A 66,928-nucleotide genomic window follows, 5' to 3' on the forward strand; every position below is an offset into this window, starting at 1 on the left:
TTGCTGTTCTGATTGCTAGCTAATACTGCCGCCCTTATTTCTGTCCACTGAATAGCCCGAGGGGACATGAGTCCTGTTCTGGCTCTGTTTACAGACTTTCAGGGGGAATAAGCGTTTATTAAAAGAATAGGGGTGGGCATTCCCTGGTGGCGCAGTCATTGAGAGTCCACCTGAGGATGCAGGGAACATGAGTTCGTGCCCCGGTCCTGGAAGATCCCACAGGCCGCGGAGCGGTTGGCCCGTGAGCCATGGCCGCTGGGCCTGCGTGTCCGGAGCCTGTGCTCCGTGACGGGAGAGGCCACAACAGTGAGTGGCCCGCGTACCGCAAAAAAAAAAAAAAAAAAAAAAAAAGAATAGCGGGATAGTGAAGGAGAGCTTCCCAGACCATAGTCTGACTTTGAGCCATGGCCCTGGGGGGCAAAGCCAGAAAGGAGTGGAAGCCAGATGGAGCAGTGCTGTTGGCGCTGAGCATGCGTGTGAGGCGGGGCTGCCCTTGCCTGGACACTGGGTCTCAGACTGTGGCACAGCTGACATCACAGAATCCACTGTGAGGCTACGGCTGGGCTTCGGGACCTAGAAATTCAGACAAAACACTGCATGCGTTCTCAGACTGTATGTTTTTTTTATTTAAATTGCAGTAAGGAAGCTGAAATGGGCTCTCCAGGGGTATTTCCCAGAGCCCTGTTCCCCTTTGCAGCTCCCAGCTCTAGGTCCTATTGATGGGCTTCAACGGTCACTGGCTCCATGGTCTCAGATGTCACACCGGTGATTTCCAGGCCCTGGCCACTCTCTGCTGTCTCTGTCATGGCCTCCACTCGGGTCCCTTCCACTGGCTCCGCCAGGATGCTCCCATGTTTATTTCGTGATGAGGCCACTGTCTTTTTTGTAAGTCTGGCTCTCACATTCCTGAAGAAAGAGCCGATCCTGCTGAGTATGTTGTTGGTGGGACCTGAACGCGCTGGGGATAAGCTCCTGCCCGATTTGTGCGAGGTCTTGGACTCACTGGTGATAGGAGCACGGCTGATGCCTTTGGGAGCAGCGCCCTGCTCGCTGCCCCCCGGGCTGCCGTGGCCTTTGGCCTTTTGGTCCTCTCTAGTGGCTCTGCGGCCGCCTGAGCACGGGCCAGCTGCTTTGGGGATTGTCTTGCTCCCCGCTGCCTTGTGGTGGCTTTCCACGGAACTGCAGAGCTTGGGGCTCGTCAGAGCTCTGTCCTCTCCCCAGTGCTCCCTCCTCTCCCTTCTTCCCTTGCGGGCCTGGGACACTCTCTGTGGGCTGCCATCCTGTTCGCTCACTTTGCCTTCCTGTGGCAAGCTTGAGACGAGGGTCCCCTCATCGTCCTTGTCGGCTCTTGATTTGACACTCTTGCTGGTAGGTTCTGCTCCGACCACAGTCATGCCGGCCCCTGGGGAGAGGCTGGTGGACGTGCTGGAAGCATACTCTGAATTGTTCTCAGCACCTGCCAAGGCCGTTTTCCCGCTCCTCAGGGATGTTGTGGCAGTGTCCCCAGTGGCTCTGTTGGTTTTGCTTCCTCCGGGCCCGTCGCTGGCTGTGGCTGCTATGGCCGTGCTCCGCTCTTCAGTGGCAGCAGACTTGATCACTGCCGTGCTAAAAGCACCCGCTGCGGTGCCTCCTGCCATCCCTGCTGTCTCCAACTTTGTCGTTGACTGCGATGCTGACGCTTTGTCGAGCCCTGTAGTAGGTTTTGCTTTCGCAGTGGCCACATCGGGCATGGTATCGGGCTTGTGGGAGTCCAGTTGGATTCCGTGCCCCCCAGCAAAAGCTGCAGGCATGGCCCCGGCCACCTCAGGGCACGTGTGCAGGCTGCTGACGTTCACCTGGTCCTGATGCCCCTTTCCTTGGAAATCCTCCACGGCCGGGCTCCTCCCGTCCTTCACCTCCTCGAACACAGGCATGCAGGGCATGTCCCAGACGGGAACGGCATAGGTGTTGCTTTCACTGTCCACTGGTGGTCGCAGGAGGTAAATCAGCTGTTCCCACTCGGCAAAGAGGTCTTCCCGCGCGTCCAGAGGGGGACACAGCTGCAGGTAGAAGCAGCGGCCAGTGGGAAGCTTCACACGCAGCTGTTGTTTCTCACGATTGTGAGTGGAGATCCTCACGAACTCCAAGGGAAGGAGCCTGGTGAGCTCTAAGGTCTTTGCAGCCTTGTGGCTCTTGCCCTTGGTGGCCTGGCTGCGCTCGGCGTGCTTTTCACAGCCGGTGGCCCGTTGGGCCAGCAGCATGATGTCTGGGAGCGGGAGGACGGGGCTGGTGGATGTGATGCCCATGGTCACCAGGCCGCCCCAGTTGTGCACGTCAATCGCTTCTCCCCTCTTCGTGACCTGGATGAAGTCGCTCTCGAATATTGGCGCGTACTTGAAATGGTCGTATTCGCCCTTGTGCAGTTGCTGCTGCAGCTTCCCCGTGGTGGTGTTGAACAGGTCCACCCAGGTGCTGCTCCGGGCCGTGTGATACGGGAGCAGAGAGTCCCCACTCATGGCTGTCTTTGATCACGACAGGCAGCGTGGTTAAGGCGGCTCCCTGGCCCTTCCCTCCCTCGGCCTCACTGGCAGAAGAGCGAGCTGCGATGCTCCTGCGTCACACACGCGGCCCTGTGGCAGGTCTTCCAAGCCCGCCCCACAGGCCCCCACGTTTGCCTCCGGGTCTCCCAGAGGCAGGGGTGTGTGTAGGGGCACAGATGATCACAGTTGGGACGCTGTAGGGCGCCTGGAGCCCAGGCTGAATCTCTTCAAGTGTGTCGAGAGGTACGGTAGGCTCCCCCTCCGCCTCACCTCACTTCTGCTTCTGGGTTTTTATCTCCCCAAGAGGCTGTGGTGAACTTCCGTCCTAGTGAGAGAAGTAACCACTTTGTCAGCCTAACCCCCTGGCACAGCCTATTTATCCTCTGATGCCCTTTGTGACCTATCAGTGTCACAAAGCCCTTTGTGACCTATCACTGTCACAGAGCCCTTTGCCTCATCCCCCAGCTGCCCCCTCAGGGCAGGGCCCCCATCCTCTCCCAAACACCCCATTGCCCCCACGGAGGACAGGCCCATCGTGCCAGGGACTCAGGTGCGTTAGCAAAATAAAAATGTCTTCAAGAAGGAAAGTTTTGTGTGGGTCCTTTTTCTTTTCCTCCCCCAAATTCAGCTACTGGATGAAATCTATAGCAATGTAAGACGATGGGATCAATTTGAACCACTTAAGCTCATGGTTTAATTGTATCGAATAGGGCAGAGTTGGCAGTGGCGGTCCTTACTCTGTCCTTTCATAAAATCTCAGTAAACGTGGACGATGGTGAGTGCCAGTTCCCCTGTGAAGCCTTCCCTAACCCAGAACTCCTTCCCATGCCCCAGACCCCCTCCTCTGAATAGATCCAGTCCCCAAACACACGTCTCTCATTGTATTTGTCACTCAGAGTTGTGATCATGACTCGTGCTGTCCTGTCTCCTCCACCATCTGTGTACCTCTGTGCGGGACCGGGGTGGCACACTGTCTGAAAGTTGTTGCACCGAGGTAGCTCCCTCTCTGCACCATCACCTGCCACCTTGAGCAAGTCCTTCAAATGCTCTGAACTTCCGCTTGCTTATCCGCAAAGTGGAAAGACGTGAGAATCGGAAGGGGGCACACACATTCAAGAACTTTATAAACAGCTAAGGGCTATGCACGTGTTGTTTTTCCCGTAAATTTATTTTATTTTTTATTGTTGGCTTCTCTTGTTGGGGAGCACGGGCTCTAGGCGTGCGGGCTTCGGTAGTTGTGGCTCGCGGGCTCTAGAGCACAGGCTCAGTAGTTGTGGCGCACGGGCTTAGTTGCTCCGTGGCATGTGGGATCTTCCTGGACCAGGGCTCGAACCCGGGTGCCCTGCGTCGGCAGGCGGATCCTTAACCACTGCGCCACCAGGGAAGTCCCTGTGCACGTGTTTTTAATGCATTTTCTTCCTTCAGACTAGTGTTTCCCTGCACTTGCCTGTGTGGAAATCATCAGATCAAAGGAGTGTGATGTGATCTTTTTGTAATTTCTCCTCCTTGGGTCCAAGGAAAAGCTGGTGGAGAGTAAAGCATTAATTGCGGCTCCCTGCAGCTCCTCGTCTTCTGGGAAACTCTGGGTTAATTCTGGGGTCAGGAACCTTGTTTGGCCAGGGGAAACAGTGCATATGTGTAGGTCTTGGGCTGGCTCCCTTTCTCATCAGTGCTCCCCACCAAGTGCCCACCATTCCGTCCACCAACAGAAGAGACCTCTCCCCAGCCTCCCGTGATGAGGTCTGTGGAAGTCACAAACTGGAGGTCCAATCAACAAGGATGCTCTGACCTAACAAATACTCTCCCTCATGTGAGGTTTAAGGATTTGGTTTTGGAGCCCCAGAAGAAAAAAGTTCCTGCAGATTTGGTGTGGAGAAACCCTTGTGAGCAGGGCATTCAAAAGTTGAATTAGTGGCTGGAGGAGGACAGGATGCTGGACGTTCCAGGAGTGAACGCTGGAATTCCAGGTGGGAGCCTGTTTCTGGCCACAGCCCGGGTCATGCCAGAGGCTAGAGGTAGAAGCCTGGGAGCCAGACACAGCTCAAGGGTGGACTGGATGCTCTCGAGATAAGGCCAGCTAAGAGCTGTGTGCTCACTGAAGTTCGAAAACCGGCTCCCGGCCCCCACCCCTCCCTCCCCTCAATCTAGTAAAATTGATGCTCATCTCTGTAGTGTTGGAACATGATGGTAAGGATGGTGGTGCCACGGGTTCTTGTGCTGGTCCTAGCTCAGGCTTGTTTGCTTGCTTCCTTCGCATACAACAGACAGGGCTTTGCATAGAGAAGTGGGCTGGTGGATCACTGTTCTGCAAAGATCCCATTGTGCGACTGCAGCAGGTTACCTTCTCTGAGCCTCAGTGTTCTCATCTGTAAAATGGGCATATCGTTCCTTCTTTTCCTAATAACCAAACAAGTGTTCTTGTACTTTACCTTAAATAAATGTCCTTTAAAGATGCCAAGCCTTTCTGACATCATTTTTGTGCATAAATACAATGATTAAAAGAGAAAGGCATTGGCCAATAACTTCATCACAACTGCCACGGTGATTGTAGGACCATCCTGATTTCAGAGTTAGTAAAATGTGAAAACTACAACACCTGTGTACCTACCATCTTGCTTCAGAGACAGAACAATTCCCAGCAGCACTAACAGCCTTGTGTCAACCTCCTTGAGCTAGCCTTTCCACCCTAGAGTAAACTGTCCTCAATTTTGTGTTTACTCTTCCCTCAGGTTTAGCTACCGTTTTTTTAAACATGGACCCTATGCAATCCGTTGTTTGAGCTTGTTTCAGAATGGTTCCATGAGTGGAACTGTATCCCATTCTTTTGATGTTTTTAAAAACCATGAGAAGTTGATCTATGCTAATGTGTGTAGCTCATTTATTTTTCACTATTGAATATGCCAATCTCATCCTATCCTGCTGTATGAATTCTGCTGATGGAAATTTGGGCTGTTGCCCGTGTTGTGCTGTTAAGTTATTTTTGCTCTAAACATTCTCAGAGTTGTTTCTTAGACCATGTGTGTTTCTCCAGGGTATATACCTGGGCACGGAACGGCTAAGTCTAGATGAGAGTGCTTGCTGTTCTGATTGCTAGCTAATACCGCCGCCCTTATTTCTGTCCACTGAATAGCCCGAGGGGACATGAGTCCTGTTCTGGCTCTGTTTACAGACCTTCAGGGGGAATAAGCGTTTATAAAAAGAATGGGGGGGGATTCCCTGCAGGCGCAGTGGTTGAGAGTCCACCTGAGGATGCAGGGAACATGAGTTCGTGCCCCGGTCCTGGAAGATCCCACAGGCCGCGGAGCGGCTGGGCCCGTGAGCCATGGCCGCTGGGCCTGCGTGTCCGGAGCCTGTGCTCCGTGACGGGAGAGGCCACAACAGTGAGTGGCCCGCGTACCGCAAAAAAAAAAAAAAAAAAAAAAAAAAAAAAAAAAAAAGAATAGCGGGATAGTGAAGGAGAGCTTCCCAGACCATAGTCTGACTTTGAGCCATGGCCCTGGGGGGCAAAGCCAGAAAGGAGTGGAAGCCAGATGGAGCAGTGCTGTTGGCGCTGAGCATGCGTGTGAGGCGGGGCTGCCCTTGCCTGGACACTGGGTCTCAGACTGTGGCACAGCTGACATCACAGAATCCACTGTGAGGCTACGGCTGGGCTTCGGGACCTAGAAATTCAGACAAAACACTGCATGCGTTCTCAGACTGTATGTTTTTTTTATTTAAATTGCAGTAAGGAAGCTGAAATGGGCTCTCCAGGGGTATTTCCCAGAGCCCTGTTCCCCTTTGCAGCTCCCAGCTCTAGGTCCTATTGATGGGCTTCAACGGTCACTGGCTCCATGGTCTCAGATGTCACACCGGTGATTTCCAGGCCCTGGCCACTCTCTGCTGTCTCTGTCATGGCCTCCACTCGGGTCCCTTCCACTGGCTCCGCCAGGATGCTCCCATGTTTATTTCGTGATGAGGCCACTGTCTTTTTTGTAAGTCTGGCTCTCACATTCCTGAAGAAAGAGCTGATCCTGCTGAGTATGTTGGTGGTGGGACCTGAACGCGCTGGAGATAAGCTCCTGCCCGATTTGTGCGAGGTCTTGGACTCACTGGTGATAGGAGCACGGCTGATGCCTTTGGGAGCAGCGCCCTGCTCGCTGCCCCCCGGGCTGCCGTGGCCTTTGGCCTTTTGGTCCTCTCTAGTGGCTCTGCGGCCGCCTGAGCACGGGCCAGCTGCTTTGGGGATTGTCTTGCTCCCCGCTGCCTTGTGGTGGCTTTCCACGGAACTGCAGAGCTTGGGGCTCGTCAGAGCTCTGTCCTCTCCCCAGTGCTCCCTCCTCTCCCTTCTTCCCTTGCAGGCCTGGGACACTCTCTGTGAGCTGCCATCCTGTTCGCTCACTTTGCCTTCCTGTGGCAAGCTTGAGACGAGGGTCCCCTCATCGTCCTTGTCGGCTCTTGCTTTGACAGTCTTGCTGGTAGGTTCTGCTCCGACCACAGTCATGCCGGCCCCTGGGGAGAGGCTGGTGGACGTGCTGGAAGCATACTCTGAATTGTTCTCAGCACCTGCCAAGGCCGTTTTCCCGCTCCTCAGGGATGTTGTGGCAGTGTCCCCAGTGGCTCTGTTGGTTTTGCTTCCTCCGGGCCCGTCGCTGGCTGTGGCTGCTATGGCCGTGCTCCGCTCTTCAGCGGCAGGAGACTTGATCACTGCCATGCTCAAAGCACCCGCTGCGGTGCCTCCTGCCATCCCTGCTGTCTCCACCTTAATCGTTGACTGCGATGCTGATGCTTTGTCGAGCCCTGTAGTAGGTTTTGCTTTCGCAGTGGCCACATCGGGCACGGTATCGGGCTTGTGGGAGTCCAGTTGGATTCCGTGCCCCCCAGCAAAAGCTGCAGGCGTGGCCCCGGCCACCTCAGGGCACGTGTGCAGGCTGCTGACGTTCACCTGGTCCTGATGCCCCTTTCCTTGGAAATCCTCCACGGCCGGGCTCCTCCCGTCCTGCTGCTCCCCGAACACAGGCATGCAGGGCATGTCCCAGACGGGAACGGCATAGGTGTTGCTTTCACTGTCCACTGGTGTTCGCAGGAGGTAAATCAGCTGTTCCCAATCGGCGAAGAGGTCTTCCCGCGCGTCCAGAGGGGGACACAGCTGCAGGTAGAAGCAGCGGCCAGTGGCAAGCTTCACACGCAGCTGTTGTTTCTCACGATTGTGAGTGGAGATCCTCACGAACTCCAAGGGAAGGAGCCTGGTGAGCTCTAAGGTCTTTGCAGCCTTGTGGCTCTTGCCCTTGGTGGCCTGGCTGCACTCGGCGTGCTTTTCACAGCCGGTGGCCCGTTGGGCCAGCAGCATGATGTCTGGGAGCGGGAGGACGGGGCTGGTGGATGTGATGCCCATGGTCACCAGGCCGCCCCAGTTGTGCACGTCAATCGCTTCTCCCCTCTTCGTGACCTGGATGAAGTCGCTCTCGAATATCGGCGCGTACTTGAAGTGGTCGTATTCGCCCTTGTGCAGTTGCTGCTGCAGCTTCCCCGTGGTGGTGTTGAACAGGTCCACCCAGGTGCTGCTCCGGGCCGTGTGATACGGGAGCAGAGAGTCCCCACTCATGGCTGTCTTTGATCACGACAGGCAGCGCGGTTAAGGCGGCTCCCTGGCCCTTCCCTCCCTCGGCCTCACTGGCAGAAGAGCGAGCTGTGATGCTCCTGCGTCACACACGCGGCCCTGTGGCAGGTCTTCCAAGCCCGCCCCACAGGCCCCCACGTTTGCCTCCGGGTCTCCCAGAGGCAGGGGTGTGTGTAGGGGCACAGATGATCACAGTTGGGACGCTGTAGGGCACCTGGAGCCCAGGCTGAATCTCTTCAAGTGTGTCGAGAGGTACGGTAGGCTCCCCCTCCGCCTCACCTCACTTCTGCTTCTGGGTTTTTATCTCCCCAAGAGGCTGTGGTGAACTTCCGTCCTAGTGAGAGAAGTAACCACTTTGTCAGCCTAACCCCCTGGCACAGCCTATTTATCCTCTGATGCCCTTTGTGACCTATCAGTGTCACAAAGCCCTTTGTGACCTATCACTGTCACAGAGCCCTTTGCCTCATCCCCCAGCTGCCCCCTCAGGGCAGGGCCCCCATCCTCTCCCAAACACCCCATTGCCCCCACGGAGGACAGGCCCATCCTGCCAGGGACTCAGGTGCGTTACCAAAATAAAAATGTCTTCAAGTGGGAAAGTTTTGTGTGGGTCCTTTTTCTTTTCCTCCCCCAAATTCAGCTACTGGATGAAATCTATAGCAATGTAAGACGATGGGATCAATTTGAACCATTTAAGCTCATGGTTTAATTGTATCGAATAGGGCAGAGTTGGCAGTGGCGGTCCTTACTCTGTCCTTTCATAAAATCTCAGTAAACGTGGACGATGGTGAGTGCCAGTTCCCCTGTGAAGCCTTCCCTAACCCAGAACTCCTTCCCATGCCCCAGACCCCCTCCTCTGAATAGATCCAGTCCCCAAACACACGTCTCTCATTGTATTTGTCACTCAGAGTTGTGATCATGACTCGTGCTGTCCTGTCTCCTCCACCATCTGTGTACCTCTGTGCGGGACCGGGGTGGCACACTGTCTGAAAGTTGTTGCACCGAGGTAGCTCCCTCTCTGCACCATCACCTGCCACCTTGAGCAAGTCCTTCAAATGCTCTGAACTTCCGCTTGCTTATCCGCAAAGTGGAAAGACGTGAGAATCGGAAGGGGGCACACACATTCAAGAACTTTATAAACAGCTAAGGGCTATGCACGTGTTGTTTTCCCCGTAAATTTATTTTATTATTTATTGTTGGCTTCTCTTGTTGGGGAGCACGGGCTCTAGGCGTGCGGGCTTCGGTAGTTGTGGCTCGCGGGCTCTAGAGCACAGGCTCAGTAGTTGTGGCGCACGGGCTTAGTTGCTCCGTGGCATGTGGGATCTTCCTGGACCAGGGCTCGAACCTGGGTCCCCTGCGTCGGCAGGCGGATCCTTAACCACTGCGCCACCAGGGAAGTCCCTGTGCACGTGTTTTTAATGCATTTTCTTCCTTCAGACTAGTGTTTCCCTGCACTTGCCTGTGTGGAAATCATCAGATCAAAGGAGTGTGATGTGATCTTTTTGTAATTTCTCCTCCTTGGGTCCAAGGAAAAGCTGGTGGAGAGTAAAGCATTAATTGCGGCTCCCTGCAGCTCCTAGTCTTCTGGGAAACTCTGGGTTAATTCTGGGGTCAGGAACCTTGTTTGGCCAGGGGAAACAGTGCATATGTGTAGGTCTTGGGCTGGCTCCCTTTCTCATCAGTGCTCCCCACCAAGTGCCCACCATTCCGTCCACCAACAGAAGAGACCTCTCCCCAGCCTCCCGTGATGAGGTCTGTGGAAGTCACAAACTGGAGGTCCAATCAACAAGGATGCTCTGACCTAACAAATACTCTCCCTCATGTGAGGTTTAAGGATTTGGTTTTGGAGCCCCAGAAGAGAAAAGTTCCTGCAGATTTGGTGTGGAGAAACCCTTGTGAGCAGGGCATTCAAAAGTTGAATTAGTGGCTGGAGGAGGACTGGATGCTGGACGTTCCAGGAGTGAACGCTGGAATTCCAGGTGGGAGCCTGTTTCTGGCCGCAGCCCGGGTCATGCCAGAGGCTAGAGGTAGAAGCCTGGGAGCCAGACACAGCTCAAGGGTGGACTGGATGCTCTCGAGATAAGGCCAGCTAAGAGCTGTGAGCTCACTGAAGTTCGAAAACCGGCTCCCGGCCCCCACCCCTCCCTCCCCTCAATCTAGTAAAATTGATGCTCATCTCTGTAGTGTTGGAACATGATGGTAAGGATGGTGGTGCCACGGGTTCTTGTGCTGGTCCTAGCTCAGGCTTGTTTGCTTGCTTCCTTCGCATACAACAGACAGGGCTTTGCATAGAGAAGTGGGCTGGTGGATCACTGTTCTGCAAAGATCCCATTGTGCGACTGCAGCAGGTTACCTTCTCTGAGCCTCAGTGTTCTCATCTGTAAAATGGGCATATCGTTCCTTCTTTTCCTAATAACCAAACAAGTGTTCTTGTACTTTACCTTAAATAAATGTCCTTTAAAGATGCCAAGCCTTTCTGACATCATTTTTGTGCATAAATACAATGATTAAAAGAGAAAGGCATTGGCCAATAACTTCATCACAACTGCCACGGTGATTGTAGGACCATCCTGATTTCAGAGTTAGTAAAATGTGAAAACTACAACACCTGTGTACCTACCATCTTGCTTCAGAGACAGAACAATTCCCAGCAGCACTAACAGCCTTGTGTCAACCTCCTTGACTTAGCCTTTCCACCCTAGAGTAAACTGTCCTCAATTTTGTGTTTACTCTTCCCTCAGGTTTAGCTACCGTTTTTTTAAACATGGACCCTATGCAATCCGTTGTTTGAGCTTGTTTCAGAATGGTTCCATGAGTGGAACTGTATCCCATTCTTTTGATGTTTTTAAAAACCATGAGAAGTTGATCTATGCTAATGTGTGTAGCTCATTTATTTTTCACTATTGAATATGCCAATCTCATCCTATCCTGCTGTATGAATTCTGCTGATGGAAATTTGGGCTGTTGCCCGTGTTGTGCTGTTAAGTTATTTTTGCTCTAAACATTCTCAGAGTTGTTTCTTAGACCATGTGTGTTTCTCCAGGGTATATACCTGGGCAGGGAACGGCTAAGTCTAGATGAGAGTGCTTGCTGTTCTGATTGCTAGCTAATACTGCCGCCCTTATTTCTGTCCACTGAATAGCCCGAGGGGACATGAGTCCTGTTCTGGCTCTGTTTACAGACCTTCAGGGGGAATAAGCGTTTATTAAAAGAATAGGGGCGGGCATTCCCTGGTGGCGCAGTCATTGAGAGTCCACCTGAGGATGCAGGGAACATGAGTTCGTGCCCCGGTCCTGGAAGATCCCACAGGCCGCGGAGCGGCTGGGCCCGTGAGCCATGGCCGCTGGGCCTGCGTGTCCGGAGCCTGTGCTCCGTGACGGGAGAGGCCACAACAGTGAGTGGCCCGCGTACCGCAAAAAAAAAAAAAAAAAAAAAAAAATCAAAGAATAGCGGGATAGTGAAGGAGAGCTTCCCAGACCATAGTCTGACTTTGAGCCATGGCCCTGGGGGGCAAAGCCAGAAAGGAGTGGAAGCCAGATGGAGCAGTGCTGTTGGCGCTGAGCATGCGTGTGAGGCGGGGCTGCCCTTGCCTGGACACTGGGTCTCAGACTGTGGCACAGCTGACATCACAGAATCCACTGTGAGGCTACGGCTGGGCTTCGGGACCTAGAAATTCAGACAAAACACTGCATGCGTTCTCAGACTGTATGTTTTTTTTATTTAAATTGCAGTAAGGAAGCTGAAATGGGCTCTCCAGGGGTATTTCCCAGAGCCCTGTTCCCCTTTGCAGCTCCCAGCTCTAGGTCCTATTGATGGGCTTCAACGGTCACTGGCTCCATGGTCTCAGATGTCACACCGGTGATTTCCAGGCCCTGGCCACTCTCTGCTGTCTCTGTCATGGCCTCCACTCGGGTCCCTTCCACTGGCTCCGCCAGGATGCTCCCATGTTTATTTCGTGATGAGGCCACTGTCTTTTTTGTAAGTCTGGCTCTCACATTCCTGAAGAAAGAGCTGATCCTGCTGAGTATGTTGGTGGTGGGACCTGAACGCGCTGGAGATAAGCTCCTGCCCGATTTGTGCGAGGTCTTGGACTCACTGGTGATAGGAGCACGGCTGATGCCTTTGGGAGCAGCGCCCTGCTCGCTGCCCCCCGGGCTGCCGTGGCCTTTGGCCTTTTGGTCCTCTCTAGTGGCTCTGCGGCCGCCTGAGCACGGGCCAGCTGCTTTGGGGATTGTCTTGCTCCCCGCTGCCTTGTGGTGGCTTTCCACGGAACTGCAGAGCTTGGGGCTCGTCAGAGCTCTGTCCTCTCCCCAGTGCTCCCTCCTCTCCCTTCTTCCCTTGCAGGCCTGGGACACTCTCTGTGAGCTGCCATCCTGTTCGCTCACTTTGCCTTCCTGTGGCAAGCTTGAGACGAGGGTCCCCTCATCGTCCTTGTCGGCTCTTGCTTTGACAGTCTTGCTGGTAGGTTCTGCTCCGACCACAGTCATGCCGGCCCCTGGGGAGAGGCTGGTGGACGTGCTGGAAGCATACTCTGAATTGTTCTCAGCACCTGCCAAGGCCGTTTTCCCGCTCCTCAGGGATGTTGTGGCAGTGTCCCCAGTGGCTCTGTTGGTTTTGCTTCCTCCGGGCCCGTCGCTGGCTGTGGCTGCTATGGCCGTGCTCCGCTCTTCAGCGGCAGGAGACTTGATCACTGCCATGCTCAAAGCACCCGCTGCGGTGCCTCCTGCCATCCCTGCTGTCTCCACCTTAATCGTTGACTGCGATGCTGATGCTTTGTCGAGCCCTGTAGTAGGTTTTGCTTTCGCAGTGGCCACATCGGGCACGGTATCGGGCTTGTGGGAGTCCAGTTGGATTCCGTGCCCCCCAGCAAAAGCTGCAGGCGTGGCCCCGGCCACCTCAGGGCACGTGTGCAGGCTGCTGACGTTCACCTGGTCCTGATGCCCCTTTCCTTGGAAATCCTCCACGGCCGGGCTCCTCCCGTCCTGCTGCTCCCCGAACACAGGCATGCAGGGCATGTCCCAGACGGGAACGGCATAGGTGTTGCTTTCACTGTCCACTGGTGTTCGCAGGAGGTAAATCAGCTGTTCCCAATCGGCGAAGAGGTCTTCCCGCGCGTCCAGAGGGGGACACAGCTGCAGGTAGAAGCAGCGGCCAGTGGCAAGCTTCACACGCAGCTGTTGTTTCTCACGATTGTGAGTGGAGATCCTCACGAACTCCAAGGGAAGGAGCCTGGTGAGCTCTAAGGTCTTTGCAGCCTTGTGGCTCTTGCCCTTGGTGGCCTGGCTGCACTCGGCGTGCTTTTCACAGCCGGTGGCCCGTTGGGCCAGCAGCATGATGTCTGGGAGCGGGAGGACGGGGCTGGTGGATGTGATGCCCATGGTCACCAGGCCGCCCCAGTTGTGCACGTCAATCGCTTCTCCCCTCTTCGTGACCTGGATGAAGTCGCTCTCGAATATCGGCGCGTACTTGAAGTGGTCGTATTCGCCCTTGTGCAGTTGCTGCTGCAGCTTCCCCGTGGTGGTGTTGAACAGGTCCACCCAGGTGCTGCTCCGGGCCGTGTGATACGGGAGCAGAGAGTCCCCACTCATGGCTGTCTTTGATCACGACAGGCAGCGCGGTTAAGGCGGCTCCCTGGCCCTTCCCTCCCTCGGCCTCACTGGCAGAAGAGCGAGCTGTGATGCTCCTGCGTCACACACGCGGCCCTGTGGCAGGTCTTCCAAGCCCGCCCCACAGGCCCCCACGTTTGCCTCCGGGTCTCCCAGAGGCAGGGGTGTGTGTAGGGGCACAGATGATCACAGTTGGGACGCTGTAGGGCACCTGGAGCCCAGGCTGAATCTCTTCAAGTGTGTCGAGAGGTACGGTAGGCTCCCCCTCCGCCTCACCTCACTTCTGCTTCTGGGTTTTTATCTCCCCAAGAGGCTGTGGTGAACTTCCGTCCTAGTGAGAGAAGTAACCACTTTGTCAGCCTAACCCCCTGGCACAGCCTATTTATCCTCTGATGCCCTTTGTGACCTATCAGTGTCACAAAGCCCTTTGTGACCTATCACTGTCACAGAGCCCTTTGCCTCATCCCCCAGCTGCCCCCTCAGGGCAGGGCCCCCATCCTCTCCCAAACACCCCATTGCCCCCACGGAGGACAGGCCCATCCTGCCAGGGACTCAGGTGCGTTACCAAAATAAAAATGTCTTCAAGTGGGAAAGTTTTGTGTGGGTCCTTTTTCTTTTCCTCCCCCAAATTCAGCTACTGGATGAAATCTATAGCAATGTAAGACGATGGGATCAATTTGAACCATTTAAGCTCATGGTTTAATTGTATCGAATAGGGCAGAGTTGGCAGTGGCGGTCCTTACTCTGTCCTTTCATAAAATCTCAGTAAACGTGGACGATGGTGAGTGCCAGTTCCCCTGTGAAGCCTTCCCTAACCCAGAACTCCTTCCCATGCCCCAGACCCCCTCCTCTGAATAGATCCAGTCCCCAAACACACGTCTCTCATTGTATTTGTCACTCAGAGTTGTGATCATGACTCGTGCTGTCCTGTCTCCTCCACCATCTGTGTACCTCTGTGCGGGACCGGGGTGGCACACTGTCTGAAAGTTGTTGCACCGAGGTAGCTCCCTCTCTGCACCATCACCTGCCACCTTGAGCAAGTCCTTCAAATGCTCTGAACTTCCGCTTGCTTATCCGCAAAGTGGAAAGACGTGAGAATCGGAAGGGGGCACACACATTCAAGAACTTTATAAACAGCTAAGGGCTATGCACGTGTTGTTTTCCCCGTAAATTTATTTTATTATTTATTGTTGGCTTCTCTTGTTGGGGAGCACGGGCTCTAGGCGTGCGGGCTTCGGTAGTTGTGGCTCGCGGGCTCTAGAGCACAGGCTCAGTAGTTGTGGCGCACGGGCTTAGTTGCTCCGTGGCATGTGGGATCTTCCTGGACCAGGGCTCGAACCTGGGTCCCCTGCGTCGGCAGGCGGATCCTTAACCACTGCGCCACCAGGGAAGTCCCTGTGCACGTGTTTTTAATGCATTTTCTTCCTTCAGACTAGTGTTTCCCTGCACTTGCCTGTGTGGAAATCATCAGATCAAAGGAGTGTGATGTGATCTTTTTGTAATTTCTCCTCCTTGGGTCCAAGGAAAAGCTGGTGGAGAGTAAAGCATTAATTGCGGCTCCCTGCAGCTCCTAGTCTTCTGGGAAACTCTGGGTTAATTCTGGGGTCAGGAACCTTGTTTGGCCAGGGGAAACAGTGCATATGTGTAGGTCTTGGGCTGGCTCCCTTTCTCATCAGTGCTCCCCACCAAGTGCCCACCATTCCGTCCACCAACAGAAGAGACCTCTCCCCAGCCTCCCGTGATGAGGTCTGTGGAAGTCACAAACTGGAGGTCCAATCAACAAGGATGCTCTGACCTAACAAATACTCTCCCTCATGTGAGGTTTAAGGATTTGGTTTTGGAGCCCCAGAAGAAAAAAGTTCCTGCAGATTTGGTGTGGAGAAACCCTTGTGAGCAGGGCATTCAAAAGTTGAATTAGTGGCTGGAGGAGGACTGGATGCTGGACGTTCCAGGAGTGAACGCTGGAATTCCAGGTGGGAGCCTGTTTCTGGCCGCAGCCCGGGTCATGCCAGAGGCTAGAGGTAGAAGCCTGGGAGCCAGACACAGCTCAAGGGTGGACTGGATGCTCTCGAGATAAGGCCAGCTAAGAGCTGTGAGCTCACTGAAGTTCGAAAACCGGCTCCCGGCCCCCACCCCTCCCTCCCCTCAATCTAGTAAAATTGATGCTCATCTCTGTAGTGTTGGAACATGATGGTAAGGATGGTGGTGCCGCGGGTTCTTGTGCTGGTCCTAGCTCAGGCTTGTTTGCTTGTTTCCTTCGCATACTACAGACAGGGCTTTGCATAGAGAAGTGGGCTGGTGGATCACTGTTCTGCAAAGATCCCATTGTGCGACTGCAGCAGGTTACCTTCTCTGAGCCTCAGTGTTCTCATCTGTAAAATAGGCATATCGTTCCTTCTTTTCCTAATAACCAAACAAGTGTTCTTGTACTTTACCTTAAATAAATGTCCTTTAAAGATGCCAAGCCTTTCTGACATCATTTTTGTGCATAAATACAAGTGATTAAAAGAGAAAGGCATTGGCCAATAACTTCATCACAACTGCCACGGTGATTGTAGGACCATCCTGATTTCAGAGTTAGTAAAATGTGAAAACTACAACACCTGTGTACCTACCATCTTGCTTCCGAGACAGAACAATTCCCAGCAGCACTAACAGCCTTGTGTCAACCTCCTTGAGCTAGCCTTTCCACCCTAGAGTAAACTGTCCTCAATTTTGTGTTTACTCTTCCCTCAGGTTTAGCTACCGTTTTTTTAAACATGGACCCTATGCAATCCGTTGTTTGAGCTTGTTTCAGAATGGTTCCATGAGTGGAACTGTATCCCATTCTTTTGATGTTTTTAAAAACCATGAGAAGTTGATCTATGCTAATGTGTGTAGCTCATTTATTTTTCACTATTGAATATGCCAATCTCATCCTATCCTGCTGTATGAATTCTGCTGATGGAAATTTGGGCTGTTGCCCGTGTTGTGCTGTTAAGTTATTTTTGCTCTAAACATTCTCAGAGTTGTTTCTTAGACCATGTGTGTTTCTCCAGGGTATATACCTGGGCAGGGAACGGCTAAGTCTAGATGAGAGTGCTTGCTGTTCTGATTGCTAGCTAATACTGCCGCCCTTATTTCTGTCCACTGAATAGCCCGAGGGGACATGAGTCCTGTTCTGGCTCTGTTTACAGACTTTCAGGGGGAATAAGCGTTTATTAAAAGAATAGGGGTGGGCATTCCCTGGTGGCGCAGTCATTGAGAGTCCACCTGAGGATGCAGGGAACATGAGTTCGTGCCCCGGTCCTGGAAGATCCCACAGGCCGCGGAGCGGTTGGCCCGTGAGCCATGGCCGCTGGGCCTGCGTGTCCGGAGCCTGTGCTCCGTGACGGGAGAGGCCACAACAGTGAGTGGCCCGCGTACCGCAAAAAAAAAAAAAAAAAAAAAAAAAGAATAGCGGGATAGTGAAGGAGAGCTTCCCAGACCATAGTCTGACTTTGAGCCATGGCCCTGGGGGGCAAAGCCAGAAAGGAGTGGAAGCCAGATGGAGCAGTGCTGTTGGCGCTGAGCATGCGTGTGAGGCGGGGCTGCCCTTGCCTGGACACTGGGTCTCAGACTGTGGCACAGCTGACATCACAGAATCCACTGTGAGGCTACGGCTGGGCTTCGGGACCTAGAAATTCAGACAAAACACTGCATGCGTTCTCAGACTGTATGTTTTTTTTATTTAAATTGCAGTAAGGAAGCTGAAATGGGCTCTCCAGGGGTATTTCCCAGAGCCCTGTTCCCCTTTGCAGCTCCCAGCTCTAGGTCCTATTGATGGGCTTCAACGGTCACTGGCTCCATGGTCTCAGATGTCACACCGGTGATTTCCAGGCCCTGGCCACTCTCTGCTGTCTCTGTCATGGCCTCCACTCGGGTCCCTTCCACTGGCTCCGCCAGGATGCTCCCATGTTTATTTCGTGATGAGGCCACTGTCTTTTTTGTAAGTCTGGCTCTCACATTCCTGAAGAAAGAGCCGATCCTGCTGAGTATGTTGTTGGTGGGACCTGAACGCGCTGGGGATAAGCTCCTGCCCGATTTGTGCGAGGTCTTGGACTCACTGGTGATAGGAGCACGGCTGATGCCTTTGGGAGCAGCGCCCTGCTCGCTGCCCCCCGGGCTGCCGTGGCCTTTGGCCTTTTGGTCCTCTCTAGTGGCTCTGCGGCCGCCTGAGCACGGGCCAGCTGCTTTGGGGATTGTCTTGCTCCCCGCTGCCTTGTGGTGGCTTTCCACGGAACTGCAGAGCTTGGGGCTCGTCAGAGCTCTGTCCTCTCCCCAGTGCTCCCTCCTCTCCCTTCTTCCCTTGCGGGCCTGGGACACTCTCTGTGGGCTGCCATCCTGTTCGCTCACTTTGCCTTCCTGTGGCAAGCTTGAGACGAGGGTCCCCTCATCGTCCTTGTCGGCTCTTGATTTGACACTCTTGCTGGTAGGTTCTGCTCCGACCACAGTCATGCCGGCCCCTGGGGAGAGGCTGGTGGACGTGCTGGAAGCATACTCTGAATTGTTCTCAGCACCTGCCAAGGCCGTTTTCCCGCTCCTCAGGGATGTTGTGGCAGTGTCCCCAGTGGCTCTGTTGGTTTTGCTTCCTCCGGGCCCGTCGCTGGCTGTGGCTGCTATGGCCGTGCTCCGCTCTTCAGTGGCAGCAGACTTGATCACTGCCGTGCTAAAAGCACCCGCTGCGGTGCCTCCTGCCATCCCTGCTGTCTCCAACTTTGTCGTTGACTGCGATGCTGACGCTTTGTCGAGCCCTGTAGTAGGTTTTGCTTTCGCAGTGGCCACATCGGGCATGGTATCGGGCTTGTGGGAGTCCAGTTGGATTCCGTGCCCCCCAGCAAAAGCTGCAGGCATGGCCCCGGCCACCTCAGGGCACGTGTGCAGGCTGCTGACGTTCACCTGGTCCTGATGCCCCTTTCCTTGGAAATCCTCCACGGCCGGGCTCCTCCCGTCCTTCACCTCCTCGAACACAGGCATGCAGGGCATGTCCCAGACGGGAACGGCATAGGTGTTGCTTTCACTGTCCACTGGTGGTCGCAGGAGGTAAATCAGCTGTTCCCACTCGGCAAAGAGGTCTTCCCGCGCGTCCAGAGGGGGACACAGCTGCAGGTAGAAGCAGCGGCCAGTGGGAAGCTTCACACGCAGCTGTTGTTTCTCACGATTGTGAGTGGAGATCCTCACGAACTCCAAGGGAAGGAGCCTGGTGAGCTCTAAGGTCTTTGCAGCCTTGTGGCTCTTGCCCTTGGTGGCCTGGCTGTGCTCGGCGTGCTTTTCACAGCCGGTGGCCCGTTGGGCCAGCAGCATGATGTCTGGGAGCGGGAGGACGGGGCTGGTGGATGTGATGCCCATGGTCACCAGGCCGCCCCAGTTGTGCACGTCAATCGCTTCTCCCCTCTTCGTGACCTGGATGAAGTCGCTCTCGAATATTGGCGCGTACTTGAAATGGTCGTATTCGCCCTTGTGCAGTTGCTGCTGCAGCTTCCCCGTGGTGGTGTTGAACAGGTCCACCCAGGTGCTGCTCCGGGCCGTGTGATACGGGAGCAGAGAGTCCCCACTCATGGCTGTCTTTGATCACGACAGGCAGCGTGGTTAAGGCGGCTCCCTGGCCCTTCCCTCCCTCGGCCTCACTGGCAGAAGAGCGAGCTGCGATGCTCCTGCGTCACACACGCGGCCCTGTGGCAGGTCTTCCAAGCCCGCCCCACAGGCCCCCACGTTTGCCTCCGGGTCTCCCAGAGGCAGGGGTGTGTGTAGGGGCACAGATGATCACAGTTGGGACGCTGTAGGGCGCCTGGAGCCCAGGCTGAATCTCTTCAAGTGTGTCGAGAGGTACGGTAGGCTCCCCCTCCGCCTCACCTCACTTCTGCTTCTGGGTTTTTATCTCCCCAAGAGGCTGTGGTGAACTTCCGTCCTAGTGAGAGAAGTAACCACTTTGTCAGCCTAACCCCCTGGCACAGCCTATTTATCCTCTGATGCCCTTTGTGACCTATCAGTGTCACAAAGCCCTTTGTGACCTATCACTGTCACAGAGCCCTTTGCCTCATCCCCCAGCTGCCCCCTCAGGGCAGGGCCCCCATCCTCTCCCAAACACCCCATTGCCCCCACGGAGGACAGGCCCATCGTGCCAGGGACTCAGGTGCGTTAGCAAAATAAAAATGTCTTCAAGAAGGAAAGTTTTGTGTGGGTCCTTTTTCTTTTCCTCCCCCAAATTCAGCTACTGGATGAAATCTATAGCAATGTAAGACGATGGGATCAATTTGAACCACTTAAGCTCATGGTTTAATTGTATCGAATAGGGCAGAGTTGGCAGTGGCGGTCCTTACTCTGTCCTTTCATAAAATCTCAGTAAACGTGGACGATGGTGAGTGCCAGTTCCCCTGTGAAGCCTTCCCTAACCCAGAACTCCTTCCCATGCCCCAGACCCCCTCCTCTGAATAGATCCAGTCCCCAAACACACGTCTCTCATTGTATTTGTCACTCAGAGTTGTGATCATGACTCGTGCTGTCCTGTCTCCTCCACCATCTGTGTACCTCTGTGCGGGACCGGGGTGGCACACTGTCTGAAAGTTGTTGCACCGAGGTAGCTCCCTCTCTGCACCATCACCTGCCACCTTGAGCAAGTCCTTCAAATGCTCTGAACTTCCGCTTGCTTATCCGCAAAGTGGAAAGACGTGAGAATCGGAAGGGGGCACACACATTCAAGAACTTTATAAACAGCTAAGGGCTATGCACGTGTTGTTTTTCCCGTAAATTTATTTTATTTTTTATTGTTGGCTTCTCTTGTTGGGGAGCACGGGCTCTAGGCGTGCGGGCTTCGGTAGTTGTGGCTCGCGGGCTCTAGAGCACAGGCTCAGTAGTTGTGGCGCACGGGCTTAGTTGCTCCGTGGCATGTGGGATCTTCCTGGACCAGGGCTCGAACCCGGGTGCCCTGCGTCGGCAGGCGGATCCTTAACCACTGCGCCACCAGGGAAGTCCCTGTGCACGTGTTTTTAATGCATTTTCTTCCTTCAGACTAGTGTTTCCCTGCACTTGCCTGTGTGGAAATCATCAGATCAAAGGAGTGTGATGTGATCTTTTTGTAATTTCTCCTCCTTGGGTCCAAGGAAAAGCTGGTGGAGAGTAAAGCATTAATTGCGGCTCCCTGCAGCTCCTCGTCTTCTGGGAAACTCTGGGTTAATTCTGGGGTCAGGAACCTTGTTTGGCCAGGGGAAACAGTGCATATGTGTAGGTCTTGGGCTGGCTCCCTTTCTCATCAGTGCTCCCCACCAAGTGCCCACCATTCCGTCCACCAACAGAAGAGACCTCTCCCCAGCCTCCCGTGATGAGGTCTGTGGAAGTCACAAACTGGAGGTCCAATCAACAAGGATGCTCTGACCTAACAAATACTCTCCCTCATGTGAGGTTTAAGGATTTGGTTTTGGAGCCCCAGAAGAAAAAAGTTCCTGCAGATTTGGTGTGGAGAAACCCTTGTGAGCAGGGCATTCAAAAGTTGAATTAGTGGCTGGAGGAGGACAGGATGCTGGACGTTCCAGGAGTGAACGCTGGAATTCCAGGTGGGAGCCTGTTTCTGGCCACAGCCCGGGTCATGCCAGAGGCTAGAGGTAGAAGCCTGGGAGCCAGACACAGCTCAAGGGTGGACTGGATGCTCTCGAGATAAGGCCAGCTAAGAGCTGTGTGCTCACTGAAGTTCGAAAACCGGCTCCCGGCCCCCACCCCTCCCTCCCCTCAATCTAGTAAAATTGATGCTCATCTCTGTAGTGTTGGAACATGATGGTAAGGATGGTGGTGCCACGGGTTCTTGTGCTGGTCCTAGCTCAGGCTTGTTTGCTTGCTTCCTTCGCATACAACAGACAGGGCTTTGCATAGAGAAGTGGGCTGGTGGATCACTGTTCTGCAAAGATCCCATTGTGCGACTGCAGCAGGTTACCTTCTCTGAGCCTCAGTGTTCTCATCTGTAAAATGGGCATATCGTTCCTTCTTTTCCTAATAACCAAACAAGTGTTCTTGTACTTTACCTTAAATAAATGTCCTTTAAAGATGCCAAGCCTTTTTGTCATCATTTTTGTGCATAAATACAATGATTAAAAGAGAAAGGCATTGGCCAATAACTTCATCACAACTGCCACGGTGATTGTAGGACCATCCTGATTTCAGAGTTAGTAAAATGTGAAAACTACAACACCTGTGTACCTACCATCTTGCTTCAGAGACAGAACAATTCCCAGCAGCACTAACAGCCTTGTGTCAACCTCCTTGAGCTAGCCTTTCCACCCTAGAGTAAACTGTCCTCAATTTTGTGTTTACTCTTCCCTCAGGTTTAGCTACCGTTTTTTTAAACATGGACCCTATGCAATCCGTTGTTTGAGCTTGTTTCAGAATGGTTCCATGAGTGGAACTGTATCCCATTCTTTTGATGTTTTTAAAAACCATGAGAAGTTGATCTATGCTAATGTGTGTAGCTCATTTATTTTTCACTATTGAATATGCCAATCTCATCCTATCCTGCTGTATGAATTCTGCTGATGGAAATTTGGGCTGTTGCCCGTGTTGTGCTGTTAAGTTATTTTTGCTCTAAACATTCTCAGAGTTGTTTCTTAGACCATGTGTGTTTCTCCAGGGTATATACCTGGGCAGGGAACGGCTAAGTCTAGATGAGAGTGCTTGCTGTTCTGATTGCTAGCTAATACTGCCGCCCTTATTTCTGTCCACTGAATAGCCCGAGGGGACATGAGTCCTGTTCTGGCTCTGTTTACAGACTTTCAGGGGGAATAAGCGTTTATTAAAAGAATAGGGGTGGGCATTCCCTGGTGGCGCAGTCATTGAGAGTCCACCTGAGGATGCAGGGAACATGAGTTCGTGCCCCGGTCCTGGAAGATCCCACAGGCCGCGGAGCGGCTGGGCCCGTGAGCCATGGCCGCTGGGCCTGCGTGTCCGGAGCCTGTGCTCCATGACGGGAGAGGCCACAACAGTGAGTGGCCCGCGTACCGCAAAAAAAAAAAAAAAAAAAAAAAAAGAATAGCGGGATAGTGAAGGAGAGCTTCCCAGACCATAGTCTGACTTTGAGCCATGGCCCTGGGGGGCAAAGCCAGAAAGGAGTGGAAGCCAGATGGAGCAGTGCTGTTGGCGCTGAGCATGCGTGTGAGGCGGGGCTGCCCTTGCCTGGACACTGGGTCTCAGACTGTGGCACAGCTGACATCACAGAATCCACTGTGAGGCTACGGCTGGGCTTCGGGACCTAGAAATTCAGACAAAACACTGCATGCGTTCTCAGACTGTATGTTTTTTTTATTTAAATTGCAGTAAGGAAGCTGAAATGGGCTCTCCAGGGGTATTTCCCAGAGCCCTGTTCCCCTTTGCAGCTCCCAGCTCTAGGTCCTATTGATGGGCTTCAACGGTCACTGGCTCCATGGTCTCAGATGTCACACCGGTGATTTCCAGGCCCTGGCCACTCTCTGCTGTCTCTGTCATGGCCTCCACTCGGGTCCCTTCCACTGGCTCCGCCAGGATGCTCCCATGTTTATTTCGTGATGAGGCCACTGTCTTTTTTGTAAGTCTGGCTCTCACATTCCTGAAGAAAGAGCTGATCCTGCTGAGTATGTTGGTGGTGGGACCTGAACGCGCTGGAGATAAGCTCCTGCCCGATTTGTGCGAGGTCTTGGACTCACTGGTGATAGGAGCACGGCTGATGCCTTTGGGAGCAGCGCCCTGCTCGCTGCCCCCCGGGCTGCCGTGGCCTTTGGCCTTTTGGTCCTCTCTAGTGGCTCTGCGGCCGCCTGAGCACGGGCCAGCTGCTTTGGGGATTGTCTTGCTCCCCGCTGCCTTGTGGTGGCTTTCCACGGAACTGCAGAGCTTGGGGCTCGTCAGAGCTCTGTCCTCTCCCCAGTGCTCCCTCCTCTCCCTTCTTCCCTTGCGGGCCTGGGACACTCTCTGTGAGCTGCCATCCTGTTCGCTCACTTTGCCTTCCTGTGGCAAGCTTGAGACGAGGGTCCCCTCATCGTCCTTGTCGGCTCTTGCTTTGACAGTCTTGCTGGTAGGTTCTGCTCCGACCACAGTCATGCCGGCCCCTGGGGAGAGGCTGGTGGACGTGCTGGAAGCATACTCTGAATTGTTCTCAGCACCTGCCAAGGCCGTTTTCCCGCTCCTCAGGGATGTTGTGGCAGTGTCCCCAGTGGCTCTGTTGGTTTTGCTTCCTCCGGGCCCGTCGCTGGCTGTGGCTGCTACGGCCGTGCTCCGCTCTTCAGTGGCAGGAGACTTGATCACTGCCGTGCTCAAAGCACCCGCTGCGGTGCCTCCTGCCATCCCTGCTGTCTCCACCTTAATCGTTGACTGCGATGCTGATGCTTTGTCGAGCCCTGTAGTAGGTTTTGCTTTCGCAGTGGCCACATCGGGCATGGTATCGGGCTTGTGGGAGTCCAGTTGGATTCCGTGACCCCCAGCAAAAGCTGCAGGCGTGGCCCCGGCCACCTCAGGGCACGTGTGCAGGCTGCTGACGTTCACCTGGTCCTGATGCCCCTTTCCTTGGAAATCCTCCACGGCCGGGCTCCTCCCGTCCTGCTGCTCCCTGAACACAGGCATGCAGGGCATGTCCCAGACGGGAACGGCATAGGTGTTGCTTTCACTGTCCATTGGTGGTCGCAGGAGGTAAATCAGCTGTTCCCACTCGGCGAAGAGGTCTTCCCGCGCGTCCAGAGGGGGACACAGCTGCAGGTAGAAGCAGCGGCCAGTGGCAAGCTTCACACGCAGCTGTTGTTTCTCACGATTGTGAGTGGAGATCCTCACGAACTCCAAGGGAAGGAGCCTGGTGAGCTCTAAGGTCTTTGCAGCCTTGTGGCTCTTGCCCTTGGTGGCCTGGCTGCGCTCGGCGTGCTTTTCACAGCCGGTGGCCCGTTGGGCCAGCAGCATGATGTCTGGGAGCGGGAGGACGGGGCTGGTGGATGTGATGCCCATGGTCACCAGGCCGCCCCAGTTGTGCACGTCAATCGCTTCTCCCCTCTTCGTGACCTGGATGAAGTCGCTCTCGAATATCGGCGCGTACTTGAAATGGTCGTATTCGCCCTTGTGCAGTTGCTGCTGCAGCTTCCCCGTGGTGGTGTTGAACAGGTCCACCCAGGTGCTGCTCCGGGCCGTGTGATACGGGAGCAGAGAGTCCCCACTCATGGCTGTCTTTGATCACGACAGGCAGCGCGGTTAAGGCGGCTCCCTGGCCCTTCCCTCCCTCGGCCTCACTGGCAGAAGAGCGAGCTGTGATGCTCCTGCGTCACACACGCGGCCCTGTGGCAGGTCTTCCAAGCCCGCCCCACAGGCCCCCACGTTTGCCTCCGGGTCTCCCAGAGGCAGGGGTGTGTGTAGGGGCACAGATGATCACAGTTGGGACGCTGTAGGGCGCCTGGAGCCCAGGCTGAATCTCTTCAAGTGTGTCGAGAGGTACGGTAGGCTCCCCCTCCGCCTCACCTCACTTCTGCTTCTGGGTTTTTATCTCCCCAAGAGGCTGTGGTGAACTTCCGTCCTAGTGAGAGAAGTAACCACTTTGTCAGCCTAACCCCCTGGCACAGCCTATTTATCCTCTGATGCCCTTTGTGACCTATCAGTGTCAAAAAGCCCTTTGTGACCTATCACTGTCACAGAGCCCTTTGCCTCATCCCCCAGCTGCCCCCTCAGGGCAGGGCCCCCATCCTCTCCCAAACACCCCATTGCCCCCACGGAGGACAGGCCCATCCTGCCAGGGACTCAGGTGCGTTACCAAAATAAAAATGTCTTCAAGTGGGAAAGTTTTGTGTGGGTCCTTTTTCTTTTCCTCCCCCAAATTCAGCTACTGGATGAAATCTATAGCAATGTAAGACGATGGGATCAATTTGAACCATTTAAGCTCATGGTTTAATTGTATCGAATAGGGCAGAGTTGGCAGTGGCGGTCCTTACTCTGTCCTTTCATAAAATCTCAGTAAACGTGGACGATGGTGAGTGCCAGTTCCCCTGTGAAGCCTTCCCTAACCCAGAACTCCTTCCCATGCCCCAGACCCCCTCCTCTGAATAGATCCAGTCCCCAAACACACGTCTCTCATTGTATTTGTCACTCAGAGTTGTGATCATGACTCGTGCTGTCCTGTCTCCTCCACCATCTGTGTACCTCTGTGCGGGACCGGGGTGGCACACTGTCTGAAAGTTGTTGCACCGAGGTAGCTCCCTCTCTGCACCATCACCTGCCACCTTGAGCAAGTCCTTCAAATGCTCTGAACTTCCGCTTGCTTATCCGCAAAGTGGAAAGACGTGAGAATCGGAAGGGGGCACACACATTCAAGAACTTTATAAACAGCTAAGGGCTATGCACGTGTTGTTTTTCCCGTAAATTTATTTTATTATTTATTGTTGGCTTCTCTTGTTGGGGAGCACGGGCTCTAGGCGTGCGGGCTTCGGTAGTTGTGGCTCGCGGGCTCTAGAGCACAGGCTCAGTAGTTGTGGCGCACGGGCTTAGTTGCTCCGTGGCATGTGGGATCTTCCTGGACCAGGGCTCGAACCTGGGTCCCCTGCGTCGGCAGGCGGATCCTTAACCACTGCGCCACCAGGGAAGTCCCTGTGCACGTGTTTTTAATGCATTTTCTTCCTTCAGACTAGTGTTTCCCTGCACTTGCCTGTGTGGAAATCATCAGATCAAAGGAGTGTGATGTGATCTTTTTGTAATTTCTCCTCCTTGGGTCCAAGGAAAAGCTGGTGGAGAGTAAAGCATTAATTGCGGCTCCCTGCAGCTCCTAGTCTTCTGGGAAACTCTGGGTTAATTCTGGGGTCAGGAACCTTGTTTGGCCAGGGGAAACAGTGCATATGTGTAGGTCTTGGGCTGGCTCCCTTTCTCATCAGTGCTCCCCACCAAGTGCCCACCATTCCGTCCACCAACAGAAGAGACCTCTCCCCAGCCTCCCGTGATGAGGTCTGTGGAAGTCACAAACTGGAGGTCCAATCAACAAGGATGCTCTGACCTAACAAATACTCTCCCTCATGTGAGGTTTAAGGATTTGGTTTTGGAGCCCCAGAAGAAAAAAGTTCCTGCAGATTTGGTGTGGAGAAACCCTTGTGAGCAGGGCATTCAAAAGTTGAATTAGTGGCTGGAGGAGGACAGGATGCTGGACGTTCCAGGAGTGAACGCTGGAATTCCAGGTGGGAGCCTGTTTCTGGCCGCAGCCCGGGTCATGCCACAGGCTAGAGGTAGAAGCCTGGGAGCCAGACACAGCTCAAGGGTGGACTGGATGCTCTCGAGATAAGGCCAGCTAAGAGCTGTGTGCTCACTGAAGTTCGAAAACCGGCTCCCGGCCCCCACCCCTCCCTCCCCTCAATCTAGTAAAATTGATGCTCATCTCTGTAGTGTTGGAACATGATGGTAAGGATGGTGGTGCCACGGGTTCTTGTGCTGGTCCTAGCTCAGGCTTGTTTGCTTGCTTCCTTCGCATACAACAGACAGGGCTTTGCATAGAGAAGTGGGCTGGTGGATCACTGTTCTGCAAAGATCCCATTGTGCGACTGCAGCAGGTTACCTTCTCTGAGCCTCAGTGTTCTCATCTGTAAAACAGGCATATCGTTCCTTCTTTTCCTAATAACCAAACAAGTGTTCTTGTACTTTACCTTAAATAAATGTCCTTTAAAGATGCCAAGCCTTTCTGACATCATTTTTGTGCATAAATACAATGATTAAAAGAGAAAGGCATTGGCCAATAACTTCATCACAACTGCCACGGTGATTGTAGGACCATCCTGATTTCAGAGTTAGTAAAATGTGAAAACTACAACACCTGTGTACCTACCATCTTGCTTCAGAGACAGAACAATTCCCAGCAGCACTAACAGCCTTGTGTCAACCTCCTTGACTTAGCCTTTCCACCCTAAACTGTCCTCAATTTTGTGTTTACTCTTCCCTCAGGTTTAGCTACCGTTTTTTTAAACATGGACCCTATGCAATCCGTTGTTTGAGCTTGTTTCAGAATGGTTCCATGAGTGGAACTGTATCCCATTCTTTTGATGTTTTTAAAAACCATGAGAAGTTGATCTATGCTAATGTGTGTAGCTCATTTATTTTTCACTATTGAATATGCCAATCTCATCCTATCCTGCTGTATGAATTCTGCTGATGGAAATTTGGGCTGTTGCCCGTGTTGTGCTGTTAAGTTATTTTTGCTCTAAACATTCTCAGAGTTGTTTCTTAGACCATGTGTGTTTCTCCAGGGTATATACCTGGGCAGGGAACGGCTAAGTCTAGTTGAGAGTGCTTGCTGTTCTGTTTGCTAGCTAATACTGCCGCCCTTATTTCTGTCCACTGAATAGCCCGAGGGGACATGAGTCCTGTTCTGGCTCTGTTTACAGACCTTCAGGGGGAATAAGCGTTTATTAAAAGAATAGGGGCGGGCATTCCCTGGTGGCGCAGTCATTGAGAGTCCACCTGAGGATGCAAGGAACATGAGTTGGTGCCCCGGTCCTGGAAGATCCCACAGGCCGCGGAGCGGCTGGGCCCGTGAGCCATGGCCGCTGGGCCTGCGTGTCCGGAGCCTGTGCTCCGTGACGGGAGAGGCCACAACAGTGAGTGGCCCGCGTACTGCAAAAAAAAAAAAAAACAAAGAATAGCGGGATAGTGAAGGAGAGCTTCCCAGACCATAGTCTGACTTTGAGCCATGGCCCTGGGGGGCAAAGCCAGAAAGGAGTGGAAGCCAGATGGAGCAGTGCTGTTGGCGCTGAGCATGCGTGTGAGGCGGGGCTGCCCTTGCCTGGACACTGGGTCTCAGACTGTGGCACAGCTGACATCACAGAATCCACTGTGAGGCTACCGCTGGGCTTCGGGACCTAGAAATTCAGACAAAACACTGCATGCGTTCTCAGACTGTATGTTTTTTTTATTTAAATTGCAGTAAGGAAGCTGAAATGGGCTCTCCAGGGGTATTTCCCAGAGCCCTGTTCCCCTTTGCAGCTCCCAGCTCTAGGTCCTATTGATGGGCTTCAACGGTCACTGGCTCCATGGTCTCAGATGTCACACCGGTGATTTCCAGGCCCTGGCCACTCTCTGCTGTCTCTGTCATGGCCTCCACTCGGGTCCCTTCCACTGGCTCCGCCAGGATGCTCCCATGTTTATTTCGTGATGAGGCCACTGTCTTTTTTGTAAGTCTGGCTCTCACATTCCTGAAGAAAGAGCTGATCCTGCTGAGTATGTTGGTGGTGGGACCTGAACGCGCTGGAGATAAGCTCCTGCCCGATTTGTGCGAGGTCTTGGACTCACTGGTGATAGGAGCACGGCTGATGCCTTTGGGAGCAGCGCCCTGCTCGCTGCCCCCCGGGCTGCCGTGGCCTTTGGCCTTTTGGTCCTCTCTAGTGGCTCTGCGGCCGCCTGAGCACGGGCCAGCTGCTTTGGGGATTGTCTTGCTCCCCGCTGCCTTGTGGTGGCTTTCCACGGAACTGCAGAGCTTGGGGCTCGTCAGAGCTCTGTCCTCTCCCCAGTGCTCCCTCCTCTCCCTTCTTCCCTTGCGGGCCTGGGACACTCTCTGTGAGCTGCCATCCTGTTCGCTCACTTTGCCTTCCTGTGGCAAGCTTGAGACGAGGGTCCCCTCATCTTCCTTGTCGGCTCTTGCTTTGACAGTCTTGCTGGTAGGTTCTGCTCCGACCACAGTCATGCCGGCCCCTGGGGAGAGGCTGGTGGACGTGCTGGAAGCATACTCTGAATTGTTCTCAGCACCTGCCAAGGCCGTTTTCCCGCTCCTCAGGGATGTTGTGGCAGTGTCCCCAGTGGCTCTGTTGGTTTTGCTTCCTCCGGGCCCGTCGCTGGCTGTGGCTGCTATGGCCGTGCTCCGCTCTTCAGCGGCAGGAGACTTGATCACTGCCGTGCTCAAAGCACCCGCTGCGGTGCCTCCTGCCATCCCTGCTGTCTCCACCTTAATCATTGACTGCGATGCTGATGCTTTGTCGAGCCCTGTAGTAGGTTTTGCTTTCGCAGTGGCCACATCGGGCATGGTATCGGGCTTGTGGGAGTCCAGTTGGATTCCGTGCCCCCCAGCAAAAGCTGCAGGCGTGGCCCCGGCCACCTCAGGGCACGTGTGCAGGCTGCTGACGTTCACCTGGTCCTGATGCCCCTTTCCTTGGAAATCCTCCACGGCCGGGCTCCTCCCGTCCTGCTCCTCCTCGAACACAGGCATGCAGGGCATGTCCCAGACGGGAACGGCATAGGTGTTGCTTTTACTGTCCACTGGTGGTCGCAGGAGGTAAATCAGCTGTTCCCAATCGGCGAAGAGGTCTTCCCGCGCGTCCAGAGGGGGACACAGCTGCAGGTAGAAGCAGCGGCCAGTGGCAAGCTTCACACGCAGCTGTTGTTTCTCACGATTGTGAGTGGAGATCCTCACGAACTCCAAGGGAAGGAGCCTGGTGAGCTCTAAGGTCTTTGCAGCCTTGTGGCTCTTGCCCTTGGTGGCCTGGCTGCGCTCGGCGTGCTTTTCACAGCCGGTGGCCCGTTGGGCCAGCAGCATGATGTCTGGGAGCGGGAGGACGGGGCTGGTGGATGTGATGCCCATGGTCACCAGGCCGCCCCAGTTGTGCACGTCAATCGCTTCTCCCCTCTTCGTGACCTGGATGAAGTCGCTCTCGAATATCGGCGCGTACTTGAAATGGTCGTATTCGCCCTTGTGCAGTTGCTGCTGCAGCTTCCCCGTGGTGGTGTTGAACAGGTCCACCCAGGTGCTGCTCCGGGCCGTGTGATACGGGAGCAGAGAGTCTCCACTCATGGCTGTCTTTGATCACGACAGGCAGCGCGGTTAAGGCGGCTCCCTGGCCCTTCCCTCCCTCGGCCTCACTGGCAGAAGAGCGAGCTGTGATGCTCCTGCGTCACACACGCGGCCCTGTGGCAGGTCTTCCAAGCCCGCCCCACAGGCCCCCACGTTTGCCTCCGGGTCTCCCAGAGGCAGGGGTGTGTGTAGGGGCACAGATGATCACAGTTGGGACGCTGTAGGGCACCTGGAGCCCAGGCTGAATCTCTTCAAGTGTGTCGAGAGGTACGGTAGGCTCCCCCTCCGCCTCACCTCACTTCTGCTTCTGGGTTTTTATCTCCCCAAGAGGCTGTGGTGAACTTCCGTCCTAGTGAGAGAAGTAACCACTTTGTCAGCCTAACCCCCTGGCACAGCCTATTTATCCTCTGATGCCCTTTGTGACCTATCAGTGTCACAAAGCCCTTTGTGACCTATCACTGTCACAGAGCCCTTTGCCTCATCCCCCAGCTGCCCCCTCAGGGCAGGGCCCCCATCCTCTCCCAAACACCCCATTGCCCCCGCGGAGGACAGGCCCATCCTGCCAGGGACTCAGGTACGTTACCAAAATAAAAATGTCTTCAAGTGGGAAAGTTTTGTGTGGGTCCTTTTTCTTTTCCTCCCCCAAATTCAGCTACTGGATGAAATCTATAGCAATGTAAGACGATGGGATCAATTTGAACCATTTAAGCTCATGGTTTAATTGTATCGAATAGGGCAGAGTTGGCAGTGGCGGTCCTTAGTCTGTCCTTTCATAAAATCTCAGTAAACGTGGACGATGGTGAGTGCCAGTTCCCCTGTGAAGCCTTCCCTAACCCAGAACTCCTTCCCATGCCCCAGACCCCCTCCTCTGAATAGATCCAGTCCCCAAACACACGTCTCTCATTGTATTTGTCACTCAGAGTTGTGATTATGACTCGTGCTGTCCTGTCTCCTCCACCATCTGTGTACCTCTGTGCAGGACCGGGGTGGCACACTGTCTGAAAGTTGTTGCACCGAGGTAGCTCCCTCTCTGCACCATCACCTGCCACCTTGAGCAAGTCCTTCAAATGCTCTAACTTCCGCTTGCTTATCCGCAAAGTGGAAAGACGTGAGAATCGGAAGGGGGCACACACATTCAAGAACTTTATAAACAGCTAAGGGCTATGCACGTGTTGTTTTTCCCGTAAATTTATTTTATTATTTATTGTTGGCTTCTCTTGTTGGGGAGCACGGGCTCTAGGCGTGCGGGCTTTGGTAGTTGTGGCTCGCGGGCTCTAGAGCACAGGCTCAGTAGTTGTGGCGCACGGGCTTAGTTGCTCCGTGGCATGTGGGATCTTCCTGGACCAGGGCTCGAACCTGGGTCCCCTGCGTCGGCAGGCGGATCCTTAACCACTGCGCCACCAGGGAAGTCCCTGTGCACGTGTTTTTAATGCATTTTCTTCCTTCAGACTAGTGTTTCCCTGCACTTGCCTGTGTGGAAATCATCAGATCAAAGGAGTGTGATGTGATCTTTTTGTAATTTCTCCTCCTTGGGTCCAAGGAAAAGCTGGTGGAGAGTAAAGCATTAATTGCGGCTCCCTGCAGCTCCTAGTCTTCTGGGAAACTCTGGGTTAATTCTGGGGTCAGGAACCTTGTTTGGCCAGGGGAAACAGTGCATATGTGTAGGTCTTGGGCTGACTCCCTTTCTCATCAGTGCTCCCCACCAAGTGCCCACCATTCCGTCCACCAACAGAAGAGACCTCTCCCCAGCCTCCCGTGATGAGGTCTGTGGAAGTCACAAACTGGAGGTCCAATCAACAAGGATGCTCTGACCTAACAAATACTCTCCCTCATGTGAGGTTTAAGGATTTGGTTTTGGAGCCCCAGAAGAAAAAAGTTCCTGCAGATTTGGTGTGGAGAAACCCTGGTGAGCAGGGCATTCAAAAGTTGAATTAGTGGCTGGAGGAGGACTGGATGCTGGACGTTCCAGGAGTGAACGCTGGAATTCCAGGTGGGAGCCTGTTTCTGGCCGCAGCCCGGGTCATGCCAGAGGCTAGAGGTAGAAGCCTGGGAGCCAGACACAGCTCAAGGGTGGACTGGATGCTCTCGAGATAAGGCCAGCTAAGAGCTGTGAGCTCACTGAAGTTCGAAAACCGGCTCCCGGCCCCCACCCCTCCCTCCCCTCAATCTAGTAAAATTGATGCTCATCTCTGTAGTGTTGGAACATGATGGTAAGGATGGTGGTGCCACGGGTTCTTGTGCTGGTCCTAGCTCAGGCTTGTTTGCTTGCTTCCTTCGCATACAACAGACAGGGCTTTGCATAGAGAAGTGGGCTGGTGGATCACTGTTCTGCAAAGATCCCATTGTGCGACTGCAGCAGGTTACCTTCTCTGAGCCTCAGTGTTCTCATCTGTAAAATGGGCATATCGTTCCTTCTTTTCCTAATAACCAAACAAGTGTTCTTGTACTTTACCTTAAATAAATGTCCTTTAAAGATGCCAAGCCTTTCTGACATCATTTTTGTGCATAAATACAATGATTAAAAGAGAAAGGCATTGGCCAATAACTTCATCACAACTGCCACGGTGATTGTAGGACCATCCTGATTTCAGAGTTAGTAAAATGTGAAAACTACAACACCTGTGTACCTACCATCTTGCTTCAGAGACAGAACAATTCCCAGCAGCACTAACAGCCTTGTGTCAACCTCCTTGACTTAGCCTTTCCACCCTAGAGTAAACTGTGCTCAATTTTGTGTTTACTCTTCCCTCAGGTTTAGCTACCGTTTTTTTAAACATGGACCCTATGCAATCCGTTGTTTGAGCTTGTTTCAGAATGGTTCCATGAGTGGAACTGTATCCCATTCTTTTGATGTTTTTAAAAACCATGAGAAGTTGATCTATGCTAATGTGTGTAGCTCATTTATTTTTCACTATTGAATATGCCAATCTCATCCTATCCTGCTGTATGAATTCTGCTGATGGAAATTTGGGCTGTTGCCCGTGTTGTGCTGTTAAGTTATTTTTGCTCTAAACATTCTCAGAGTTGTTTCTTAGACCATGTGTGTTTCTCCAGGGTATATACCTGGGCAGGGAACGGCTAAGTCTAGATGAGAGTGCTTGCTGTTCTGATTGCTAGCTAATACTGCCGCCCTTATTTCTGTCCACTGAATAGCCCGAGGGGACATGAGTCCTGTTCTGGCTCTGTTTACAGACCTTCAGGGGGAATAAGCGTTTATTAAAAGAATAGGGGCGGGCATTCCCTGGTGGCGCAGTCATTGAGAGTCCACCTGAGGATGCAGGGAACATGAGTTCGTGCCCCGGTCCTGGAAGATCCCACAGGCCGCGGAGCGGCTGGGCCCGTGAGCCATGGCCGCTGGGCCTGCGTGTCCGGAGCCTGTGCTCCGTGACGGGAGAGGCCACAACAGTGAGTGGCCCGCGTACCGCAAAAAAAAAAAAAAAAAAAAAAAAAAAAAAAGAATAGCGGGATAGTGAAGGAGAGCTTCCCAGACCATAGTCTGACTTTGAGCCATGGCCCTGGGGGGCAAAGCCAGAAAGGAGTGGAAGCCAGATGGAGCAGTGCTGTTGGCGCTGAGCATGCGTGTGAGGCGGGGCTGCCCTTGCCTGGACACTGGGTCTCAGACTGTGGCACAGCTGACATCACAGAATCCACTGTGAGGCTACGGCTGGGCTTCGGGACCTAGAAATTCAGACAAAACACTGCATGCGTTCTCAGACTGTATGTTTTTTTTATTTAAATTGCAGTAAGGAAGCTGAAATGGGCTCTCCAGGGGTATTTCCCAGAGCCCTGGTCCCCTTTGCAGCTCCCAGCTCTAGGTCCTATTGATGGGCTTCAACGGTCACTGGCTCCATGGTCTCAGATGTCACACCGGTGATTTCCAGGCCCTGGCCACTCTCTGCTGTCTCTGTCATGGCCTCCACTCGGGTCCCTTCCACTGGCTCCGCCAGGATGCTCCCATGTTTATTTCGTGATGAGGCCACTGTCTTTTTTGTAAGTCTGGCTCTCACATTCCTGAAGAAAGAGCTGATCCTGCTGAGTATGTTGGTGGTGGGACCTGAACGCGCTGGAGATAAGCTCCTGCCCGATTTGTGCGAGGTCTTGGACTCACTGGTGATAGGAGCACGGCTGATGCCTTTGGGAGCAGCGCCCTGCTCGCTGCCCCCCGGGCTGCCGTGGCCTTTGGCCTTTTGGTCCTCTCTAGTGGCTCTGCGGCCGCCTGAGCACGGGCCAGCTGCTTTGGGGATTGTCTTGCTCCCCGCTGCCTTGTGGTGGCTTTCCACGGAACTGCAGAGCTTGGGGCTCGTCAGAGCTCTGTCCTCTCCCCAGTGCTCCCTCCTCTCCCTTCTTCCCTTGCAGGCCTGGGACACTCTCTGTGAGCTGCCATCCTGTTCGCTCACTTTGCCTTCCTGTGGCAAGCTTGAGACGAGGGTCCCCTCATCGTCCTTGTCGGCTCTTGCTTTGACAGTCTTGCTGGTAGGTTCTGCTCCGACCACAGTCATGCCGGCCCCTGGGGAGAGGCTGGTGGACGTGCTGGAAGCATACTCTGAATTGTTCTCAGCACCTGCCAAGGCCGTTTTCCCGCTCCTCAGGGATGTTGTGGCAGTGTCCCCAGTGGCTCTGTTGGTTTTGCTTCCTCCGGGCCCGTCGCTGGCTGTGGCTGCTATGGCCGTGCTCCGCTCTTCAGCGGCAGGAGACTTGATCACTGCCATGCTCAAAGCACCCGCTGCGGTGCCTCCTGCCATCCCTGCTGTCTCCACCTTAATCGTTGACTGCGATGCTGATGCTTTGTCGAGCCCTGTAGTAGGTTTTGCTTTCGCAGTGGCCACATCGGGCATGGTATCGGGCTTGTGGGAGTCCAGTTGGATTCCGTGCCCCCCAGCAAAAGCTGCAGGCGTGGCCCCGGCCACCTCAGGGCACGTGTGCAGGCTGCTGACGTTCACCTGGTCCTGATGCCCCTTTCCTTGGAAATCCTCCACGGCCGGGCTCCTCCCGTCCTGCTGCTCCCCGAACACAGGCATGCAGGGCATGTCCCAGACGGGAACGGCATAGGTGTTGCTTTCACTGTCCACTGGTGGTCGCAGGAGGTAAATCAGCTGTTCCCAATCGGCGAAGAGGTCTTCCCGCGCGTCCAGAGGGGGACACAGCTGCAGGTAGAAGCAGCGGCCAGTGGGAAGCTTCACACGCAGCTGTTGTTTCTCACGATTGTGAGTGGAGATCCTCACGAACTCCAAGGGAAGGAGCCTGGTGAGCTCTAAGGTCTTTGCAGCCTTGTGGCTCTTGCCCTTGGTGGCCTGGCTGCGCTCGGCGTGCTTTTCACAGCCGGTGGCCCGTTGGGCCAGCAGCATGATGTCTGGGAGCGGGAGGACGGGGCTGGTGGATGTGATGCCCATGGTCACCAGGCCGCCCCAGTTGTGCACGTCAATCGCTTCTCCCCTCTTCGTGACCTGGATGAAGTCGCTCTCGAATATCGGCGCGTACTTGAAGTGGTCGTATTCGCCCTTGTGCAGTTGCTGCTGCAGCTTCCCCGTGGTGGTGTTGAACAGGTCCACCCAGGTGCTGCTCCGGGCCGTGTGATACGGGAGCAGAGAGTCCCCACTCATGGCTGTCTTTGATCACGACAGGCAGCGCGGTTAAGGCGGCTCCCTGGCCCTTCCCTCCCTCGGCCTCACTGGCAGAAGAGCGAGCTGTGATGCTCCTGCGTCACACACGCGGCCCTGTGGCAGGTCTTCCAAGCCCGCCCCACAGGCCCCCACGTTTGCCTCCGGGTCTCCCAGAGGCAGGGGTGTGTGTAGGGGCACAGATGATCACAGTTGGGACGCTGTAGGGCACCTGGAGCCCAGGCTGAATCTCTTCAAGTGTGTCGAGAGGTACGGTAGGCTCCCCCTCCGCCTCACCTCACTTCTGCTTCTGGGTTTTTATCTCCCCAAGAGGCTGTGGTGAACTTCCGTCCTAGTGAGAGAAGTAACCACTTTGTCAGCCTAACCCCCTGGCACAGCCTATTTATCCTCTGATGCCCTTTGTGACCTATCAGTGTCACAAAGCCCTTTGTGACCTATCACTGTCACAGAGCCCTTTGCCTCATCCCCCAGCTGCCCCCTCAGGGCAGGGCCCCCATCCTCTCCCAAACACCCCATTGCCCCCACGGAGGACAGGCCCATCCTGCCAGGGACTCAGGTGCGTTACCAAAATAAAAATGTCTTCAAGTGGGAAAGTTTTGTGTGGGTCCTTTTTCTTTTCCTCCCCCAAATTCAGCTACTGGATGAAATCTATAGCAATGTAAGACGATGGGATCAATTTGAACCATTTAAGCTCATGGTTTAATTGTATCGAATAGGGCAGAGTTGGCAGTGGCGGTCCTTACTCTGTCCTTTCATAAAATCTCAGTAAACGTGGACGATGGTGAGTGCCAGTTCCCCTGTGAAGCCTTCCCTAACCCAGAACTCCTTCCCATGCCCCAGACCCCCTCCTCTGAATAGATCCAGTCCCCAAACACACGTCTCTCATTGTATTTGTCACTCAGAGTTGTGATCATGACTCGTGCTGTCCTGTCTCCTCCACCATCTGTGTACCTCTGTGCGGGACCGGGGTGGCACACTGTCTGAAAGTTGTTGCACCGAGGTAGCTCCCTCTCTGCACCATCACCTGCCACCTTGAGCAAGTCCTTCAAATGCTCTGAACTTCCGCTTGCTTATCCGCAAAGTGGAAAGACGTGAGAATCGGAAGGGGGCACACACATTCAAGAACTTTATAAACAGCTAAGGGCTATGCACGTGTTGTTTTTCCCGTAAATTTATTTTATTTTTTATTGTTGGCTTCTCTTGTTGGGGAGCACGGGCTCTAGGCGTGCGGGCTTCGGTAGTTGTGGCTCGCGGGCTCTAGAGCACAGGCTCAGTAGTTGTGGCGCACGGGCTTAGTTGCTCCGTGGCATGTGGGATCTTCCTGGACCAGGGCTCGAACCTGGGTCCCCTGCGTCGGCAGGCGGATCCTTAACCACTGCGCCACCAGGGAAGTCCCTGTGCACGTGTTTTTAATGCATTTTCTTCCTTCAGACTAGTGTTTCCCTGCACTTGCCTGTGTGGAAATCATCAGATCAAAGGAGTGTGATGTGATCTTTTTGTAATTTCTCCTCCTTGGGTCCAAGGAAAAGCTGGTGGAGAGTAAAGCATTAATTGCAGCTCCCTGCAGCTCCTAGTCTTCTGGGAAACTCTGGGTTAATTCTGGGGTCAGGAACCTTGTTTGGCCAGGGGAAACAGTGCATATGTGTAGGTCTTGGGCTGGCTCCCTTTCTCATCAGTGCTCCCCACCAAGTGCCCACCATTCCGTCCACCAACAGAAGAGACCTCTCCCCAGCCTCCCGTGATGAGGTCTGTGGAAGTCACAAACTGGAGGTCCAATCAACAAGGATGCTCTGACCGAACAAATACTCTCCCTCATGTGAGGTTTAAGGATTTGGTTTTGGAGCCCCAGAAGTAAAAAGTTCCTGCAGATTTGGTGTGGAGAAACCCTTGTGAGCAGGGCATTCAAAAGTTGAATTAGTGGCTGGAGGAGGACTGGATGCTGGATGTTCCAGGAGTGAACGCTGGAATTCCAGGTGGGAGCCTGTTTCTGGCCGCAGCCCGGGTCATGCCCCAGGCTAGAGGTAGAAGCCTGGGAGCCAGACACAGCTCAAGGGTGGACTGGATGCTCTCGAGATAAGGCCAGCTAAGAGCTGTGAGCTCACTGAAGTTCGAAAACCGGCTCCCGGCCCCCACCCCTCCCTCCCCTCAATCTAGTAAAATTGATGCTCATCTCTGTAGTGTTGGAACATGATGGTAAGGATGGTGGTGCCGCGGGTTCTTGTGCTGGTCCTAGCTCAGGCTTGTTTGCTTGCTTCCTTCGCATACTACAGACAGGGCTTTGCATAGAGAAGTGGGCTGGTGGATCACTGTTCTGCAAAGATCCCATTGTGCGACTGCAGCAGGTTACCTTCTCTGAGCCTCAGTGTTCTCATCTGTAAAATGGGCATATCGTTCCTTCTTTTCCTAATAACCAAACAAGTGTTCTTGTACTTTACCTTAAATAAATGTCCTTTAAAGATGCCAAGCCTTTCTGACATCATTTTTGTGCATAAATACAAGTGATTAAAAGAGAAAGGCATTGGCCAATAACTTCATCACAACTGCCACGGTGATTGTAGGACCATCCTGATTTCAGAGTTAGTAAAATGTGAAAACTACAACACCTGTGTACCTACCATCTTGCTTCCGAGACAGAACAATTCCCAGCAGCACTAACAGCCTTGTGTCAACCTCCTTGAGCTAGCCTTTCCACCCTAGAGTAAACTGTCCTCAATTTTGTGTTTACTCTTCCCTCAGGTTTAGCTACCGTTTTTTTAAACATGGACCCTATGCAATCCGTTGTTTGAGCTTGTTTCAGAATGGTTCCATGAGTGGAACTGTATCCCATCCTTTTGATGTTTTTAAAAACCATGAGAAGTTGATCTATGCTAATGTGTGTAGCTCATTTATTTTTCACTATTGAATATGCCAATCTCATCCTATCCTGCTGTATGAATTCTGCTGATGGAAATTTGGGCTGTTGCCCGTGTTGTGCTGTTAAGTTATTTTTGCTCTAAACATTCTCAGAGTTGTTTCTTAGACCATGTGTGTTTCTCCAGGGTATATACCTGGGCAGGGAACGGCTAAGTCTAGATGAGAGTGCTTGCTGTTCTGATTGCTAGCTAATACTGCCGCCCTTATTTCTGTCCACTGAATAGCCCGAGGGGACATGAGTCCTGTTCTGGCTCTGTTTACAGACCTTCAGGGGTAATAAGCGTTTATTAAAAGAATAGGGGTGGGCATTCCCTGGTGGCGCAGTGGTTGAGAGTCCACCTGAGGATGCAGGGAACATGAGTTCGTGCCCCGGTCCTGGAAGATCCCACAGGCCGCGGATCGGCTGGGACCATGAGACATGGCTGCTGGGCCTGCGTGTCCGGAGCCTGTGCTCCGTGACGGGAGAGGCCACAACAGTGAGTGGCCCGCGTACCGCAAAAAAAAAAAAAAAAAAAAAAAGAATAGCGGGATAGTGAAGGAGAGCTTCCCAGACCATAGTCTGACTTTGAGCCATGGCCCTGGGGGGCAAAGCCAGAAAGGAGTGGAAGCCAGATGGAGCAGTGCTGTTGGCGCTGAGCATGCATGTGAGGCGGGGCTGCCCTTGCCTGGACACTGGGTCTCAGACTGTGGCACAGCTGACATCACAGAATCCACTGTGAGGCTACGGCTGGGCTTCGGGACCTAGAAATTCAGACAAAACACTGCATGCGTTCTCAGACTGTATGTTTTTTTTTATTTAAATTGCAGTAAGGAAGCTGAAATGGGCTCTCCAGGGGTATTTCCCAGAGCCCTGGTCCCCTTTGCAGCTCCCAGCTCTAGGTCCTATTGATGGGCTTCAACGGTCACTGGCTCCATGGTCTCAGATGTCACACCGGTGATTTCCAGGCCCTGGCCACTCTCTGCTGTCTCTGTCATGGCCTCCACTCGGGTCCCTTCCACTGGCTCCGCCAGGATGCTCCCATGTTTATTTCGTGATGAGGCCACTGTCCTTTTTGTAAGTCTGGCTCTCACATTCCTGAAGAAAGAGCCGATCCTGCTGAGTATGTTGGTGGTGGGACCTGAACGCGCTGGGGATAAGCTCCTGCCCGATTTGTGCGAGGTCTTGGACTCACTGGTGATAGGAGCACGGCTGATGCCTTTGGGAGCAGCGCCCTGCTCGCTGCCCCCCGGGCTGCCGTGGCCTTTGGCCTTTTGGTCCTCTCTAGTGGCTCCGCGGCCGCCTGAGCACGGGCCAGCTGCTTTGGGGATTGTCTTGCTCCCCGCTGCCTTGTGGTGGCTTTCCACGGAACTGCAGAGCTTGGGGCTCGTCAGAGCTCTGTCCTCTCCCCAGTGCTCCCTCCTCTCCCTTCTTCCCTTGCGGGCCTGGGACACTCTCTGTGGGCTGCCATCCTGTTCGCTCACTTTGCCTTCCTGTGGCAAGCTTGAGACGAGGGTCCCCTCATCGTCCTTGTCGGCTCTTGATTTGACACTCTTGCTGGTAGGTTCTGCTCCGACCACAGTCATGCCGGCCCCTGGGGAGAGGCTGGTGGACGTGCTGGAAGCATACTCTGAATTGTTCTCAGCACCTGCCAAGGCCGTTTTCCCGCTCCTCAGGGATGTTGTGGCAGTGTCCCCAGTGGCTCTGTTGGTTTTGCTTCCTCCGGGCCCGTCGCTGGCTGTGGCTGCTATGGCCGTGCTCCGCTCTTCAGTGGCAGGAGACTTGATCACTGCCGTGCTCAAAGCACCCGCTGCGGTGCCTCCTGCCATCCCTGCTGTCTCCAACTTTGTCGTTGACTGCGATGCTGACGCTTTGTCGAGCCCTGTAGTAGGTTTTGCTTTCGCAGTGGCCACATCGGGCATGGTATCGGGCTTGTGGGAGTCCAGTTGGATTCCGTGCCCCCCAGCAAAAGCTGCAGGCGTGGCCCCGGCCACCTCAGGGCACGTGTGCAGGCTGCTGACGTTCACCTGATCCTGATGCCCCTTTCCTTGGAAATCCTCCACGGCCGGGCTCCTCCCGTCCTTCTCCTCCTCGAACACAGGCATGCAGGGCATGTCCCAGACGGGAACGGCATAGGTGTTGCTTTCACTGTCCACTGGTGGTCGCAGGAGGTAAATCAGCTGTTCCCACTCGGCGAAGAGGTCTTCCCGCGCGTCCAGAGGGGGACACAGCTGCAGGTAGAAGCAGCGGCCAGTGGCAAGCTTCACACGCAGCTGTTGTTTCTCACGATTGTGAGTGGAGATCCTCACGAACTCCAAGGGAAGGAGCCTGGTGAGCTCTAAGGTCTTTGCAGCCTTGTGGCTCTTGCCCTTGGTGGCCTGGCTGTGCTCGGCGTGCTTTTCACATCCGGTGGCCCGTTGGGCCAGCAGCATGATGTCTGGGAGCGGGAGGACGGGGCTGGTGGATGTGATGCCCATGGTCACCAGGCCGCCCCAGTTGTGCACGTCAATCGCTTCTCCCCTCTTTGTGACCTGGATGAAGTCGCTCTCGAATATTGGCGCGTACTTGAAATGGTCGTATTCGCCCTTGTGCAGTTGCTGCTGCAGCTTCCCCGTGGTGGTGTTGAACAGGTCCACCCAGGTGCTGCTCCGGGCCGTGTGATACGGGAGCAGAGAGTCCCCACTCATGGCTGTCTTTGATCACGACAGGCAGCGTGGTTAAGGCGGCTCCCTGGCCCTTCCCTCCCTCGGCCTCACTGGCAGAAGAGCGTGCTGTGATGCTCCTGCGTCACACACGCGGCCCTTTGGCAGGTCTTCCAAGCCCGCCCCACAGGCCCCCACGTTTGCCTCCGGGTCTCCCAGAGGCAGGGGTGTGTGTAGGGGCACAGATGTTCACAGTTGGGACGCTGTAGGGCGCCTGGAGCCCAGGCTGAATCTCTTCAAGTGTGTCGAGAGGTACGGTAGGCTCCCCCTCCGCCTCACCTCACTTCTGCTTCTGGGTTTTTATCTCCCCAAGAGGCTGTGGTGAACTTCCGTCCTAGTGAGAGAAGTAACCACTTTGTCAGCCTAACCCCCTGGCACAGCCTATTTATCCTCTGATGCCCTTTGTGACCTATCAGTGTCACAAAGCCCTTTGTGACCTATCACTGTCACAGAGCCCTTTGCCTCATCCCCCAGCTGCCCCCTCAGGGCAGGGCCCCCATCCTCTCCCAAACACCCCATTGCCCCCACGGAGGACAGGCCCATCGTGCCAGGGACTCAGGTGCGTTAGCAAAATAAAAATATCTTCAAGTAGGAAAGTTATGTGTGGGTCCTTTTTCTTTTCCTCCCCCAAATTCAGCTACTGGATGAAATCTATAGCAATGTAAGACGATGGGATCAATTTGAACCACTTAAGCTCATGGTTTAATTGTATCGAATAGGGCAGAGTTGGCAGTGGCGGTCCTTACTCTGTCCTTTCATAAAATCTCAGTAAACGTGGACGATGGTGAGTGCCAGTTCCCCTGTGAAGCCTTCCCTAACCCAGAACTCCTTCCCATGCCCCAGACCCCCTCCTCTGAATAGATCCAGTCCCCAAACACACGTCTCTCATTGTATTTGTCACTCAGAGTTGTGATCATGACTCGTGCTGTCCTGTCTCCTCCACCATCTGTGTACCTCTGTGCGGGACCGGGGTGGCACACTGTCTGAAAGTTGTTGCACCGAGGTAGCTCCCTCTCTGCACCATCACCTGCCACCTTGAGCAAGTCCTTCAAATGCTCTGAACTTCCGCTTGCTTATTCGCAAAGTGGAAAGACGTGAGAATCGGAAGGGGGCACACACATTCAAGAACTTTATAAACAGCTAAGGGCTATGCACGTGTTGTTTTTCCCGTAAATTTATTTTATTATTTATTGTTGGCTTCTCTTGTTGGGGAGCACGGGCTCTAGGCGTGCGGGCTTCGGTAGTTGTGGCTCGCGGGCTCTAGAGCACAGGCTCAGTAGTTGTGGCGCACGGGCTTAGTTGCTCCGTGGCATGTGGGATCTTCCTGGACCAGGGCTCGAACCTGGGTCCCCTGCATCGGCAGGCGGATCCTTAACCACTGCGCCACCAGGGAAGTCCCTGTGCACGTGTTTTTAATGCATTTTCTTCATTCAGACTAGTGTTTCCCTGCACTTGCCTGTGTGGAAATCATCAGATCAAAGGAGTGTGATGTGATCTTTTTGTAACTTCTCCTCCTTGGGTCCAAGGAAAAGCTGGTGGAGAGTAAAGCATTAATTGCGGCTCCCTGCAGCTCCTAGTCTTCTGGGAAACTCTGGGTTAATTCTGGGGTCAGGAACCTTGTTTGGCCAGGGGAAACAGTGCATATGTGTAGGTCTTGGGCTGGCTCCCTTTCTCATCAGTGCTCCCCACCAAGTGCCCACCATTCCGTCCACCAACAGAAGAGACCTCTCCCCAGCCTCCCGTGATGAGGTCTGTGGAAGTCACAAACTGGAGGTCCAATCAACAAGGATGCTCTGACCGAACAAATACTCTCCCTCATGTGAGGTTTAAGGATTTGGTTTTGGAGCCCCAGAAGAAAAAAGTTCCTGCAGATTTGGTGTGGAGAAACCCTTGTGAGCAGGGCATTCAAAAGTTGAATTAGTGGCTGGAGGAGGACTGGATGCTGGACGTTCCAGGAGTGAACGCTGGAATTCCAGGTGGGAGCCTGTTTCTGGCCGCAGCCCGGGTCATGCCAGAGGCTAGAGGTAGAAGCCTGGGAGCCAGACACAGCTCAAGGGTGGACTGGATGCTCTCGAGATAAGGCCAGCTAAGAGCTGTGAGCTCACTGAAGTTCGAAAACCGGCTCCCGGCCCCCACCCCTCCCTCCCCTCAATCTAGTAAAATTGATGCTCATCTCTGTAGTGTTGGAACATGATGGTAAGGATGGTGGTGCCGCGGGTTCTTGTGCTGGTCCTAGCTCAGGCTTGTTTGCTTGCTTCCTTCGCATACTACAGACAGGGCTTTGCATAGAGAAGTGGGCTGGTGGATCACTGTTCTGCAAAGATCCCATTGTGCGACTGCAGCAGGTTACCTTCTCTGAGCCTCAGTGTTCTCATCTGTAAAACAGGCATATCGTTCCTTCTTTTCCTAATAACCAAACAAGTGTTCTTGTACTTTACCTTAAATAAATGTCCTTAAAAGATGCCAAGCCTTTCTGACATCATTTTTGTGCATAAATACAATGATTAAAAGAGAAAGGCATTGGCCATTAACTTCATCACAACTGCCACGGTGATTGTAGGACCATCCTGATTTCAGAGTTAGTAAAATGTGAAAACTACAACACCTGTGTACCTACCATCTTGCTTCCGAGACAGAACAATTCCCAGCAGCACTAACAGCCTTGTGTCAACCTCCTTGAGCTAGCCTTTCCACCCTAGAGTAAACTGTCCTCCATTTTGTGTTTACTCTTCCCTCAGGTTTAGCTACCGTTTTTTTAAACATGGACCCTATGCAATCCGTTGTTTGAGCTTGTTTCAGAATGGTTCCATGAGTGGAACTGTATCCCATTCTTTTGATGTTTTTAAAAACCATGAGAAGTTGATCTATGCTAATGTGTGTAGCTCATTTATTTTTCACTATTGAATATGCCAATCTCATCCTATCCTGCTGTATGAATTCTGCTGATGGAAATTTGGGCTGTTGCCCGTGTTGTGCTGTTAAGTTATTTTTGCTCTAAACATTCTCAGAGTTGTTTCTTAGACCATGTGTGTTTCTCCAGGGTATATACCTGGGCAGGGAACGGCTAAGTCTAGATGAGAGTGCTTGCTGTTCTGATTGCTAGCTAATACTGCCGCCCTTATTTCTGTCCACTGAATAGCCCGAGGGGACATGAGTCCTGTTCTGGCTCTGTTTACAGACCTTCAGGGGGAATAAGCGTTTATTAAAAGAATAGGGGTGGGCATTCCCTGGTGGCGCAGTCATTGAGAGTCCACCTGAGGATGCAGGGAACATGAGTTCGTGCCCCGGTCCTGGAAGATCACACAGGCCGCGGAGCGGCTGGGCCCGTGAGCCATGGCCGCTGGGCCTGCGTGTCCGGAGCCTGTGCTCCGTGACGGGAGAGGCCACAACAGTGAGTGGCCCGCGTACCGCAAAAAAAAAAAAAAAAAAAAAAAAAAAAAGAATAGCGGGATAGTGAAGGAGAGCTTCCCAGACCATAGTCTGACTTTGAGCCATGGCCCTGGGGGGCAAAGCCAGAAAGGAGTGGAAGCCAGATGGAGCAGTGCTGTTGGCGCTGAGCATGCGTGTGAGGCGGGGCTGCCCTTGCCTGGACACTGGGTCTCAGACTGTGGCACAGCTGACATCACAGAATCCACTGTGAGGCTACGGCTGGGCTTCGGGACCTAGAAATTCAGACAAAACACTGCATGCGTTCTCAGACTGTATGTTTTTTTTATTTAAATTGCAGTAAGGAAGCTGAAATGGGCTCTCCAGGGGTATTTCCCAGAGCCCTGGTCCCCTTTGCAGCTCCCAGCTCTAGGTCCTATTGATGGGCTTCAACGGTCACTGGCTCCATGGTCTCAGATGTCACACCAGTGATTTCCAGGCCCTGGCCACTCTCTGCTGTCTCTGTCATGGCCTCTACTCGGGTCCCTTCCACTGGCTCTGCCAGGATGCTCCCATGTTTATTTCGTGATGAGGCCGCTGTCTTTTTTGTAAGTCTGGCTCTCACATTCCTGAAGAAAGAGCTGATCCTGCTGAGTATGTTGGTGGTGGGACCTGAACGCGCTGGAGATAAGCTCCTGCCCGATTTGTGCGAGGTCTTGGACTCACTGGTGATAGGAGCACGGCTGATGCCTTTGGGAGCAGCGCCCTGCTTGCTGCCCCCCGGGCTGCCGTGGCCTTTGGCCTTTTGGTCCTCTCTAGTGGCTCTGCGGCCGCCTGAGCACGGGCCAGCTGCTTTGGGGATTGTCTTGCTCCCCGCTGCCTTGTGGTGGCTTTCCACGGAACTGCAGAGCTTGGGGCTCGTCAGAGCTCTGTCCTCTCCCCAGTGCTCCCTCCTCTCCCTTCTTCCCTTGCGGGCCTGGGACACTCTCTGTGGGCTGCCATCCTGTTCGCTCACTTTGCCTTCCTGTGGCAAGCTTGAGACGAGGGTCCCCTCATCGTCCTTGTCGGCTCTTGATTTGACACTCTTGCTGGTAGGTTCTGCTCCGACCACAGTCATGCCGGCCCCTGGGGAGAGGCTGGTGGACGTGCTGGAAGCATACTCTGAATTGTTCTCAGCACCTGCCAAGGCCGTTTTCCCGCTCCTCAGGGATGTTGTGGCAGTGTCCCCAGTGGCTCTGTTGGTTTTGCTTCCTCCGGGCCCGTCGCTGGCTGTGGCTGCTATGGCCGTGCTCCGCTCTTCAGTGGCAGGAGACTTGATCACTGCCGTGCTCAAAGCACCCGCTGCGGTGCCTCCTGCCATCCCTGCTGTCTCCAACTTTGTCGTTGACTGCGATGCTGACGCTTTGTCGAGCCCTGTAGTAGGTTTTGCTTTCGCAGTGGCCACATCGGGCATGGTATCGGGCTTGTGGGAGTCCAGTTGGATTCCGTGCCCCCCAGCAAAAGCTGCAGGCGTGGCCCCGGCCACCTCAGGGCACGTGTGCAGGCTGCTGACGTTCACCTGATCCTGATGCCCCTTTCCTTGGAAATCCTCCACGGCCGGGCTCCTCCCGTCCTTCTCCTCCTCGAACACAGGCATGCAGGGCATGTCCCAGACGGGAACGGCATAGGTGTTGCTTTCACTGTCCACTGGTGGTCGCAGGAGGTAAATCAGCTGTTCCCACTCGGCGAAGAGGTCTTCCCGCGCGTCCAGAGGGGGACACAGCTGCAGGTAGAAGCAGCGGCCAGTGGCAAGCTTCACACGCAGCTGTTGTTTCTCACGATTGTGAGTGGAGATCCTCACGAACTCCAAGGGAAGGAGCCTGGTGAGCTCTAAGGTCTTTGCAGCCTTGTGGCTCTTGCCCTTGGTGGCCTGGCTGTGCTCGGCGTGCTTTTCACAGCCGGTGGCCCGTTGGGCCAGCAGCATGATGTCTGGGAGCGGGAGGACGGGGCTGGTGGATGTGATGCCCATGGTCACCAGGCCGCCCCAGTTGTGCACGTCAATCGCTTCTCCCCTCTTCGTGACCTGGATGAAGTCGCTCTCGAATATTGGCGCGTACTTGAAATGGTCGTATTCGCCCTTGTGCAGTTGCTGCTGCAGCTTCCCCGTGGTGGTGTTGAACAGGTCCACCCAGGTGCTGCTCCGGGCCGTGTGATACGGGAGCAGAGAGTCCCCACTCATGGCTGTCTTTGATCACGACAGGCAGCGTGGTTAAGGCGGCTCCCTGGCCCTTCCCTCCCTCGGCCTCACTGGCAGAAGAGCGTGCTGCGATGCTCCTGCGTCACACACGCGGCCCTTTGGCAGGTCTTCCAAGCCCGCCCCACAGGCCCCCACGTTTGCCTCCGGGTCTCCCAGAGGCAGGGGTGTGTGTAGGGGCACAGATGTTCACAGTTGGGACGCTGTAGGGCGCCTGGAGCCCAGGCTGAATCTCTTCAAGTGTGTCGAGAGGTACGGTAGGCTCCCCCTCCGCCTCACCTCACTTCTGCTTCTGGGTTTTTATCTCCCCAAGAGGCTGTGGTGAACTTCCGTCCTAGTGAGAGAAGTAACCACTTTGTCAGCCTAACCCCCTGGCACAGCCTATTTATCCTCTGATGCCCTTTGTGACCTATCAGTGTCACAAAGCCCTTTGTGACCTATCACTGTCACAGAGCCCTTTGCCTCATCCCCCAGCTGCCCCCTCAGGGCAGGGCCCCCATGCTCTCCCAAACACCCCATTGCCCCCGCGGAGGACAGGCCCATCCTGCCAGGGACTCAGGTGCGTTACCAAAATAAAAATGTCTTCAAGTGGGAAAGTTTTGTGTGGGTCCTTTTTCTTTTCCTCCCCCAAATTCAGCTACTGGATGAAATCTATAGCAATGTAAGACGATGGGATCAATTTGAACCATTTAAGCTCATGGTTTAATTGTATCGAATAGGGCAGAGTTGGCAGTGGCGGTCCTTACTCTGTCCTTTCATAAAATCTCAGTAAACGTGGACGATGGTGAGTGCCAGTTCCCCTGTGAAGCCTTCCCTAACCCAGAACTCCTTCCCATGCCCCAGACCCCCTCCTCTGAATAGATCCAGTCCCCAAACACACGTCTCTCATTGTATTTGTCACTCAGAGTTGTGATCATGACTCGTGCTGTCCTGTCTCCTCCACCATCTGTGTACCTCTGTGCGGGACCGGGGTGGCACACTGTCTGAAAGTTGTTGCACCGAGGTAGCTCCCTCTCTGCACCATCACCTGCCACCTTGAGCAAGTCCTTCAAATGCTCTGAACTTCCGCTTGCTTATCCGCAAAGTGGAAAGACGTGAGAATCGGAAGGGGGCACACACATTCAAGAACTTTATAAACAGCTAAGGGCTATGCACGTGTTGTTTTTCCCGTAAATTTATTTTATTATTTATTGTTGGCTTCTCTTGTTGGGGAGCACGGGCTCTAGGCGTGCGGGCTTCGGTAGTTGTGGCTCGCGGGCTCTAGAGCACAGGCTCAGTAGTTGTGGCGCACGGGCTTAGTTGCTCCGTGGCATGTGGGATCTTCCTGGACCAGGGCTCGAACCTGGGTCCCCTGCGTCGGCAGGCGGATCCTTAACCACTGCGCCACCAGGGAAGTCCCTGTGCACGTGTTTTTAATGCATTTTCTTCCTTCAGACTAGTGTTTCCCTGCACTTGCCTGTGTGGAAATCATCAGATCAAAGGAGTGTGATGTGATCTTTTTGTAATTTCTCCTCCTTGGGTCCAAGGAAAAGCTGGTGGAGAGTAAAGCATTAATTGCGGCTCCCTGCAGCTCCTAGTCTTCTGGGAAACTCTGGGTTAATTCTGGGGTCAGGAACCTTGTTTGGCCAGGGGAAACAGTGCATATGTGTAGGTCTTGGGCTGGCTCCCTTTCTCATCAGTGCTCCCCACCAAGTGCCCACCATTCCGTCCACCAACAGAAGAGACCTCTCCCCAGCCTCCCGTGATGAGGTCTGTGGAAGTCACAAACTGGAGGTCCAATCAACAAGGATGCTCTGACCGAACAAATACTCTCCCTCATGTGAGGTTTAAGGATTTGGTTTTGGAGCCCCAGAAGAAAAAAGTTCCTGCAGATTTGGTGTGGAGAAACCCTTGTGAGCAGGGCATTCAAAAGTTGAATTAGTGGCTGGAGGAGGACTGGATGCTGGACGTTCCAGGAGTGAACGCTGGAATTCCAGGTGGGAGCCTGTTTCTGGCCGCAGCCCGGGTCATGCCAGAGGCTAGAGGTAGAAGCCTGGGAGCCAGACACAGCTCAAGGGTGGACTGGATGCTCTCGAGATAAGGCCAGCTAAGAGCTGTGAGCTCACTGAAGTTCGAAAACCGGCTCCCGGCCCCCACCCCTCCCTCCCCTCAATCTAGTAAAATTGATGCTCATCTCTGTAGTGTTGGAACATGATGGTAAGGATGGTGGTGCCGCGGGTTCTTGTGCTGGTCCTAGCTCAGGCTTGTTTGCTTGCTTCCTTCGCATACTACAGACAGGGCTTTGCATAGAGAAGTGGGCTGGTGGATCACTGTTCTGCAAAGATCCCATTGTGCGACTGCAGCAGGTTACCTTCTCTGAGCCTCAGTGTTCTCATCTGTAAAACAGGCATATCGTTCCTTCTTTTCCTAATAACCAAACAAGTGTTCTTGTACTTTACCTTAAATAAATGTCCTTAAAAGATGCCAAGCCTTTCTGACATCATTTTTGTGCATAAATACAATGATTAAAAGAGAAAGGCATTGGCCATTAACTTCATCACAACTGCCACGGTGATTGTAGGACCATCCTGATTTCAGAGTTAGTAAAATGTGAAAACTACAACACCTGTGTACCTACCATCTTGCTTCCGAGACAGAACAATTCCCAGCAGCACTAACAGCCTTGTGTCAACCTCCTTGAGCTAGCCTTTCCACCCTAGAGTAAACTGTCCTCCATTTTGTGTTTACTCTTCCCTCAGGTTTAGCTACCGTTTTTTTAAACATGGACCCTATGCAATCCGTTGTTTGAGCTTGTTTCAGAATGGTTCCATGAGTGGAACTGTATCCCATTCTTTTGATGTTTTTAAAAACCATGAGAAGTTGATCTATGCTAATGTGTGTAGCTCATTTATTTTTCACTATTGAATATGCCAATCTCATCCTATCCTGCTGTATGAATTCTGCTGATGGAAATTTGGGCTGTTGCCCGTGTTGTGCTGTTAAGTTATTTTTGCTCTAAACATTCTCAGAGTTGTTTCTTAGACCATGTGTGTTTCTCCAGGGTATATACCTGGGCAGGGAACGGCTAAGTCTAGATGAGAGTGCTTGCTGTTCTGATTGCTAGCTAATACTGCCGCCCTTATTTCTGTCCACTGAATAGCCCGAGGGGACATGAGTCCTGTTCTGGCTCTGTTTACAGACCTTCAGGGGGAATAAGCGTTTATTAAAAGAATAGGGGTGGGCATTCCCTGGTGGCGCAGTCATTGAGAGTCCACCTGAGGATGAAGGGAACATGAGTTCGTGCCCTGGTCCTGGAAGATCCCACAGGCCGCGGAGCGGCTGGGCCCGTGAGCCATGGCCGCTGGGCCTGCGTGTCCGGAGCCTGTGCTCCGTGACGGGAGAGGCCACAACAGTGAGTGGCCCGCGTACCGCAAAAAAAAAAAAAAAAAAAAAAAAAAAAGAATAGCGGGATAGTGAAGGAGAGCTTCCCAGACCATAGTCTGACTTTGAGCCATGGCCCTGGGGGGCAAAGCCAGAAAGGAGTGGAAGCCAGATGGAGCAGTGCTGTTGGCGCTGAGCATGCGTGTGAGGCGGGGCTGCCCTTGCCTGGACACTGGGTCTCAGACTGTGGCACAGCTGACATCACAGAATCCACTGTGAGGCTACGGCTGGGCTTCGGGACCTAGAAATTCAGACAAAACACTGCATGCGTTCTCAGACTGTATGTTTTTTTTTATTTAAATTGCAGTAAGGAAGCTGAAATGGGCTCTCCAGGGGTATTTCCCAGAGCCCTGGTCCCCTTTGCAGCTCCCAGCTCTAGGTCCTATTGATGGGCTTCAACGGTCACTGGCTCCATGGTCTCAGATGTCACACCGGTGATTTCCAGGCCCTGGCCACTCTCTGCTGTCTCTGTCATGGCCTCCACTCGGGTCCCTTCCACTGGCTCCGCCAGGATGCTCCCATGTTTATTTCGTGATGAGGCCACTGTCTTTTTTGTAAGTCTGGCTCTCACATTCCTGAAGAAAGAGCTGATCCTGCTGAGTATGTTGGTGGTGGGACCTGAACGCGCTGGAGATAAGCTCCTGCCCGATTTGTGCGAGGTCTTGGACTCACTGGTGATAGGAGCACGGCTGATGCCTTTGGGAGCAGCGCCCTGCTTGCTGCCCCCCGGGCTGCCGTGGCCTTTGGCCTTTTGGTCCTCTCTAGTGGCTCTGCGGCCGCCTGAGCACGGGCCAGCTGCTTTGGGGATTGTCTTGCTCCCCGCTGCCTTGTGGTGGCTTTCCACGGAACTGCAGAGCTTGGGGCTCGTCAGAGCTCTGTCCTCTCCCCAGTGCTCCCTCCTCTCCCTTCTTCCCTTGCGGGCCTGGGACACTCTCTGTGAGCTGCCATCCTGTTCGCTCACTTTGCCTTCCTGTGGCAAGCTTGAGACGAGGGTCCCCTCATCGTCCTTGTCGGCTCTTGCTTTGACAGTCTTGCTGGTAGGTTCTGCTCCGACCACAGTCATGCCGGCCCCTGGGGAGAGGCTGGTGGACGTGCTGGAAGCATACTCTGAATTGTTCTCAGCACCTGCCAAGGCCGTTTTCCCGCTCCTCAGGGATGTTGTGGCAGTGTCCCCAGTGGCTCTGTTGGTTTTGCTTCCTCCGGGCCCGTCGCTGGCTGTGGCTGCTATGGCCGTGCTCCGCTCTTCAGCGGCAGGAGACTTGATCACTGCCGTGCTCAAAGCACCCGCTGCGGTGCCTCCTGCCACCCCTGCTGTCTCCACCTTTGTCGTTGACTGCGATGCTGACGCTTTGTCGAGCCCTGTAGTAGGTTTTGCTTTCGCAGTGGCCACATCAGGCATGGTATCGGGCTTGTGGGAGTCCAGTTGGATTCCGTGCCCCCCAGCAAAAGCTGCAGGCGTGGCCCCGGCCACCTCAGGGCACGTGTGCAGGCTGCTGACGTTCACCTGGTCCTGATGCCCCTTTCCTTGGAAATCCTCCACAGCCGGGCTCCTCCCGTCCTGCTCCTCCTCGAACACAGGCATGCAGGGCATGTCCCAGACGGGAACGGCATAGGTGTTGCTTTCACTGTCCACTGGTGGTCGCAGGAGGTAAATCAGCTGTTCCCACTCGGCGAAGAGGTCTTCCCGTGCATCCAGAGGGGGACACAGCTGCAGGTAGAAGCAGCGGCCAGTGGCAAGCTTCACGCGCAGCTGTTGTTTCTCACGATTGTGAGTGGAGATCCTCACGAACTCCAAGGGAAGGAGCCTGGTGAGCTCTAAGGTCTTTGCAGCCTTGTGGCTCTTGCCCTTGGTGGCCTGGCTGCGCTCGGCGTGCTTTTCACAGCCGGTGGCCCGTTGGGCCAGCAGCATGATGTCTGGGAGCGGGAGGACGGGGCTGGTGGATGTGATGCCCATGGTCACCAGGCCGCCCCAGTTGTGCACGTCAATCGCTTCTCCCCTCTTCGTGACCTGGATGAAGTCGCTCTCGAATATCGGCGCGTACTTGAAATGGTCGTATTCGCCCTTGTGCAGTTGCTGCTGCAGCTTCCCCGTGGTGGTGTTGAACAGGTCCACCCAGGTGCTGCTCCGGGCCGTGTGATACGGGAGCAGAGAGTCCCCACTCATGGCTGTCTTTGATCACGACAGGCAGCACGGTTAAGGCGGCTCCCTGGCCCTTCCCTCCCTCGGCCTCACTGGCAGAAGAGCGAGCTGCGATGCTCCTGCGTCACACACGCGGCCCTGTGGCAGGTCTTCCAAGCCCGCCCCACAGGCCCCCACGTTTGCCTCCGGGTCTCCCAGAGGCAGGGGTGTGTGTAGGGGCACAGATGATCACAGTTGGGACGCTGTAGGGCACCTGGAGCCCAGGCTGAATCTCTTCAAGTGTGTCGAGAGGTACAGTAGGCTCCCCCTCCGCCTCACCTCACTTCTGCTTCTGGGTTTTTATCTCCCCAAGAGGCTGTGGTGAACTTCCGTCCTAGTGAGAGAAGTAACCACTTTGTCAGCCTAACCCCCTGGCACAGCCTATTTATCCTCTGATGCCCTTTGTGACCTATCAGTGTCACAAAGCCCTTTGTGACCTATCACTGTCACAGAGCCCTTTGCCTCATCCCCCAGCTGCCCCCTCAGGGCAGGGCCCCCATGCTCTCCCAAACACCCCATTGCCCCCGCGGAGGACAGGCCCATCCTGCCAGGGACTCAGGTGCGTTACCAAAATAAAAATGTCTTCAAGTGGGAAAGTTTTGTGTGGGTCCTTTTTCTTTTCCTCCCCCAAATTCAGCTACTGGATGAAATCTATAGCAATGTAAGACGATGGGATCAATTTGAACCATTTAAGCTCATGGTTTAATTGTATCGAATAGGGCAGAGTTGGCAGTGGCGGTCCTTACTCTGTCCTTTCATAAAATCTCAGTAAACGTGGACGATGGTGAGTGCCAGTTCCCCTGTGAAGCCTTCCCTAACCCAGAACTCCTTCCCATGCCCCAGACCCCCTCCTCTGAATAGATCCAGTCCCCAAACACACGTCTCTCATTGTATTTGTCACTCAGAGTTGTGATCATGACTCGTGCTGTCCTGTCTCCTCCACCATCTGTGTACCTCTGTGCGGGACCGGGGTGGCACACTGTCTGAAAGTTGTTGCACCGAGGTAGCTCCCTCTCTGCACCATCACCTGCCACCTTGAGCAAGTCCTTCAAATGCTCTGAACTTCCGCTTGCTTATTCGCAAAGTGGAAAGACGTGAGAATCGGAAGGGGGCACACACATTCAAGAACTTTATAAACAGCTAAGGGCTATGCACGTGTTGTTTTTCCCGTAAATTTATTTTATTATTTATTGTTGGCTTCTCTTGTTGGGGAGCACGGGCTCTAGGCGTGCGGGCTTCGGTAGTTGTGGCTCGCGGGCTCTAGAGCACAGGCTCAGTAGTTGTGGCGCACGGGCTTAGTTGCTCCGTGGCATGTGGGATCTTCCTGGACCAGGGCTCGAACCTGGGTCCCCTGCATCGGCAGGCGGATCCTTAACCACTGCGCCACCAGGGAAGTCCCTGTGCACGTGTTTTTAATGCATTTTCTTCCTTCAGACTAGTGTTTCCCTGCACTTGCCTGTGTGGAAATCATCAGATCAAAGGAGTGTGATGTGATCTTTTTGTAATTTCTCCTCCTTGGGTCCAAGGAAAAGCTGGTGGAGAGTAAAGCATTAATTGCGGCTCCCTGCAGCTCCTAGTCTTCTGGGAAACTCTGGGTTAATTCTGGGGTCAGGAACCTTGTTTGGCCAGGGGAAACAGTGCATATGTGTAGGTCTTGGGCTGGCTCCCTTTCTCATCAGTGCTCCCCACCAAGTGCCCACCATTCCGTCCACCAACAGAAGAGACCTCTCCCCAGCCTCCCGTGATGAGGTCTGTGGAAGTCACAAACTGGAGGTCCAATCAACAAGGATGCTCTGACCGAACAAATACTCTCCCTCATGTGAGGTTTAAGGATTTGGTTTTGGAGCACCAGAAGAAAAAAGTTCCTGCAGATTTGGTGTGGAGAAACCCTTGTGAGCAGGGCATTCAAAAGTTGAATTAGTGGCTGGAGGAGGACTGGATGCTGGACGTTCCAGGAGTGAACGCTGGAATTCCAGGTGGGAGCCGGTTTCTGGCCGCAGCCCGGGTCATGCCCCAGGCTAGAGGTAGAAGCCTGGGAGCCAGACACAGCTCAAGGGTGGACTGGATGCTCTCGAGATAAGGCCAGCTAAGAGCTGTGAGCTCACTGAAGTTCGAAAACCGGCTCCCGGCCCCCACCCCTCCCTCCCCTCAATCTAGTAAAATTGATGCTCATCTCTGTAGTGTTGGAACATGATGGTAAGGATGGTGGTGCCGCGGGTTCTTGTGCTGGTCCTAGCTCAGGCTTGTTTGCTTGCTTCCTTCGCATACTACAGACAGGGCTTTGCATAGAGAAGTGGGCTGGTGGATCACTGTTCTGCAAAGATCCCATTGTGCGACTGCAGCAGGTTACCTTCTCTGAGCCTCAGTGTTCTCATCTGTAAAACAGGCATATCGTTCCTTCTTTTCCTAATAACCAAACAAGTGTTCTTGTACTTTACCTTAAATAAATGTCCTTTAAAGATGCCAAGCCTTTCTGACATCATTTTTGTGCATAAATACAATGATTAAAAGAGAAAGGCATTGGCCAATAACTTCATCACAACTGCCACGGTGATTGTAGGACCATCCTGATTTCAGAGTTAGTAAAATGTGAAAACTACAACACCTGTGTACCTACCATCTTGCTTCAGAGACAGAACAATTCCCAGCAGCACTAACAGCCTTGTGTCAACCTCCTTGAGCTAGCCTTTCCACCCTAGAGTAAACTGTCCTCCATTTTGTGTTTACTCTTCCCTCAGGTTTAGCTACCGTTTTTTTAAACATGGACCCTATGCAATCCGTTGTTTGAGCTTGTTTCAGAATGGTTCCATGAGTGGAACTGTATCCCATTCTTTTGATGTTTTTAAAAACCATGAGAAGTTGATCTATGCTAATGTGTGTAGCTCATTTATTTTTCACTATTGAATATGCCAATCTCATCCTATCCTGCTGTATGAATTCTGCTGATGGAAATTTGGGCTGTTGCCCGTGTTGTGCTGTTAAGTTATTTTTGCTCTAAACATTCTCAGAGTTGTTTCTTAGACCATGTGTGTTTCTCCAGGGTATATACCTGGGCAGGGAACGGCTAAGTCTAGATGAGAGTGCTTGCTGTTCTGATTGCTAGCTAATACTGCCGCCCTTATTTCTGTCCACTGAATAGCCCGAGGGGACATGAGTCCTGTTCTGGCTCTGTTTACAGACCTTCAGGGGGAATAAGCGTTTATTAAAAGAATAGGGGTGGGCATTCCCTGGTGGCGCAGTCATTGAGAGTCCACCTGAGGATGCAGGGAACATGAGTTCGTGCCCCGGTCCTGGAAGATCCCACAGGCCGCGGAGCGGTTGGCCCGTGAGCCATGGCCGCTGGGCCTGCGTGTCCGGAGCCTGTGCTCCGTGACGGCAGAGGCCACAACAGTGAGTGGCCCGCGTACCGCAAAAAAAAAAAAAAAAAAAAAAAAAGAATAGCGGGATAGTGAAGGAGAGCTTCCCAGACCATAGTCTGACTTTGAGCCATGGCCCTGGGGGGCAAAGCCAGAAAGGAGTGGAAGCCAGATGGAGCAGTGCTGTTGGCGCTGAGCATGCGTGTGAGGCGGGGCTGCCCTTGCCTGGACACTGGGTCTCAGACTGTGGCACAGCTGACATCACAGAATCCACTGTGAGGCTACGGCTGGGCTTCGGGACCTAGAAATTCAGACAAAACACTGCATGCGTTCTCAGACTGTATGTTTTTTTTTATTTAAATTGCAGTAAGGAAGCTGAAATGGGCTCTCCAGGGGTATTTCCCAGAGCCCTGGTCCCCTTTGCAGCTCCCAGCTCTAGGTCCTATTGATGGGCTTCAACGGTCACTGGCTCCATGGTCTCAGATGTCACACCGGTGATTTCCAGGCCCTGGCCACTCTCTGCTGTCTCTGTCATGGCCTCCACTCGGGTCCCTTCCACTGGCTCCGCCAGGATGCTCCCATGTTTATTTCGTGATGAGGCCACTGTCTTTTTTGTAAGTCTGGCTCTCACATTCCTGAAGAAAGAGCTGATCCTGCTGAGTATGTTGGTGGTGGGACCTGAACGCGCTGGAGATAAGCTCCTGCCCGATTTGTGCGAGGTCTTGGACTCACTGGTGATAGGAGCACGGCTGATGCCTTTGGGAGCAGCGCCCTGCTCGCTGCCCCCCGGGCTGCCGTGGCCTTTGGCCTTTTGGTCCTCTCTAGTGGCTCTGCGGCCGCCTGAGCACGGGCCAGCTGCTTTGGGGATTGTCTTGCTCCCCGCTGCCTTGTGGTGGCTTTCCACGGAACTGCAGAGCTTGGGGCTCGTCAGAGCTCTGTCCTCTCCCCAGTGCTCCCTCCTCTCCCTTCTTCCCTTGCGGGCCTGGGACACTCTCTGTGAGCTGCCATCCTGTTCGCTCACTTTGCCTTCCTGTGGCAAGCTTGAGACGAGGGTCCCCTCATCGTCCTTGTCGGCTCTTGCTTTGACAGTCTTGCTGGTAGGTTCTGCTCCGACCACAGTCATGCCGGCCCCTGGGGAGAGGCTGGTGGACGTGCTGGAAGCATACTCTGAATTGTTCTCAGCACCTGCCAAGGCCGTTTTCCCGCTCCTCAGGGATGTTGTGGCAGTGTCCCCAGTGGCTCTGTTGGTTTTGCTTCCTCCGGGCCCGTCGCTGGCTGTGGCTGCTATGGCCGTGCTCCGCTCTTCAGCGGCAGGAGACTTGATCACTGCCGTGCTCAAAGCACCCGCTGCGGTGCCTCCTGCCACCCCTGCTGTCTCCACCTTTGTCGTTGACTGCAATGCTGACGCTTTGTCGAGCCCTGTAGTAGGTTTTGCTTTCGCAGTGGCCACATCAGGCATGGTATCGGGCTTGTGGGAGTCCAGTTGGATTCCGTGCCCCCCAGCAAAAGCTGCAGGCGTGGCCCCGGCCACCTCAGGGCACGTGTGCAGGCTGCTGACGTTCACCTGGTCCTGATGCCCCTTTCCTTGGAAATCCTCCACGGCCGGGCTCCTCCCGTCCTGCTCCTCCTCGAACACAGGCATGCAGGGCATGTCCCAGACGGGAACGGCATAGGTGTTGCTTTCACTGTCCACTGGTGGTCGCAGGAGGTAAATCAGCTGTTCCCACTCGGCGAAGAGGTCTTCCCGTGCATCCAGAGGGGGACACAGCTGCAGGTAGAAGCAGCGGCCAGTGGCAAGCTTCACGCGCAGCTGTTGTTTCTCACGATTGTGAGTGGAGATCCTCACGAACTCCAAGGGAAGGAGCCTGGTGAGCTCTAAGGTCTTTGCAGCCTTGTGGCTCTTGCCCTTGGTGGCCTGGCTGCGCTCGGCGTGCTTTTCACAGCCGGTGGCCCGTTGGGCCAGCAGCATGATGTCTGGGAGCGGGAGGACGGGGCTGGTGGATGTGATGCCCATGGTCACCAGGCCGCCCCAGTTGTGCACGTCAATCGCTTCTCCCCTCTTCGTGACCTGGATGAAGTCGCTCTCGAATATCGGCGCGTACTTGAAATGGTCGTATTCGCCCTTGTGCAGTTGCTGCTGCAGCTTCCCCGTGGTGGTGTTGAACAGGTCCACCCAGGTGCTGCTCCGGGCCGTGTGATACGGGAGCAGAGAGTCCCCACTCATGGCTGTCTTTGATCACGACAGGCAGCACGGTTAAGGCGGCTCCCTGGCCCTTCCCTCCCTCGGCCTCACTGGCAGAAGAGCGAGCTGCGATGCTCCTGCGTCACACACGCGGCCCTGTGGCAGGTCTTCCAAGCCCGCCCCACAGGCCCCCACGTTTGCCTCCGGGTCTCCCAGAGGCAGGGGTGTGTGTAGGGGCACAGATGATCACAGTTGGGACGCTGTAGGGCACCTGGAGCCCAGGCTGAATCTCTTCAAGTGTGTCGAGAGGTACAGTAGGCTCCCCCTCCGCCTCACCTCACTTCTGCTTCTGGGTTTTTATCTCCCCAAGAGGCTGTGGTGAACTTCCGTCCTAGTGAGAGAAGTAACCACTTTGTCAGCCTAACCCCCTGGCACAGCCTATTTATCCTCTGATGCCCTTTGTGACCTATCAGTGTCACAAAGCCCTTTGTGACCTATCACTGTCACAGAGCCCTTTGCCTCATCCCCCAGCTGCCCCCTCAGGGCAGGGCCCCCATGCTCTCCCAAACACCCCATTGCCCCCGCGGAGGACAGGCCCATCCTGCCAGGGACTCAGGTGCGTTACCAAAATAAAAATGTCTTCAAGTGGGAAAGTTTTGTGTGGGTCCTTTTTCTTTTCCTCCCCCAAATTCAGCTACTGGATGAAATCTATAGCAATGTAAGACGATGGGATCAATTTGAACCATTTAAGCTCATGGTTTAATTGTATCGAATAGGGCAGAGTTGGCAGTGGCGGTCCTTACTCTGTCCTTTCATAAAATCTCAGTAAACGTGGACGATGGTGAGTGCCAGTTCCCCTGTGAAGCCTTCCCTAACCCAGAACTCCTTCCCATGCCCCAGACCCCCTCCTCTGAATAGATCCAGTCCCCAAACACACGTCTCTCATTGTATTTGTCACTCAGAGTTGTGATCATGACTCGTGCTGTCCTGTCTCCTCCACCATCTGTGTACCTCTGTGCGGGACCGGGGTGGCACACTGTCTGAAAGTTGTTGCACCGAGGTAGCTCCCTCTCTGCACCATCACCTGCCACCTTGAGCAAGTCCTTCAAATGCTCTGAACTTCCGCTTGCTTATTCGCAAAGTGGAAAGACGTGAGAATCGGAAGGGGGCACACACATTCAAGAACTTTATAAACAGCTAAGGGCTATGCACGTGTTGTTTTTCCCGTAAATTTATTTTATTATTTATTGTTGGCTTCTCTTGTTGGGGAGCACGGGCTCTAGGTGTGCGGGCTTCGGTAGTTGTGGCTCGCGGGCTCTAGAGCACAGGCTCAGTAGTTGTGGCGCACGGGCTTAGTTGCTCCGTGGCATGTGGGATCTTCCTGGACCAGGGCTCGAACCTGGGTCCCCTGCATCGGCAGGCGGATCCTTAACCACTGCGCCACCAGGGAAGTCCCTGTGCACGTGTTTTTAATGCATTTTCTTCCTTCAGACTAGTGTTTCCCTGCACTTGCCTGTGTGGAAATCATCAGATCAAAGGAGTGTGATGTGATCTTTTTGTAATTTCTCCTCCTTGGGTCCAAGGAAAAGCTGGTGGAGAGTAAAGCATTAATTGCGGCTCCCTGCAGCTCCTAGTCTTCTGGGAAACTCTGGGTTAATTCTGGGGTCAGGAACCTTGTTTGGCCAGGGGAAACAGTGCATATGTGTAGGTCTTGGGCTGGCTCCCTTTCTCATCAGTGCTCCCCACCAAGTGCCCACCATTCCGTCCACCAACAGAAGAGACCTCTCCCCAGCCTCCCGTGATGAGGTCTGTGGAAGTCACAAACTGGAGGTCCAATCAACAAGGATGCTCTGACCGAACAAATACTCTCCCTCATGTGAGGTTTAAGGATTTGGTTTTGGAGCACCAGAAGAAAAAAGTTCCTGCAGATTTGGTGTGGAGAAACCCTTGTGAGCAGGGCATTCAAAAGTTGAATTAGTGGCTGGAGGAGGACTGGATGCTGGACGTTCCAGGAGTGAACGCTGGAATTCCAGGTGGGAGCCGGTTTCTGGCCGCAGCCCGGGTCATGCCAGAGGCTAGAGGTAGAAGCCTGGGAGCCAGACACAGCTCAAGGGTGGACTGGATGCTCTCGAGATAAGGCCAGCTAAGAGCTGTGAGCTCACTGAAGTTCGAAAACCGGCTCCCGGCCCCCACCCCTCCCTCCCCTCAATCTAGTAAAATTGATGCTCATCTCTGTAGTGTTGGAACATGATGGTAAGGATGGTGGTGCCGCGGGTTCTTGTGCTGGTCCTAGCTCAGGCTTGTTTGCTTGCTTCCTTCGCATACTACAGACAGGGCTTTGCATAGAGAAGTGGGCTGGTGGATCACTGTTCTGCAAAGATCCCATTGTGCGACTGCAGCAGGTTACCTTCTCTGAGCCTCAGTGTTCTCATCTGTAAAACAGGCATATCGTTCCTTCTTTTCCTAATAACCAAACAAGTGTTCTTGTACTTTACCTTAAATAAATGTCCTTTAAAGATGCCAAGCCTTTCTGACATCATTTTTGTGCATAAATACAATGATTAAAAGAGAAAGGCATTGGCCAATAACTTCATCACAACTGCCACGGTGATTGTAGGACCATCCTGATTTCAGAGTTAGTAAAATGTGAAAACTACAACACCTGTGTACCTACCATCTTGCTTCAGAGACAGAACAATTCCCAGCAGCACTAACAGCCTTGTGTCAACCTCCTTGAGCTAGCCTTTCCACCCTAGAGTAAACTGTCCTCAATTTTGTGTTTACTCTTCCCTCAGGTTTAGCTACCTTTTTTTAAACATGGACCCTATGCAATCCGTTGTTTGAGCTTGTTTCAGAATGGTTCCATGAGTGGAACTGTATCCCATTCTTTTGATGTTTTTAAAAACCATGAGAAGTTGATCTATGCTAATGTGTGTAGCTCATTTATTTTTCACTATTGAATATGCCAATCTCATCCTATCCTGCTGTATGAATTCTGCTGATGGAAATTTGGGCTGTTGCCCGTGTTGTGCTGTTAAGTTATTTTTGCTCTAAACATTCTCAGAGTTGTTTCTTAGACCATGTGTGTTTCTCCAGGGTATATACCTGGGCAGGGAACGGCTAAGTCTAGATGAGAGTGCTTGCTGTTCTGATTGCTAGCTAATACTGCCGCCCTTATTTCTGTCCACTGAATAGCCCGAGGGGACATGAGTCCTGTTCTGGCTCTGTTTACAGACCTTCAGGGGGAATAAGCGTTTATTAAAAGAATAGGGGTGGGCATTCCCTGGTGGCGCAGTCATTGAGAGTCCACCTGAGGATGCAGGGAACATGAGTTCGTGCCCCGGTCCTGGAAGATCCCACAGGCCGCGGAGCGGTTGGCCCGTGAGCCATGGCCGCTGGGCCTGCGTGTCCGGAGCCTGTGCTCCGTGACGGCAGAGGCCACAACAGTGAGTGGCCCACGTACCGCAAAAAAAAAAAAAAAAAAAAAAAAAGAATAGCGGGATAGTGAAGGAGAGCTTCCCAGACCATAGTCTGACTTTGAGCCATGGCCCTGGGGGGCAAAGCCAGAAAGGAGTGGAAGCCAGATGGAGCAGTGCTGTTGGCGCTGAGCATGCGTGTGAGGCGGGGCTGCCCTTGCCTGGACACTGGGTCTCAGACTGTGGCACAGCTGACATCACAGAATCCACTGTGAGGCTACGGCTGGGCTTCGGGACCTAGAAATTCAGACAAAACACTGCATGCGTTCTCAGACTGTATGTTTTTTTTTATTTAAATTGCAGTAAGGAAGCTGAAATGGGCTCTCCAGGGGTATTTCCCAGAGCCCTGGTCCCCTTTGCAGCTCCCAGCTCTAGGTCCTATTGATGGGCTTCAACGGTCACTGGCTCCATGGTCTCAGATGTCACACCGGTGATTTCCAGGCCCTGGCCACTCTCTGCTGTCTCTGTCATGGCCTCCACTCGGGTCCCTTCCACTGGCTCCGCCAGGATGCTCCCATGTTTATTTCGTGATGAGGCCACTGTCTTTTTTGTAAGTCTGGCTCTCACATTCCTGAAGAAAGAGCTGATCCTGCTGAGTATGTTGGTGGTGGGACCTGAACGCGCTGGAGATAAGCTCCTGCCCGATTTGTGCGAGGTCTTGGACTCACTGGTGATAGGAGCACGGCTGATGCCTTTGGGAGCAGCGCCCTGCTTGCTGCCCCCCGGGCTGCCGTGGCCTTTGGCCTTTTGGTCCTCTCTAGTGGCTCTGCGGCCGCCTGAGCACGGGCCAGCTGCTTTGGGGATTGTCTTGCTCCCCGCTGCCTTGTGGTGGCTTTCCACGGAACTGCAGAGCTTGGGGCTCGTCAGAGCTCTGTCCTCTCCCCAGTGCTCCCTCCTCTCCCTTCTTCCCTTGCGGGCCTGGGACACTCTCTGTGAGCTGCCATCCTGTTCGCTCACTTTGCCTTCCTGTGGCAAGCTTGAGACGAGGGTCCCCTCATCGTCCTTGTCGGCTCTTGCTTTGACAGTCTTGCTGGTAGGTTCTGCTCCGACCACAGTCATGCCGGCCCCTGGGGAGAGGCTGGTGGACGTGCTGGAAGCATACTCTGAATTGTTCTCAGCACCTGCCAAGGCCGTTTTCCCGCTCCTCAGGGATGTTGTGGCAGTGTCCCCAGTGGCTCTGTTGGTTTTGCTTCCTCCGGGCCCGTCGCTGGCTGTGGCTGCTATGGCCGTGCTCCGCTCTTCAGCGGCAGGAGACTTGATCACTGCCGTGCTCAAAGCACCCGCTGCGGTGCCTCCTGCCACCCCTGCTGTCTCCACCTTTGTCGTTGACTGCGATGCTGACGCTTTGTCGAGCCCTGTAGTAGGTTTTGCTTTCGCAGTGGCCACATCAGGCATGGTATCGGGCTTGTGGGAGTCCAGTTGGATTCCGTGCCCCCCAGCAAAAGCTGCAGGCGTGGCCCCAGCCACCTCAGGGCACGTGTGCAGGCTGCTGACGTTCACCTGGTCCTGATGCCCGTTTCCTTGGAAATCCTCCACGGCCGGGCTCCTCCCGTCCTGCTCCTCCACGAACACAGGCATGCAGGGCATGTCCCAGACGGGAACGGCATAGGTGTTGCTTTCACTGTCCACTGGTGGTCGCAGGAGGTAAATCAGCTGTTCCCACTCGGCGAAGAGGTCTTCCCGTGCATCCAGAGGGGGACACAGCTGCAGGTAGAAGCAGCGGCCAGTGGCAAGCTTCACGCGCAGCTGTTGTTTCTCACGATTGTGAGTGGAGATCCTCACGAACTCCAAGGGAAGGAGCCTGGTGAGCTCTAAGGTCTTTGCAGCCTTGTGGCTCTTGCCCTTGGTGGCCTGGCTGCGCTCGGCGTGCTTTTCACAGCCGGTGGCCCGTTGGGCCAGCAGCATGATGTCTGGGAGCGGGAGGACGGGGCTGGTGGATGTGATGCCCATGGTCAACAGGCCGTCCCAGTTGTGCACGTCAATCGCTTCTCCCCTCTTCGTGACCTGGATGAAGTCGCTCTCGAATATCGGCGCGTACTTGAAATGGTCGTATTCGCCCTTGTGCAGTTGCTGCTGCAGCTTCCCCGTGGTGGTGTTGAACAGGTCCACCCAGGTGCTGCTCCGGGCCGTGTGATACGGGAGCAGAGAGTCCCCACTCATGGCTGTCTTTGATCACGACAGGCAGCACGGTTAAGGCGGCTCCCTGGCCCTTCCCTCCCTCGGCCTCACTGGCAGAAGAGCGAGCTGCGATGCTCCTGCGTCACACACGCGGCCCTGTGGCAGGTCTTCCAAGCCCGCCCCACAGGCCCCCACGTTTGCCTCCGGGTCTCCCAGAGGCAGGGCTGTGTGTAGGGGCACAGATGATCACAGTTGGGACGCTGTAGGGCGCCTGGAGCCCAGGCTGAATCTCTTCAAGTGTGTCGAGAGGTACAGTAGGCTCCCCCTCCGCCTCACCTCACTTCTGCTTCTGGGTTTTTATCTCCCCAAGAGGCTGTGGTGAACTTCCGTCCTAGTGAGAGAAGTAACCACTTTGTCAGCCTAACCCCCTGGCACAGCCTATTTATCCTCTGATGCCCTTTGTGACCTATCAGTGTCACAAAGCCCTTTGTGACCTATCACTGTCACAGAGCCCTTTGCCTCATCCCCCAGCTGCCCCCTCAGGGCAGGGCCCCCATGCTCTCCCAAACACCCCATTGCCCCCGCGGAGGACAGGCCCATCCTGCCAGGGACTCAGGTGCGTTACCAAAATAAAAATGTCTTCAAGTGGGAAAGTTTTGTGTGGGTCCTTTTTCTTTTCCTCCCCCAAATTCAGCTACTGGATGAAATCTATAGCAATGTAAGATGATGGGATCAATTTGAACCATTTAAGCTCATGGTTTAATTGTATCGAATAGGGCAGAGTTGGCAGTGGCGGTCCTTACTCTGTCCTTTCATAAAATCTCAGTAAACGTGGACGATGGTGAGTGCCAGTTCCCCTGTGAAGCCTTCCCTAACCCAGAACTCCTTCCCATGCTCCAGACCCCCTCCTCTGAATAGATCCAGTCCCCAAACACACGTCTCTCATTGTATTTGTCACTCAGAGTTGTGATCATGACTCGTGCTGTCCTGTCTCCTCCACCATCTGTGTACCTCTGTGCGGGACCGGGGTGGCACACTGTCTGAAAGTTGTTGCACCGAGGTAGCTCCCTCTCTGCACCATCACCTGCCACCTTGAGCAAGTCCTTCAAATGCTCTGAACTTCCGCTTGCTTATCCGCAAAGTGGAAAGACGTGAGAATCGGAAGGGGGCACACACATTCAAGAACTTTATAAACAGCTAAGGGCTATGCACGTGTTGTTTTTCCCGTAAATTTATTTTATTTTTTATTGTTGGCTTCTCTTGTTGGGGAGCACGGGCTCTAGGCGTGCGGGCTTCGGTAGTTGTGGCTCGCGGGCTCTAGAGCACAGGCTCAGTAGTTGTGGCGCACGGGCTTAGTTGCTCCGTGGCATGTGGGATCTTCCTGGACCAGGGCTCGAACCTGGGTCCCCTGCGTCGGCAGGCGGATCCTTAACCACTGCGCCACCAGGGAAGTCCCTGTGCACGTGTTTTTAATGCATTTTCTTCCTTCAGACTAGTGTTTCCCTGCACTTGCCTGTGTGGAAATCATCAGATCAAAGGAGTGTGATGTGATCTTTTTGTAATTTCTCCTCCTTGGGTCCAAGGAAAAGCTGGTGGAGAGTAAAGCATTAATTGCGGCTCCCTGCAGCTCCTCGTCTTCTGGGAAACTCTGGGTTAATTCTGGGGTCAGGAACCTTGTTTGGCCAGGGGAAACAGTGCATATGTGTAGGTCTTGGGCTGGCTCCCTTTCTCATCAGTGCTCCCCACCAAGTGCCCACCATTCCGTCCACCAACAGAAGAGACCTCTCCCCAGCCTCCCGTGATGAGGTCTGTGGAAGTCGCAAACTGGAGGTCCAATCAACAAGGATGCTCTGACCGAACAAATACTCTCCCTCATGTGAGGTTTAAGGATTTGGTTTTGGAGCCCCAGAAGAAAAAAGTTCCTGCAGATTTGGTGTGGAGAAACCCTTGTGAGCAGGGCATTCAAAAGTTGAATTAGTGGCTGGAGGAGGACTGGATGCTGGACGTTCCAGGAGTGAACGCTGGAATTCCAGGTGGGAGCCTGTTTCTGGCCGCAGCCCGGGTCATGCCAGAGGCTAGAGGTAGAAGCCTGGGAGCCAGACACAGCTCAAGGGTGGACTGGATGCTCTCGAGATAAGGCCAGCTAAGAGCTGTGAGCTCACTGAAGTTCGAAAACCGGCTCCCGGCCCCCACCCCTCCCTCCCCTCAATCTAGTAAAATTGATGCTCATCTCTGTAGTGTTGGAACATGATGGTAAGGATGGTGGTGCCGCGGGTTCTTGTGCTGGTCCTAGCTCAGGCTTGTTTGCTTGCTTCCTTCGCATACTACAGACAGGGCTTTGCATAGAGAAGTGGGCTGGTGGATCACTGTTCTGCAAAGATCCCATTGTGCGACTGCAGCAGGTTACCTTCTCTGAGCCTCAGTGTTCTCATCTGTAAAATGGGCATATCGTTCCTTCTTTTCCTAATAACCAAACAAGTGTTCTTGTACTTTACCTTAAATAAATGTCCTTTAAAGATGCCAAGCCTTTCTGACATCATTTTTCTGCATAAATACAAGTGATTAAAAGAGAAAGGCTCCAGGGCTTCCCTGGTGGCGCAGTGGTTGAGAGTCCGCCTGCCGATGCAGGGGACACGGGTTCGTGCCCCGATCCCGGAAGATCCCACATGCCGCGGAGCGGCTGGGCCCGCGAGCCATGGCCGCGGAGCCTGTGTGTCCGGAGCCTGTGCTCCGCAACGGGAGAGGCCACAGCAGTGAGAGGCCCGCGTACAGCAAAAAAAAAAAAAAAAAAAAAAAAAAAAAAAAAAAAAAAAAAAAATAAAAGAGAAAGGCATTGGCCAATAACTTCATCACAACTGCCACGGTGATTGTAGGACCATCCTGATTTCAGAGTTAGTAAAATGTGAAAACTACA

General features: G+C 53.9%; 7 protein-coding genes across 7 annotated transcripts; all 7 read right to left on the reverse strand.

Moving 5' to 3' along the window:
• Window positions 1-1,329: 1,329 nt before the first annotated feature.
• On the reverse strand, window positions 1,330-8,100 carry LOC309801674 (Golgi-associated RAB2 interactor protein 4-like; the record flags this gene model as incomplete). The annotated part of the gene is made up of 2 exons (XM_082646749.1): window positions 1,330-1,375; window positions 7,271-8,100. The coding sequence occupies 2 exons, from the start codon at window positions 8,098-8,100 to the stop codon at window positions 1,330-1,332; spliced, it is 876 nt and encodes a 291-aa protein (XP_082502875.1).
• Window positions 8,101-12,887: 4,787 nt separating this feature from the next.
• On the reverse strand, window positions 12,888-13,700 carry LOC309801676 (Golgi-associated RAB2 interactor protein 4-like; the record flags this gene model as incomplete). The annotated part of the gene is made up of 1 exon (XM_082646750.1): window positions 12,888-13,700. A coding segment is annotated over one exon (813 nt), but the record flags the coding sequence as incomplete, so codon positions are not given.
• Window positions 13,701-18,129: 4,429 nt separating this feature from the next.
• Window positions 18,130-24,890, reverse strand: LOC309801677 (Golgi-associated RAB2 interactor protein 4-like; the record flags this gene model as incomplete). The annotated part of the gene is made up of 2 exons (XM_082646751.1): window positions 18,130-18,175; window positions 24,208-24,890. The coding sequence occupies 2 exons, from the start codon at window positions 24,888-24,890 to the stop codon at window positions 18,130-18,132; spliced, it is 729 nt and encodes a 242-aa protein (XP_082502877.1).
• Window positions 24,891-28,139: 3,249 nt separating this feature from the next.
• Window positions 28,140-30,474, reverse strand: LOC309801678 (Golgi-associated RAB2 interactor protein 4-like; the record flags this gene model as incomplete). The annotated part of the gene is made up of 2 exons (XM_082646752.1): window positions 28,140-28,154; window positions 29,632-30,474. The coding sequence occupies 2 exons, from the start codon at window positions 30,472-30,474 to the stop codon at window positions 28,140-28,142; spliced, it is 858 nt and encodes a 285-aa protein (XP_082502878.1).
• A 4,787-nt stretch (window positions 30,475-35,261) lies between these two features.
• On the reverse strand, window positions 35,262-36,074 carry LOC309801679 (Golgi-associated RAB2 interactor protein 4-like; the record flags this gene model as incomplete). The annotated part of the gene is made up of 1 exon (XM_082646753.1): window positions 35,262-36,074. A coding segment is annotated over one exon (813 nt), but the record flags the coding sequence as incomplete, so codon positions are not given.
• Window positions 36,075-46,102: 10,028 nt separating this feature from the next.
• LOC309801680 (Golgi-associated RAB2 interactor protein 4-like) lies at window positions 46,103-47,268 on the reverse strand (the record flags this gene model as incomplete). Its single annotated transcript, XM_082646754.1, has 2 exons — window positions 46,103-46,148; window positions 46,451-47,268. 2 exons carry the CDS (start codon window positions 47,266-47,268, stop codon window positions 46,103-46,105), a joined length of 864 nt encoding a protein of 287 aa, XP_082502880.1.
• A 10,375-nt stretch (window positions 47,269-57,643) lies between these two features.
• On the reverse strand, window positions 57,644-58,462 carry LOC309801681 (Golgi-associated RAB2 interactor protein 4-like; the record flags this gene model as incomplete). The annotated part of the gene is made up of 1 exon (XM_082646755.1): window positions 57,644-58,462. A coding segment is annotated over one exon (819 nt), but the record flags the coding sequence as incomplete, so codon positions are not given.
• Between the last annotated feature and the right edge of the window lie 8,466 nt (window positions 58,463-66,928).

Source organism: Mesoplodon mirus, assembly GCF_964341445.2.
Source record: "Mesoplodon mirus genome assembly, contig: SUPER_3_unloc_2, whole genome shotgun sequence".
In the NCBI taxonomy this organism is placed as follows: Eukaryota; Metazoa; Chordata; class Mammalia; order Artiodactyla; family Ziphiidae; genus Mesoplodon; species Mesoplodon mirus.